Source organism: Tauraco erythrolophus, chromosome 12 (assembly GCF_009769465.1).
Source record: "Tauraco erythrolophus isolate bTauEry1 chromosome 12, bTauEry1.pri, whole genome shotgun sequence".
Lineage (NCBI taxonomy): Eukaryota > Metazoa > Chordata > Aves > Musophagiformes > Musophagidae > Tauraco > Tauraco erythrolophus.
In genome coordinates, this window is record NC_141476.1 from 11,467,618 (window position 1) to 11,539,706 (window position 72,089).

The following is a 72,089-nucleotide window of genomic DNA, read 5'->3' on the forward strand; positions in this document are numbered from 1 at the left end:
TTAGAAAACCCAAGAACATCTTTCTGCTTTCACTGATAAGAGTCACTTTTTACAGCGTGTGCTTCCCTATCAGAGGGAAACATCTCAAATATCTGGCTTTCACTGACTACCAATTTTTCTAGCCTTAAGATTGATGAAAAACATTTTTGACAGTCTGAAAAATGAAGTCTTTCATTTTATGCACAAAACAGGCAGAGAATTGGAGGCTGCATGATCTTGGGATCAGTCTGAGTCCATGACAGACCATTAAAGGGTTTAATTCCAACAGGCTGGCAAGTGAGAAGCCCTTTAAGCCATGAGCAGCCATTATAACCGTATGAACAGCAAACTCCTCTTCAGCAAGCGTGCAGGGACAGAAATCCAACTAAGACTTGTGGCCCACGCACAAATTCACCCTGAATTTCTGCTGGCATCGAGTAGGTCTCATTACAAGGATAACATTCAGACTAAATGTATTTAACAGAGCCAAGAGCCAACAGGTAAAGTGGGCTGTGTCTCTGCACTGAATGCATTGACACCATTTGCTAACTCTTCAAAGTAGAAAGGTATGAGAGATGTCACAGCATAGTAGAAATGACTGTCAAAATTAAAATACGATCATCGAATGTGTAGACTGAGTTTTTCTTGTAAAGGAACTCTAAAGTCTGGATGTCTGAGGGCTTCTGAAATAGCACTTCCCAGAGATTTACAAAAAACTGCAACAAAGTAGTCAGTGAAGATACATCACTGCCCCATACTGGGCAGAATCAGAATCATTCGCTACATGCCATCAACCACTACAAGAAAAAAATCTCATGGTGACTCATCCTGACTGAGGTGGTTGGGATCTGCAGATTCAGGCCACGAGGAATCCATCTTCTGCACAGTTCTGTGTGAAGTCACACATGGCTGTGATATACAGCGCAGACCCATTGTGATGCTCCCACGTGACCCTGGATGTGTATCAGCACTGAGAAAGTCTCAATTCAAGTGTGAATTTAAGAGCTAGATGGAAGAACATGCTTCTTTTCAGGCCAAGGAAGATCAGTCAACAAAATCAGATCAAATGAAACATTTAAGGGGAACAGTTCCAAGCTCAAGAGAAGTCATGTCAAGATCAAAAAGAGCATCTCATCTCAAACACCTCCCTACCCTTCCACAGTTAGATACAATCACAGAGCAGAACATAATAGATTCAAAGCATTCATTTAAAAAAATGAAAAAAAAAGAGAACAGCATCCTAGATCTAAATTATCCAAGGATTATTCCCTCCTGCCTTCAAAACATGTCATAATCTGCATTCCTGATCAGTTGGGATATCCTTTTTCAAAGATGCAGAGCACTCTCACTCTCTGGATCCAGAAAACCAAGATAAATCTCCCAGTAACTAAGGACTGTCACAAGCCTCCCGCTTGCTAATCCAAAACATAACTCTTCCAGCAGCTTTCACAGCCATAAGCACAGAGGACTATAGAAATACACATCTAGAAGCTTACAATGACAGGACACTTCATGGCACAGACAACCCACCCCTGCAAGGAGCACAAAGGGAGAGTGGGTGTTATGTGACAGACAGACATTACTCGTGTCACATCAGTGCAAGGCACGGTGCTACCTTGGTGCCTGAGGCAGAGGGAATGGCCCAGCAGGATCAGATGGGAGGTTTCCAACTCCTAGTCCGGAGCGATATGTACTTCTATGAACCCATCATCAACCCAGACCAGGAGTCTTCCTTCACAAATCCCTTCCTGCCTTATTTCATCTGACGCTGCTCTCATCCACCTCTGCTCTGCATGCAGGTTCATCTGCCATGGACCCTTCCACACACATCTAGTCCAGCTCTGTAGTAGCCCCTGTAAGCTTCTCCTTTCCTCCACCTCAGCTTATATAAGCTACTACCTACCTACTATTTTAGATTATGCATAGCAACATGATCGGGAAAACAGAAACGACAAGTTTGGGGATGATTTTCCTCCCTTCCTTCTTTGTTTGGTTTTCTGGAACTACTTCATCCCAAACATTTGTAAATAGTGCCTGGAGTTACATTCCAAGTTCCAGTGGTAAACACTAAACTAGCTAATATATATAGAAGGATCCCTGTTCTTCCAGTGTAACCAGGCAACCTTGCAATACAAAGTCAGAGCACAGTTATTTGTTCAAAAAGTGTTTTCACAGCCATTTCCTACCCACCCCCCCGCAACTTTTTCCACTAGGCACTAGTTGTATTTATCATCTGGAGATTCTGTTCCCTTTTTCCTTTTCAAAACCTTTATAACAGCTTGTTTTAAGAGCAACAAAGCACAGACATTTAGCTTATAATAAAATTTGATTTAGTTTATGAGGAAAGAAGGAAAAAGAACAAAAGTTTCACAACAGCACCTGAAGATAACTCCTTCGTAACATGTCATAGTAACTCTGGAAACAAGATCATTTCCAAATGCTTAGGAAACCAGAATCCTGTAGGAAGACAAACATTTACAAAAACACTAGTGGTTTGCTATATCCTACCTAATACTAGCTGAAGTTTTCAGTATAAAACAAGTTCTCGCAGAGAACATCGATCAGGCAGAACTAAAATTTTTCCAAAGGAAAATATCAATTTTTATTAAATTTTCCAATTGAGAGCACTTCGGAGTAAAGCCAACATCTCAATAGAAAGTGTTTTTCATTTCAAAATGTCAAATCAAAATGAAAACTGTTACTTTGACATATTGGGCATCTTTATTTTGCTAGGCACCGTTGACATTTTACATTGATGTTTCTTATTTGAAAACCTCTACAGAATATTTTTTCTACTACATGGCCCAAAATTTCAACTTCTGTCTCCTATTTTGATTAGAAACCATTTTTCCTACTATTAAGGCATTCTACTGGGCTAAAGAAGTCTCTCTGCTGAACATTCCCTGCTCTCAGTGCCATTCTTTTCTCATGAAGTGTCTACAGTGCATATTTGAAATTTTTTTATCTGAATAATAATCAATTAAATACTGCTCATTTTCAAAAAATATGGAAACATTTATTTTTCTCAGCTTTTGGGGTGAAAGCAGAGGGAGAAATAAGGAAAAAGCTCTCAAGACACCACGACAGATTTTGGCAACAGCATTCTCGTGGCATTTTTTGCAAAGCAGCCTTAGTGTTTTCCAGCCATCTTCACATGTCCACCAAAACAGTGGGTGACACCAAAGTTATGAAATCAACTCTTACTTCCTCTACAGAAACAAAACCCACTTTCTAAATTATAATTTTGCCTCTATAGAATCTGCAGGTCTGGGGTCATGTAGATGAAGCTAGGAAAACCAGCCTGATGTAAGGAAAAGCTGGAAATTAATTTGCCACGTTTATTAAGTACAGAGCAGTTTACACATCTCAAGTGTCCACAATGAACTCCTGTTGCCTTTTCCAGGCAACTCAGCTTACAGCAAAGCGACTTTTTCAGAGTGCTTTGTTCCTCAATTTACCAAAAAGGAAGCAATGGGTGCAAGGGCAGCTGATTTAGTAAACACACAGACTCTTACTGGGCAAGTTGCTTTTCCTGAAGTTGTTTATGTGAAGAGCTGACTTGAGAAGCTGAGGTCAGCAAGGGAATATAGTTTATGATTTGGCCTCAGAGTTGCTGTGTAATTTGTCTTCCAAGTCCTGGTGTTCAGAGGAAGCGATCTTCACAGTCACAGCATTTTTTCCTCACCTCAGTACTAAATTTTGACTTGTTCTTGAACAGGTGAAGATCTTAGATGATTGATTACTGCTTGAGCCCTAAGAACAAAGGCAGCAGGTAAAGCCCACTACAAATTTCTTCTCGTTTTTGAGGGATTCCTTAATTCTAACAGCTTCACTAAAGCATATGGTGGATTCCACTATGATTGATGGGACTTGTGAAGCAATATTGTTAATCAAATATTTTCATTTGTCAGTAGTACCTCATAAAAATAACCCCTAGGTCCTTGATGCTACATTATAACTATCTAGTTCCAGTGGTAACACAAAGAGAACACTACTAATTTCTTAAGTTTAGTTGTGAAATACTAGGCAAATAGAACAGTGGTACAGCTAATATCAATACAAGAAAGATCTTGTTATAATACATCAATTTTCAGGGCTCTGATTACCGTAATAGCAAAATGCTAAAAAAGCAGCTAGAACAACCATAATCATGCGTGGATCCCATTTTCCCATTATTTCCCAACAAAAATAGAATATAACCCAAATAAAGCAAAACATTTCTAACAAACAAGTTTCCAAAGGTCTTTGAAAGATGTCAATGGCTGTTCAGCCACGGCAATGTATTTCCCATTTCATTGCTCCCATACATCAAGGGAAACAGTGGTTAAAAGGAACAATGTTCTCATGGTTATAAAACACAGGACTGAGTCAGAAAGTCAACAGCCCTGTTCATGCTTCTAGTGCAACTTCTACATAGTACTTTCTCTTTGTTTTGATTTCTCTTTGTTTGTCATACTGAACAAACTAGCTAGAATGGAAGGGAAACAGTTCAAAAGGTGGTTCTAAATCTCTTTTCCATCTCGGCTGGCCAGCATGACAGAATTTCATAGTATTACTTGCAGCAACAAGGCTGGGTGAGTATTGACTGCCTTGTGTGCTTCCAGGCACATGAGGATGGCAAAGAATATTAGTTTTTGCTGGTGATGAGCTTTTGTCTTGATAGGATCAGGGCTGAAATGTTTACCACCTTCCTTCTAAAGTCAGGTAGTTGCTCAAGCTTTGGGCACACACAAACATCACCTCCCTTAAGCTTTGGGTAAACAAATGTCTTGGCAAGAGCTCACATTTCTGGATTTTCTCTGCACATAAACATGACTTCATTTCCTTAAAAGCAAAAAGCAGCTAGAAGGGAGTTGGAGCTTGTTTGGTGTTTAACTCTGATTTTTCCCGCCCTCTCACCCCTGAAAAGTTGGGTATAAACAGAAAAATAATTCAGACACAGACAAAAGAATAGCATGGAGGGGCAAACTTCTCCAAAAAGAAACAGGGATTAATCACCAAAGAAAGGTGTGGCTCTGTTGTGGGAGAGGGCAGCGTGTCACGATGCTCTTCCAGTTCTCTGAACTCAGCAAGTGTTAACAGTCCTACGCCCCAGGAGTTACACTGCATCACCCAGATGGGCAAGGGAGGGCAGATCCACCCTACAGGCTACAGGTATCATTTCTCCTTTCCCCACAGGCAGCACTTCAGTACCCAAAAACCTTTCCAGCAGTGATGCCAGGTGCTACTCTGAAGCCAAGTGCCTCCTCATTCTCCAACACTCCTTTTCCAGAGATAGCCTGGCCTGGTTTCTGAAAATAGGATCTGGTCCACAAGCAAGGGCTTGTTCCAAAGCCCATGAAATAATGGATGACCTTCAGTTATCTGGGGCCATATCTACCACAGAAGGCCAACTAGAAATCAAATCCTGAAGACATCGAAAAGCCCTGCATCTAGCAAGCGAGAAATAGTAGGAAAGGTGATCTAGAGCTTTTGGCAGAGATTGACTCCTTCCCTGCCCTGATTTTCACATCTTGCTGTTAGATGCTCCTAGGAGGGTGTCAACTTGGTAGGTTCACAATGCAACAAATTTTCCCAGTCATGGAAAAACAGCTGCTGCCATTATAGGATGATGGTGAAATCAAAGCCCTCCAACTCCTGAAAGTCAATAGTAAAATCCACAGACCACTTTTGAATCAAGGAGACAAACCCAAGGGGCAACAACTTAAAACAGATGGACCAGATCCACAGTGTGACTTGGATATCATCATGTCAATTTATACCATATGAGGGATCCATCCTGCATATTTTAAAGTGGCAAACTTTGACTAGATTAGACTGGCCTTAATCATGAAAATGTTCTCTTTAGGGAGTGACTGTCACCCAAAAGAGAATTAGCAGAGCACAGCCATTGTTAGCAGGAGAAAGGAGGCCAAAGGCTTTTCTGGCCAGCCCCTGAGGAATGGTTGTGAGGTCAGAAGTGAAAAAGAAGTCTCCTTGCTAGTTCTACCACACTCCAGCAGGACTCCAACAGGTTGCAGAGCTACTTTTCTTCCAGACAGGACTGCAAATGCTCCTTCAAAATACATAGTTGGCAGGTAGAAGAAAACTTGGAGAGGAAGCAAGAGAGATTTAGGGAATTGAAACTCGGACTAGGCATTGTCTTCACACACTCCGCCAGCAATCTGGAACTAACTTATCTGCTAGGAAAATGTAATCACTGTCATCAGCAATCCTTATTATACACTTCAGCTGCCCCAAACTACCACATAATTGCACATTCCTTCCTTCCTTTCATGTACCAAGCAGCTAGCAGGTGCACACTCAGCTTTCCACATATGAAATAACAGCATGACTCCCCCAACAACAATCATTCCCTTTCCATCAAATCTTGTCCCCAGGATTCTCAGGTGTATATAATATACACCCTCAACAGTGACATAAGCCTTTTCCACCATTGTCCGTTAGAAACCATGTAGGATCCAGCAACGCGGTTTGAGAGAGACAAGGCACACATGCAAGACAAAAAGAGACATCTTGCCAACTGCAGAACAGTCTGGATCAAAACGTAAGATTCATCCAAGGCACAACTTTGCTGCCTTCATTTGGATTATGCAAAGAATAGATTTGGCCTGGAGACCAAATCGATCCATCTGGATATAAGCTGATAGCAGTAATTACAGCTGGTATGAACTCCTGCAGCTGCTGGCATCTCTCTCTCAGCTCCTCGCTGCCCAGCAGTCTAGTTCAATTCATCACTGTATTAAATAAGGAAGCTTCGTTTCTTCGCAACAGTTTATCCTGCCCAAAATATCCCATTCCAACTCTGTGGCAAACCTGGAAAGAGTCTAAAAATAGGGAATGACAATGTGAGACAGATTCCTACACACAAAGACATGAAGGAAAGGCCTACACAGTTCAAGTTGAAGACAAATCACAGTGGACATGAGAGAGCTGTACAGACTAGACAATAGCATAGGGAAAGCTGGCAATGTCATGTACCTATGGGGGAAGCAAGAGCAACAAAGCCTCTACTTGTACCACAAGCATTTAGCTGCAGTCAAAAATAAAATTATTTTCCTCTTCAACAACAAGAGCTAGACACACGAATAACAACTCAGAAACAAGCAATAGATGTTGGGAAAAGTTAGAAAGGGTCTAACTTTAGTTCAGGTACTTTAAACCTTATGAATAAAATTTCATTTTGGAAGAAAATTCCACCTTCAGCCTGGTTGTTCTATTACCATCCACAGTATTTCTTGGGTCTGTCTCAAAAAACTTGTGCTTTGGAGAAGGGATGCTGGTCTTCTGGTCACTAGCCTGTCTTATTTAGTGCTACACCCCCATGCTTCGTTGGCTGGACGTAGGGCAAAGCGAGGTCCAGAAGTTCAATAAAATAAAATCTGCAGTTAGAGCATCTGAAAATACAGGCAAATTCTGACCTGGGGATTGATCGAAGCACACTTTAACCCAAGCCCTCAGTGAAGCAAAGATGCCTACTGACTTTTATGGAATTCGAGTCAAGCCCTTTATGTGACTGTCTCAACTAGATTTCCCTCTTATTCAACAGCACTCTACTCCCCATCACACTGTGCAGTTACATTTCAGCTCTGAGAACTGCTGTTAATCACACCCCTTAAGCAACTTTCAAAACGTTTCAGGTTTCAGCAATTAGAGGTCCTTCCTGTGAGGAGGCCTGGAATTCTGCACCTTCTTGTTAAAACCCTAAATCAGTTCTTCTGGTATCTTAAAAAGATGTAAGACTTCCTTGCTTCTTCTCATCAGATGCACGGTGTTATTTCAGCCACAACAGGAGAAAATTCAAGAAAATTGCTTCAAGAACCACGGTACCTCTAAAAACGCTGCTTATTCACTTAAAACGAGAACGAAGACTAAAGTTATAAGTGAAACTGAATCTGCCTCTGCAAGTGCTGGCCTGTCTGAAAACCAAATCTAGTTCAAGGATCCCCAAACGGTACCATTTCCAGGAAGGGGAGTGGGGGAAACCAAACAAAACACCCAGACAAAACTGGGAGAATTTTAAAACACAAACATTTATGAAAGAGAGGGAATGGGTGAGGCAAAGCTACCGACTGGAGGACAAAAAAACAGGTCATGCATTATCTTGGTCGTCCCATTTGACATGCACTGTAACACAAGGGGAATGGTTAAGTACAAGTTGGAACAAATTTTCTCTGTAACACCTCCTGTCAAGAGGGAGATGAGCTGCCACCTGCTCAGCCCCTGCAATGATGCTGCCTCTCAGAGAGCAGGTGGGATGCTGAGTCCGGGCACACTCCCCGCATGCGTGGAGGTAGCATTGCACGTCGGGAGTGAAGTGTTGAGTATGCTCTTGCCAGCAGCAGCCTGCTGAGAAAGGACATCCAGGAAGACATCACCACAAGGCCCTTGGTGCTTTTGCCTTCCTCAGCCCAGAGCTAGCAGTCACTGGCAGACCAAGGGGCTGCTCCAGATGCTCCCAGGTGGAGACCATCCACTGCAGGTAGGCCAAGCAGGAGCCCCAGGCCCTTTGGTTTGTGTAAACCCTGCAGCAATTCCCAGGAGCTACAAAAGAGGTGGTCTGGCCATGCTTTTGTAGTGTCCTGAAGGGTTCAGCTGGGTAGGCAGCACTTCTGGCCACAAGCACTTTCAAGGAAAGGCTCCAGGTTATCAACTGGCTGAAATTGTGTTTATTGAGGAACAGGGTCTTTTGCCCTCTCCTCATTGTCATTTTTCAGGCAGGCTTCATGCCTTCCTGAAGCCTCCTTAGTTCTTGGAGAACTGCTCCTTTGGGTCAGTTATCTTAGTAGTCTGCATCAACAGCCTAGGACATTGGCATCAAGCTGTCCACTAGTATTCTGTCCACAGGATATTTGGATAGCACTGACATGAAGTGACTTATGGTAGGTTTCAGATGAAGAGGATGTTTCTGAACGCTTCAACTTCTGTTTCCAAAACATTTTTGGCTCAAGTGGTAAAGCTCTCTGGAAAATACTGTTTATGCTGGTGTTGTATAAATACATCATGATGCTACTCTCTAGCAGCAAAGGCCAAAGATCCTACTGTCATTAGGAAGGTGCATCTACTCTGTTTTATTAATATTGATCAAGTACATATCAAGGTCTTCAAAACAGCTTGAGTAATTTAAGACCAGAGTTCATGAGGAACCCATCACCTCCTTATGACTAAGTAAGGAAAATACTTTGAAGAGATACTTAGAAGAGATCATTTCTAGCAAGACTGAACAGTTCTGTGCTCATCTCCCTGGGATTCCTTTCTCTGCTGAACATAAACAAGAGCATGCAGAGGACATCTGTCCAACTCATGTTGCGTGCACACTGCAGAAGTAAAACATAGGTGTTTGGAAAGCTTAGCTTCTACTCTAGTAGAGCTACATCACCTGATGAGGTCAATTGGGTTTGCAATTTCTTTTTGGGAGACTGCCAAGGGGTCCCAAGGCCTTATGCTCTATCAGTACCGTACCTGGATGAAATTCAGCTTGCCTGGTACCTTTCAATGCATGTAAGCCACCAAACCCTTCTCTTTTTTCCACTTCTTGCTGACCACTATATACCCTGGAAGGCCACGCATGGATCTCTGCATACACAGGCGTGTGTGAGTGCACATGTGAGTGTATATGTGTGTGCACGCAATCTGTGTGTCCAATGCCTTTGAGAGGGAATCAACATCTCAGCAAGACAGTTGCTCTGAAGCCAAGGATGCCAGAACTAGGTACTGCTGGCCACAGCTGCTGAGACCACTTGCATCATTGATGTTCTCAGCAAAAGGCCTACTTACAAAGGAATTAAAAAAAAAAAATGTTAAAAGTGAGTTGGGGTTTAAAAAAAAAGTCTAGGAAGTACCATTCTCTGGCAATTACTAAGGGCCCCCTTGGATGATATTTGACAGAGATGACTGTACAGTGTACGAGTTTCCTCCCCAGACACCAATCTGAATACCGATGCCAGGGAGGGAGAAAAGATGAATCAGAAGCTATTCCTCACTTGACGAGGCCTTTGCAACACAGAGCTGGTTTTAGAACACCAACTGCCTTAAGGTACTTTCCTGCCAGCAGAGCATCTTTAAAGAAGCTGGTCTACCACTCAGGATGTGGCTGCACTTGGGGGAAATATGCATCAGCTGGCCAGAGAGATGGGGAAAGACTGAGTGAAACTTAAGTGAACTCATTTCCTCTACCAAAGAACCTTTTCAGCCAGGTCAGAGCAGGAACACTTGCAGAAAAAGAGATAAATGTTTCTGGTGTTGCTATCCTCTGCCAATCCAATGCATGCACACAACACACCTCTCTCCAGGTATTTCTGAACACTAGTTAAAGAGACCGTGCCTTTATCTGATTTGGCCTTTCTGAATGCGTCCACATAGGGAACTTTCTTTCCAAATGCGACCTTGATCTAACCTTTCTATATCTGACTTTGATCTATAGACCCTGACATGAACACAGCTTTCATCAGGGAGCTGTCATTTTGGAGGAAGGATCAAATGGAGTGAGTGCGTTTATATCAAACACTTTCTAAAGCTGTTACATACAGCACAGTCTAGTCTCTTCCATTGCACATGTATAAATAGTCTCCTCCTCATCTAGGGGTCAGTGGAGCGTGTATCTCAGTGCCTGCTCCAAACTCAGAAGCTCCTTCAGTGTGTCTGCTTGTGCCTATCAACTGCTCTAGGTACATGAGTTTCTGCTGTCACATATGCTTTAGATCCTGACACCACAGATCTACGAAGGAGCCTCCAAGACTCCTTTAAAACCTAAAAAGCAGGTGCTTGCCTGACGAATCCAACCTGTAAAACCTCATATGTCAGATACTGTGAAAACACCCTGAGCTGGGCCTGCTGCAAAAATCCCAGCTAGGGACAACAGTCAGAGCACTGGCTGGCTTCTGTTCCTATTTCAGCAAGTAATTTTGTGGCCGAGGGCATATTACAGGATATGGGAAAGCAGAATTCATCCCTGGCCTTCCCAGTTTAGGGCCAGGGCTCGATTCCAGCTTTCCAGTGTCTGTGCATATACTTGGCATAGCACAGCCTCAGTCCTGCTGCAAACCCAGTCCTGGTACCAACCGACAGAAAACACTGAAGTATCTTCCTTGACTTTCTGGTCTATCCTACTTATGGCTGCCAACACAGGATCCTTTTTATTTAGTACACACTTTATTAACTCCTAAAGACCAGTTGAGGTAGAATTTATAGTCCTACAAATTGAGAGGGATTCAAGGGTCTAATCACTTAAAAGACCTTTATTTTATCAGGTAAGGCAAAAGGCCTCCTGGCTGGTGAACATCCCACTCATCCAGCCTTTTGCTGAGATTAAGAAAAGCAGCAAGTAGTTGGTCCAAGGGTGATGCTAGCTTAGAAATGGAGGAACCTCTATTGGCTCCTGCAGTGTTTATCCTTTCTCTGTATCCTGTGCAGTATTTATCTGTCTCCAATGCTTTGTGCAGTCTGGCTTTAAATGCCTTGAGCGTTGAAGCTCCTTGAGTTTATACAGACCAACAAGCTAGCAATTAGGAAACACTTTGCCAAAAGCCAGCTTACATGTTGCTTTTGCCTCATTTTTATCATCTTGCAGTTCTCTTCAAACTGCTTATTACCTCAAGGATTTCTTTTATTTTTATATACTTTCTTTTTTCTCCTCGGACTGGGACTTGGTTTCCCAATGACTACTGGACCTTAGCTTAGCATGTGGGAAACTTAACACAAAAGTCACCCAATAATGTTTTACAGTTATCAATAAAACTTCTAATGCTTAATTTTAGTCATTCATCAAAAAAAGTGCAAGAAATGATCTTTCCAAACTTCTGGCCAAGTCTGCTGGCCAGATTTATATATACATGATCCCAAAATCCTGCAATCATAATAGTTCCAAGAAAAGAGGAAAAAAGAAAAAGAAATGCACTTTATGGGATCTTCAGTTGGTTAAGTCCACATCTATTTCTGCTCGATGTCCAAAGCCAATCTGAGCTCCCTGACCACCATTGTTGTCCATTTTTTTAGACTTGTTTATGTAATTTCTAAAAATAGAGAGAAACTATATTTTTGTCATATTAGAATATGAGTTTTTCCTTAAACACCGGGATGTTAAGGAAAGAAGCCACTAGAGGAAAAGGCAGGAAAAAGTTAAGAACATTTCCTTCAGCCAGCTTCTAAAACACATTGTGCATTTCCTATCTGCATGAGTTGGAGAACAGTTTTGGAAGACAGTGGTTTCTCAGACATTTTCATCTCATGGCTGGTTTCAGAGACAAGTATTCACAGCTGCATGAAACAACTGAGAATCTGCTATTTGCAATTATTGTTATTTTCTTGATCTATAAGAACCTGGAGCGCTTACATACGGCTCTTTTTGTCCTTTCAGTCCCATTGCTGTCACCAGCCTGCTTTGTGTGGGCTGCTCATGTCTCACCCAGAGGACCTCCCCCCCAGATATAAAGCTGGCAAGCAACAACATCTCTACCATTCACTCTTGCAGAAGGGTCCTGAAGACTTGGTAGTTAGAGCCAAGTCATCCTGCTCTCTTCAGCCATCTCAGTCAGCTACACAGACACTATTAGCAGCTCAGAGACTACAGCACTAAGACCCATTGGTACCAAAATTGTTTCTCTTTTCCACTCCTCTATTTGCTGGACACAATAGACTACGTCTAATTATATTTGCTTTAAATCTAAGCAGAACCAAACATCTCTTCTACCAAGGTACTCTGTATTTAGGAAGATACATGGCAGTTTCCCTCCTGAGGATTTTTAAGAACTTAGAAAATGTAATTAAGCTTCACCATTCCTGAAGCTGGTAGATGTTAGAATGTCTATTTTCAAGATGTGCAAGCTGAGCTTCATCAACTGGTTCAAGATCGTACATTTCCATGGCACAGGTGAGAAAACTCCTGAGACTGAGCATAGAGCCCCATTTCTGCTGCTTGCGAGCCATAAGGCACTTATGGACAGCCCCACTTTTCTCCCTGTCTCTCTCAGCAGGGCTCAGTGAAAAATATGATCTTATCTTTCCCAGCCTTGTCTCTCTCAGATCTGTAGACATCACAAATTATACCTATCAACCTTTGGAAATACAAGTTAATCCTATTTCAGAAACATGTTCTTTTCCTGATGACTGTTCACTTGGGGCTGTCAGCGATGTCCCCTGCTGTCTGCTATGCGCAGGTGGGAGGTTTGACAGTGTCAGACACCAGCTGCCACATCCTGACCTCCTGCTCATGCAGAACAGGCCCTTGCCATTGCACCAAGAGAAGGCAAGGCACTAAACAATGTTCACAAGAGCATCCAAATTTGGCCCTGATTGTCAAACGCTTGAGACCTGCGTATGAATGGACTGACCTCAAGGAAAACTCACGTGTTAAACTCAGCTATGCTTCCCATAATAAACATGAATGCATGGGTCCTCCAGCAGGTCAGATCAGGTATCCATACCAGGTAACAGGCAGCACTAAGATGAATTACCTTGCTCCTTAAACACACATCTCCCAGTAAGAAGCTACACCACCTTACACAACACTAGGAACAGAATTAACATCCCAGTAGGGTGTTCTGAGTGTGGTACTTACAGGCAGGAGGGGTAAAAATCCACCATTAACACCAGGCAAAAATTCCCATGCCTTGTTTGCACCACAGATCACTTTTCTGTGTAACACCAGCCTTCCTGCTCTTCATACTATTCCCACCCACCCAGGAGTCCTGAAGGCTGTGCGATGGAAGCACAGAACTGGATGAAACAGCCTGACTTACTCCAGCACACAATAGCTGCTTCTTCTCATCTTTGTAATTTATCCTTTCTTCCACCTAAAGCACCTCCAAGACCCTATGAGTGCCCACGTGCAAGAGAATAAAGGCATCTGTCATGCAATCTGCAGGCACAGCATTCACCAGGTGGGATGTGAACAGTTGCCAGACAACACTAGACACCTTTATTTGTCTTCTAGAGAAGTACCTTCTGAGTGCCAGCAGAAGGGCACGTAGTTGATCTAAGTTTGCCAGGTCAGTTTTTAGTACAAGCTGCTCCCACTTGCCTCCTCCTCTCCCGTTCAGCGCGTCTTCCCTTCCTGGCACGCAGCTGCCTTGAGAGGAAAGTTACTGTGCCCAGGAAGGGCTTGGCACTGCACTAACATGCACTGACAGTGTGTTTTCTTCCCTGGCGCCCGGCCACGCACAAATCCCCTTTCTGAGTCACTCCCAGTGAGAAAACCAACACCGGCATTCTGCTCTGTTGAAATGGTAAGGCTGAGAGAGCAAACATAAAAGGGGCTGCCTATCAGAAGGGGCCAGGGATGAGCCGGTGTCTGGAAGCTTTGGAAGCGATGGGAGGGAATTCCTATAAATGCAGTGTAACACCAATAAGAGGGAAGGAAAAAAAAGCAGCAGTAAAGGATGCTGAAAAAATACCACTCAGCAGAGCAGGTGACACACACTTCCTTCAGGGACCTATAGCAAGAAAGTCAAGCCTCACAGGCCAGATTCTCACTCACTTTCTACTTCTCCTCTTACTGTTTTTATCGCCATAATATTTCTCAGACATCGGGGCCAGTTTTGCCCTGCTCTGTACAAATGCAGCAGATGCCATTTTGGCAAGTACCAGGGTTGAAACAGGGACCAGCAGAGCAATAAAGCAGGACTCTGCAGCTTGAGGTGGAAAGCCAGGCCAGCCAGCTGGGAGCTGTAACAGACCAATATCCTCTGCAGATCGGGCACAGATGTGGACATGTAACCACAGGCCAGCGTGTTACACAAACACATCACGTGGACAAACTGTGCCTCGAATGCTCACAGTCTAAGGAGGCAGAGGAAGGAAACAAGCCACAGATTGCTAGCTAAGGTGAGAAACAAGTCTCTAGTTTTCTCAAGAGTGAGATAAGAGCATGAAAGTTAATCTAGATCTCTCAATTACTAGAGAAGAGTCAATCACAAAACCACACTTCTTCTAACAGAGTCTTTGCATTCATATATGCAGGATTCGGAAACGGAGAGGAACCTGAGGTGACATTTTCTGAGTAGTCGAGTTCCACTCGGGCTGCTTGGCAGAGTTATTGAAGTTACTAGCTACTTTCCACTGAAATGAAACAGGTGGAGGGGAACAAGTCAGAGGCTTGCTTGGCTAAAGGTAACGTGTCTTCTGCCTTGGAAAAAAAGCACAACACATGTCAGCAGGGCTCCATTCAAGCACTCCAATTACTAAGTCCTTTGAGAAACCTTTAGATTCAGCCTCTAATACAGGTCTGAAGGAAGAAACATGGCAGCACATATGAGTCACAGATCACTGTGCGAAGCCACCTCACTTCGAGCCAGACACTAATAACAGGAGCATCTCAGGTGTGTTTGGGACCATCTACAGCATCACCAGCTGGCAGTTCTCCTTCCTGGCCTTTCCTCACAGCAAAGGCATAAAAAGCAAATACATAATCATGTAACTGACTACACTTACCACATACTTGAAAGCAATCCCATGCTCCAGGCTGCTAAAAGCTAGGTTGAAGAGCAGATTTCTGTTTTCAAAGCCCTCTCTGACCAGGTGGTATTCAGACGCTACAAAGAGAGGGACCTTGGCTATGTCTGTAAGCCATTTCTCTCAGCACCTCCTCCAACTTCTACAGCCCCGAAGTTGCTTCTAGCAGCCCCACAGTTGCTCTTCTTTCTCTAGAGATGCCTTGTTTCCCCCTCATCCTACTCCAACAACAAACAAGCCTCCTCTTCCGCATATCACCAATATTTGACCAGTGTTGGATGTGTCAGCATTAGCACACTAACATTCTTCTAAGAGGATGGACAGACATTGATACCATAGAAGCATCAGGACATGCTATAGCAGGAAGTAGGAGGAACAGCTGCCTGAGGAATCATCACAGCCTCCTACAGCACTCGTACCATCGAGTAGTTGCTTGATAAACAGGTAATCATTAAGGTGCTTGAAACAATGGCTGTGCTAAAGCATGACAGAGTCTGGATACATTCCTCTCTCTCCCCTTTTGGATACTCTAAATCAAGAGGTGCCTTACTTTTAAAACACACTCTGAACCTTTGGCTTTGAACAGACAGTCATCCAAAGTTATTGCATTAAAGAAGGAGGAAAAACTGCTGGCATACTATAGCCTTGCAAGGAGAAAAGGCAGGTGAACTAACCTATTTCCATAACTGCACAGTGTCAGGTGCTATACGCCAAACAATATACAATCCATACACCAAATTATATATGATCTCGTGCACAACAGACCACAAAATTAAGTATAACTTGGTGGTTTTAGGCAGATACTCCAGTCCACAAAATTTTGAGAAGCAGCAATGAGTAGGATAAGTAAAAATATAAGCAGACATTGAATTACTTTAAACACCCTGGAATTGCACAGGAGACTAAACCTTTATCATGTGGCAGCCACCATGGAATGGGATGTATAAATAAAACGGAGATTGCACACAAGGCATAAACTCAACAGAGCAAAGCATCTCCTAAGATCAGCTGTTATACTGCACATTGGTGATATGACCACAATAACACCAGTAGCTGTCCCCCAAGCAGTCAGCTGCATTCTGTCTCCTGACAGGAGCATCTCCCCACAACTGCACGCTCACGTTTAAACGCATCTGTTCAGCACAAGTGTGCAGCACCAGATCACACAGGCCCTCACAACCGGTTTATTAACGGTTGCGCCCACAGAATTTCTTTTGGAAGGGGAACAGAGCAGAAAGAGTCAGCACTCACCAAGTCAGGATTAACCAAAACTATCTAGTCTATACAAAAAGCGCAAGAGGAAAACATACTTTAATGCATAGTACAAGGCTTCACAGCACTTCAAATTATAGCAAGAGCCTTCTATACCCAAGCTACATAAAGAAGTCATCAGTTGCTCCTAGAAGCCAAGTTGGGGTGCAGAAAGATGAAGTTGGAATTACCTCCAAATCTTATGGCTGAGGACCTTCACTGGAGCTCTGCACTGTGTGGATATTTTCTTGGTTCCCCTGCTTTCTCCAGCATACGCAGACCAGCTTGGACTACCCTCTATGACTACTCTGGGACAAAGCCTTCGGTTTTTCCAAAACACGGCTTCAGACTCAAGAGATGTGTATATGCACGTGTATATCTGAACATAAATGCCTATACATGTGTGCACACATACACATAGACAGACACGATGCTCAGGACCGGTCCTATTGAGCCACTGCAGAAGCACCACTAGAGTAAGGTCAGAGCTTCTGCAAAGTCCAAACCACGGACAGGGGCACACCAGTAGCTGAGATGAATCAGCACAGATACAATTTTTTCCACCACCTGAGGATCTAAGTGCCTCTAACACTAAGTGTTTCTTGGTGCTCATTTAAAATAAACTGAAAAGACAAGTTACAGCTCCTAGGAAAAAAGCACATGCTTGTTTAAAGACATAGCAATCACCACCTCATGCTAACAGCAGTACCAGGTGTTGGAGTGATATCACTACCCTTGAACTTATCCTTGCATGAGTCATCTCTGAGATTGTCGAAGCTGACAGGTTGTTTAAAATCACTGCCCATGGATTACATTCAAAGGGAGCTTTAAAATACTTTCTAATTACTTCTGCTTCCACTCCACCGAACATTGTTAATCAAGAGCTATTTCCAAAACAAGCTTTATTGTAGCAGTGCTATACTCTACAGGAGATGCGCCAATTGGGTTGGACACCTTCCAGCTCAACTTGTCAGATGACCAAGCTGTTCTCATTCCTATAATAAGGTGTTCTTTATAGGCAGGGAATTTATATTCCTTCTTTATTTACGCAAAATCCAAAGAGGAATACATGGCTGTGGGGAAATTAAGCTGCCTAGCTTGATTTTGCATTTTCATGTCCATTCACAACCAGTGATAGAGATAAGACTTTCCTTTGTTTATTCTTTAATTTGCCAGTGTTATTTCTTCATGCTGCACATAAAGACCTGGCCTGTACTCTGCCCATGTGGGCGTCACAACGTGCAACACTCATCCCCTTCCAGGGAGTGCAGTAGAAGCAAATTGGAAGCAATTTTGCATCTTGAAAGTCTTGGAATTCAGCAACGAGTCTTGCATTGACTGTTGGGCTTGGCTAGCGCTGTGTGATATATGGCAGTTTCTGTTTGCAGAGATTTCACACTTCTGCTTTTCCTCTATTTTGCATTCCTAGTTTTTTTACATCCAAAGATCAGTATGGAAGAAAACATGAATACAACACAGAACAAACCTCAGTGCTTCAAACGTAGAGTTACCTCAAAGTATCCTGGCAAGTGAAAAAATCAGAACGGGTTCTAAAGAAAAAAATAATTTGAATTTGTCTGAAAAGTGACCCTTTTCTCTTTGGAAGGTTTCTGAGCTTCAGAATCCTTTTTATGACCTCCCTAATTTAGAATTGGTAAAATACATGAAGTTATCCATGTTTCATTGTTTTCGAGTTTCATCCTAAAAAAATGTTGGGAAATTTTTTGAAAAAACCTTCATCATACATTTCTAGCTTACGTTAGAATTGTTATCAACATGTAGAGACTTCATATAAATACATCGAATGTTCTCGTTAAAATAATTTCAAAAAAAAAGTTAAATTTACTCTAAGATGTTTTAAAAATTAATCAGTTTTAAGAGTTTCTTTTCTAAGCTTCCAAACTGCTTTTACCAAAATAACATCTTGAAAATTAGTCTTTCCTCAGAAGCTTTGAAAATTTATATTAAGAATTTCAAAAGCCCCAAGTCTCCTTTTCTTTAAAAAAAAAAGTAGTAATTCTTCTGTTAGCTATCTCACTCATCAAGGAGCAGCTCTGAATCTGATGAAAATAGGTCCAAGGCATTAAGTGTATTCTTGAATCTGGATTCTTCTAGAGCTCAGTTTTCCCTCCATAGCCATGCATATTTTCCTGATCACCAAAGTAGGTGCAGAAATCTGCAGTTCACCAAAAAAAATTCACATCTTGATCCTGAAGATCATGAACCGTTCCAATCCGGAGTGTTTGTTCAGTTTTGCAACTGTTTTTATTGATTTAAAGAGTGTTTTCACACTGCCTCTCCTCCCAGGCATGTATAAACAAGCAACAGTATGCAGTGCCAGAACTCAACAGAAACATGTTCTATAGACAAGTAAACAAAATACCCGATGGCTTTAGCTACCCACACCACGAAGGGATTTTGAGCAAGTCACTTCAAATTATGTTTTGGTTTCTGGACACAGAGCACAGTTGGCTTAGAGTTCTTCGGCTGTGTTTTGGGTTGTGTTTTTTTATTGTTTTGTTTTTTAAGCCATTGGCTGGCCCACACTCCCCAAAGATGTGGTCTACTCATTCTGTTTCAGCTTAAAGACTCAAATGGGACTTGATTTCAGCAAGAACTGTGTAGTATGTAATGTGGTTATAATTTAGCCTGAAAAAACAGAGGGAGTCATCTCTACCATGTGTGGCTTGTGTGCCCTGTGATTGTAGGCTAGACCAGCCAACCATGTGAAAAACCAGTCTAAATAGACTGGTTTTGATAGGCCTTAATTAACCACACCACTGGTTGGAGAGCTGTGTCGCAGCAGAGGAAGTGAGAATTGCAGCCGTAGGGATGGCAATCGATCCAGTCGCACCATAGACAGGTTAAAAAAGAAAACTCAGAACAAAAAAGAGCAGCTTTGCCTAAAAGCCAAGGTTAGTCTTCGTCATAAATCTGTTGGCAGTGGCACAGAGCGACATACCACCACCACCTCCTCCTGCACAGAGCTGGGGCCAGCCCGCAGGAAGCATCCGCCTCTGCAGCAGGAGCGGGCAGCTGGCTCCCGCTGCCATGTTTATCCATCCCTGGGACACTCCAGCAGTAAATTTCCTGTTGTGCGACAGCGCAGGCAGGAGGGAGGAGGGCGACCCACACATGGCTCCAGCAGAGATCACAGCTTTGTCAGCAAGATCCGAATATACCAGCTAGCTGACTGTGCTTCAGAGCCACGGCACTGCCACCCTGCTTTGCCCTGTCCTCCACAAGTACCTTTCCCGAGTCATGTATTAGCAGAAGGGGATCCACCATACTCATCAGTAAACTCTTCCTGCAAGACTAGCACATCTTGGCCTGGGATCAGCTGTGTCCCCCATCACTGGCATTTCTCCTTGCTTTTCTTTGGTTTTAGAATGATCCGTTCAAAATTCACTTCCTTAAAAATGGATTCCAAGTCTTCAAATGACTGTCAGAGTGCACCGTCTTCTGCATCACCAGCACCCCGGAGTGCACAAAGTGCACACAGGCCATAGTGTGTTACCTACAAGGGACATGACTGCAGCTTCCTCTCGCAGTTCAGTTCTTATAACTCAGTGCAAGAGCCGACAGGAAGCTTCGTTTCACACCCCACCAGCCCAGCTGATCACCTAACTCTACTCTATGGTAACCATGATTCTAGACTCCCCAAGGCTGAAGGTCTTGGCTGCTGCTGAATCCGCTCTAGAACAGCAAGCACAATCTCAGCTCCACAGTGGAACATGCTGGCAAGGAAGGAGGTGAAACTAACCACAACCTGTATCTAGTTCTCCAGCACAACTATTGGCAACACCACAATAGGCTGCTGTGGGCACATCCCTACTGCTTCTGTCAAGATTTTTGCTAGTAGATGCTGCCTGTATTTCATATTGAAGAAAACAAGCCTGCTCCAAACCTGGAGGACCTTTTCCTCCACCCCTTTCATTCTTTTCTCTGTGCTCCCTTCTCCAGGAATATTTACTGGTTTGACATCAAGTTGCATCAAGACCCAGGAGGCATCCGACAGCATTTTGTAAGTGACAGCATGTCCTTCTCATCTGGTCCCTATTTTGTGAAACACAACTCTCTTCACTTGAAACAGATGACCAGTTCAGCATTTAGAGCCTAAGTACCACATTAGATTGGAACATTAGGATGTTCTGCTGTGTAAGATTTTGGCATCTCCTCACTTTTATGGTTAAGAACTGTTGACATCATAAAATAAAACATAGAGCTGAGGTTCAAGATGTTTATTATGCTGAAGAAGAGAATTGCATGGTGTGGGAAGTTTCCAATACAAATAATTATGACCATCATTTTGAGCCATGGCCACACTGTGTTCCATATTTCCAGTTTGGGCTGGGGTAGATTTTGTTACATGAGAGCATGTCCATCAAAACCCACTGCAGTGTGCACAGCAGTGATATTGAGAGGGCTCATATTAAGAGTACTGAATTCAGAGTTCCTGAGTGCAACTGGAGCTGACGTGATAGAGGAAAAGGTGATACAGCACCATGACAGAACATTTGAGGAGCCGGGGAATCATTAAAGGAGGACAAGGATGACTGGAAAATAGAGTCACTGAAGGACAGCATTTCAGTGGGCTTTCCCTGCACCACTTCAAGCTTTTTTGGCATTTTTCAAGCAGCACCAAAACATGTTAAAGCTCTTCTTTTAAAAGGTATTACTACTTCTAACAGTTCCTTTATGGCCAAAACCAATAACATATTTGCCTCCTTCCTAAGGTGTTTGCACTTCATCACTGCCCTGACACTTTTCAGATGAACTGGCTCTTTATTGTGGAGCTATTCTAGGGCACACGGTATTTTGTTGACTAACAGTTGCTGCCCAGAGAGGTTTATTACTGTAGGGTTGCTCATAAGTACCTGGTTTAAAAAAAAACAGGTGGGTTATATTTTTTAAGGGAGGTAAAAATATTATTAAAGCTTGGAAGTTCAAAATAAGTCACATTAAGAATGGTTTGAATATGAGCATCAGGTATCTACTTTTAGGGCCCACGATTATTTAAGCATGGCCCTTTTATTCCAGCCAACAGATAGGAAAATAAGGTATTTGGAGCCTAACTAACCTTCAGAGTGTCTCTCTAAATGAAAGCAATATACTAACACAAAGTGCCAGATTTGAGTTTTTTTTTTAAATAGTCTCAATTAAGCCCTCCTCCCTAGTCTGCAAACTCTTGCCCCCATCTGCCTAAAAGTACAAAACTTACTCAGGTTTAATGGTGCCACTCACACTAGTACGGTTACATGGTGTTCAAGTTTCAAACCTTGCAAAGACTTTTACTGATGTGTTTCACTCTCACCTGAAAATTACCACAGCTGGGCAAATAGATTAAGTTTTCAGTCCTGTACAAAACAAAAAATCCAGGAAATGCAGTTTGCATTAACTCAAAAGATTTTATTAAAAAAGAATTAAAACTGTTTAACAACTTTTTGAAGCCAGAAATACCTCCAACTTCTCCAAAAGTTCTCTCTTCAGATTATTTAAGTATATTGAAAGCTTGTTGGATTTTTTTTTTTTGGGGGGGGGGGGAGGGCGCAGAGTCGGGGAGAGAGAGAAATTGCAGGAAGGAGAGGCTGTTCTAAATTCAGACCAGCTAATCACTGAATTTCAAAAACGTCAAGATGTTTTGGTATTTCTGTAATACTTTGTTCTGAAAACACTGAAGCAGAACATTTAGATTTTTTAAGTAATGACTCTTCTCAGCAGAAACAATTTCTAAATAACAATCCAAAAACTTCAGACAGGGAATGGAAGAGCTGAACAGAGATTTTCCTATTCCCTGAAAGACTGCTCCCCTACCCCAAACAAAAGCTCAGCATTTAAGCATTGACTATGCGTATGTTATACCTTTACAAATTTGAAGCTAAGGACTTGTAGAATCAAGCTATATGCAAATCCAATCTGTAGATTAATTATTATTATTGACCTCCAAGCATCTCATAATGCAGGCATTCCCAGATAATTATTTCATCCATGATGTCATTTGAGATGTCTGTGAAAAAATAAATCCTAGCCTGATGAAAGGCAAAGCAGTATGGCTTCTCCTCATAAGTTTTATGCAAATAAAAGTAGAAAACTAATATTTTTCACACATCAACCATCTGAAAGCATCTATTCGCACTGTGAAAACGGTGTCATTCTGTAGGCAGCAAACGCCCCCAGGTTTTTGCTATCCATCATGTTTTTCTCTTATAATATCACAGTTAATGACCAAATCAGTAACTTTCTAACCTCATGACTCCACCATTCTCTATGGTAGAAACCCCTGATTCAAAGGTCCAAACAGACCATAAGCACCATCTGCATACACCCAGTTAACAGAACATTTTAAATTTAATTAGTGGTGCATACTGCATGGTCCCATGTGCTCACAAGTCCCAGTAACCCCACGTGTAAATCAAGCATGCAGTGGCACTAAACCCACACTGCACTGCTCTCTGCGGAGAAAGGAGAGTTTCACAAAGCTAAGGTCACAGCGGAAACAGATGGGTTGTGGAGCTGCTAGGTGTCCTCCTCTCACCTTTACCACCACTTATCTCTAATAAACTGACTTGAGCTTACCTCTGTTTTACATCTACAACCAAAGCTCACCATTCCCCTGCTCCCCAAAATCAGAGAAAGTGACCCCACCTGTGTCTGGGGACCTAAGTGTTTCATTTATTTTACTCCAAATATTTCACTTATTTCACTCCCCAGGAAGTAGATGCAGAAGACATCATCCAAGCTACTGCCTACATCTCATAGCCCAGCAAACACGACCCTCCCCAGAGGCACAAGAGCAGCAACACAGGAGCCTGACCACTTCTTTCTACAGAAATAACTGCAGCAAAGGAAGCAGCTCCATCCTTCTGCCACACCATCCTTCCAGCACACCTGAACTTCGGCTTTTAAAGTTTCCCTCATCCCTGGCCATTCTGCTGAGCCTGCCAATAAGGGCGACAATTAGTGTCAGTTATGACGGGAGGATCTGTGGTGCTGACATACGACCCCACGGAAACTGGACTGTGCCCAACATTTCTATTTCCACAGGCCATTAAACAGCTGTCAGAGTGTTGACCTATAATTCCTCCCATCCCATTCCATGCAAATTCCGAGTTGGTGACAAAACATGACAGGCTCTAGGTACCTGCAGTCACCCAGACGTCTAGGACAAGGAACTGTCTAATCCACAGCGCTGCTGCCTGTTCAATGGCCAAAAGGATTTTACAGCCAAAGATAAACACACCTTTCCAGTTTCGAGCCAGCTACAGCCTCAAGGCCAGGCAGTCTTCCCTCTTGTTTTATACTATGAGGAAGGAACTGGTTGTTCTTCCGGAAAGATGTCAGAGATCCAGCTGCCACCACCTGCCGAAACGGATTGGTCACCTTTGATTCTAGCAGAAATCTCCCCTATCAACAGCATGTTTACATGGCTTTCCGCCCCTTGAATATCAGCCTGCCTCAGCAAATTATTTCAGGCTGGGTGGTACTGTCATTTTAACGTTGATATTCATAATTGAAAAGAAAAAAAATCTGCAATCATTTGGCAGTCATAAAATGTCTTTTAGATCACAGGTTTCAGCAGCTATTTTTTCCCCCAGCAAAATTCAAGCAGACACTGTAGGATCGAAGGTACAACATCTTAAGTAACAAGCTCTCTTAATCTCCCACAGATTTTTTTTTTAATCTATTTATTTACACCCAGTCCTCTTTTCTCTTCCCATTTCCACGTCTTTTCTTCCTCCCCCTTCTTCCATTCCTACCCTTTACTACACAAACATATGATATGTGTATATTAAAGAGGATCACGATATCATCTGACACTAAGATAAAGTAAGACTTGCTCTCAGAGCATGCATTAAGACTGAAATTTGAACACAAAATTCACCTCATAACCTCTCCCTTTAAAGCACTACTAATTCTGCCCTATTCCCTTTACTTCTCCTCTCCCACCTCTGCTACACATAATAGGTGTTCCCCAACACAAGCACATACAGCAGTGGCTGTGATGGAGCTCCTCACTGAGCTGGGGGATGAAAGCCTGTTAGACACTTTTTATTTATGTCCTGCAAAACACAACGTGCGGAATTACATACGAGAGACCTTGTAAACAAGCTGAGGGCCAGTTGCTTTATACAGCATGGAAAGTTTCTGTTTCTTGGAACAGACAGGTCAGCTTGGAAGAAAGTCAACCCTCAAGGTCTTTCTCCCTCTTTGGGGTTCATCTGAAACACCAGCTACCCCAGAGAGTGCTGCCCAGGAGCTCGGAGAGCCAAACAAACAAACAGATCAGGGTAAGGCACAGCCTCAGTGGCCGTGATGTTTCCATTTCTCCACTGGCCAGGCACTCCGAGTGAGGTCGTGCTGTCAGACCGGTACTGTTTGCTCAACTGAGAGGGTCAGCAGTCTGGAGGTTTCTGCTAATGAGATGCACAGCTGGGACTGGCAAGCAGCAGTTGTCCCAGGGTTAATATATGCCTGTGTGCCTCTCCTGACAGACTTGGGAAACCAAGGAAAGAAAACCCGAGAACTGTTCCAGAATTACATGGGGTGGCCCCAAGCCAGCTTCCCAGCACAGGGTGCCCAGAGCACAGGGGGAGAGGGTCACACTGATGGCAGGTCCAGAGGAAAGTTCATTTGCACCTCTGCTCCCCTCTCACACCACCTGAGCCTACTCTTTCTGTTTCATTTCCCCTCCTACACCCAGCAGTGCCCTGACTTTCCTCCCCCCCAGCTCCCCATATCCAGCTCAGCTCCAGGCTGTCACTCAGAAGAACGACACTTCTGAAAAACCTCCAGATGCTATTTCTATTCTGCCTGGCATAAGGTGAATATCTGAGTCAGCTGGCTGTGCTCTGCCAGCTCTTCTACAGCCAACATCCTGCCCCTCAAAAACACCCACCTAATTTTGGAAACACCAGTCCTAACTTCGGTGCTCCTGACAAGAACCAGAAAAACACACCCAGCTTAATCCCAGCGGCAGAAAAGGATCCAGAGAAAGGAAGATGTCTGAGTAGGAAAAAAATAGTAGCTCCTGCTCGCTTACAACCATTTTATGTAGTTGTTATGAGAGGAAGACAGAAGCCTCTTGCCAAACACATTGTCTTGGCATAATTATTCCTCTCTCTTTCTCCCCCCGCCAAGCTAACCTCCCTCGGAATCAGGCCATAAGGAAGGAACGGAGCCAGACAGGACTTCTACACATCTTGGCTCGACATACTGCAAGGGTAAGCTGTCAGGCAGCACTGTAGCAGCAGCAATGTGTTACTGAATAGTATGGGAATATTAATAAGCAAGAGATGAACACTAACATCTGTCACAAAGAATCCTTGAGAGCCACAAAAAGAGTAAGAAAGGAAGGAGAGAAAAAAACACACTAATCTGCCATTCAGGGCAGTACTCCCTCTATCCAGACGGAACAGAGTTACTCCAGGCCAAAAGCTTCAGCATCACAGTGGTCATTTGAAGCAACTAGGAAGGCTGAGGCTTGCAAAATTTGTTTAACTCTGCTCCCACTGACATCAAGAGTGAGATACAGATACATTTCAGTGGAAACAGATATAAATCAACAAAAAGCACTTTCGAAATGCTCAGCTGTATTCCAAGCCCAAAAGCAACCAAAAAAACCCGAAACAAAACCCCCAAAATTAAGCTCACCTCACTTCCATGCCACAAGATCAGCTCTACCTTTGCCATGCCTTATCAGCACTTCTCCAATTGCCCTTAGAGCTTCACAATGCTGGAGGCTCTGTGCACTCCCAAACAGTCTGTCCCAGGACTCCACTGCCTTGAAATCCCATCAAAACCTCTTCTCCAGCAACATAAACCCATTCCTTCTTGTCCAGTTTGCCACAAAACACAAACAGCGTGTTTCCTCTCTTTTGCAAGGATTTCAATTGGAAGTTTGGGGTTTTTAGTATCTGAAGACTGTAAAGGCTGTGATCAGTCATCACTAAACCAATTACGTGCAGCAATACTATGGTCTCACGTTAATATCCCCTAGAGAGAAACAAGATACAAACAGCAACAAATTCAAACCTGAACATCAGACCGCACCACTTCTGATGCTCACAGACGAGAGAGCTGCTGTGGGATGCAACAGTAAGAAACAACTTTCAGAAGCCTCACCATGACCACCACTAACACCCCAGTTTCTAGGCAATCAGTCTCTCTCTTACCAGCAACATACAGTCAACTACCAGGCTCTGCTCAGGCTCTGAGACATCTTTCCCTTGTAAGACATAGCTTGCAGTTGCCTCTTGTCTAATAAAACTTCATAATGATTTTAAAAAGCACAGTGAATTCTCAGTATCACTCACCCTTCACAACACAGCCACCTCTCCTTGTTCAGCGATGCATCTGCCTTCAGGCCAAGTCTAGAAGCCTTGATCCAAGAAACAGCAGTTTCCCTGGGCAGGGCCTTTTAGGGCTGCACCTTATCAGGTTAACGAGGCTGCCAAGGTGTCTGTCTCCTGGGCTGATGAGGTGTGCTCTGACCTTCCCCCAGGAGCACTGTGGGGACTGCAGAGGTGGATTTCAGTATACTTCTTCATCCCCAACTAACTATTCTGAAAGGCTTTGTGGTTTACAATTACAGTTGAAACCAGAGGAGCCTGTATGCTATTTCCAGTTTGGTTGTGGATCTTCTGGTGGAAAAGCGTGGTGTATTTCTAATCTTTGAAAGCCTGGCTTTAACTCTGAATCAGCTGTGAACCCTAATTCAGATCTGCATCGTGGTTCGTCTTTTTCTAATTAGTATTATCACCTGTCTGTTACCGGCACGTCAAACGGATGTCATCTGCCATTAAAAGTGGCTCCTGCTTTGTAGTTTCATCAAAGTAGTGTGGAGAGCCTGCCCTGTATTAGCTGGGGAAAAATCAGGAAGAAACTCAGACCTTATGGTCTAAACACAGTGCTGGGGATAAAGTACTGCTATGCTCTTCATCGTGTTCTGCTAAGGCACTGTTTTGATGTCACAGAGAAAATCAGTTAATGTCTCTGTACCTTTTCCTCTTGAAGATCATCTCCTCCTTACTGAAAATAAAGCCATTGCCTTCAGTTATCCATTCCTGCAGAGGGTGGAGGAGGAACCATGTTTGCACAGTGTTTTGTAAATCTATATTTTCAAGAATTATCTGCTGGCACCAAAGTTAGAAGCCGTAAGTAATTCAACACTCTCCAACTAGGAAATTGGATTCTACTGACACCCCTGGGAATGTTCTCTCTGGCTTCAAGCTGTTCTTATTTAGGTATCATCGTAAGTGTGTCTTGTAGCCAGTATTGTTTTGTGGCCAATACTATTGCTGTAGCTCTATAAATCTGCAGACACTCTGCAGTAGGAGTGTAGTGCCAAAAAAATGCAGAGTTCTCTGCTCTGTTTCCAGTTTGGGAACACACACTGGAGCAATCCAGCTAGACAGATGTGGCATACTGAACACCTGATAAAGCCACTCAGTACCTGGAGAGAGACTTCTGCATGTCTCTCAACTGAAATGATTTTTCCTGCTCAAATGTTACAGCAAATGAGTGAAAAATAAACAGGAGATATTGCATATTAGTATTCCTAGGACCTATACCCAGAAGAAGTATAGTTGGCAGTCACTGGGGGTATCGTGTTCTCAGTCTTTGTTTCCACCCCTGCCAAAACCAGCTACCAGCCTTACTTTCCTTTGTAGTACAAAGAGGGTAGCAGCACGCTGGAAGACTGCTTACTGCAGAAAAGCAGCCCCTTTACAGAGAAGAATGAGAGAACAAGGAACATCAATCCAAGCTGATGGGGCCAAAGGAGACTTCGCAGTGCTGCAAGAGCCACCTTCCCATCTGTGCAACAACGGCGGCAGTGGAGAGCTGGGAACCCCAGGGATGCTCTTTCTTGGCACGCCCCCAGGTTCTCCGCTGGCTGCTCTGCTCCCACTTGGTGTGAATGAGAGAAACTCTGGCTTCAGATGCTATCCTGACTCTTTCCAAAACCCCGCAGTCTGGCAGGAAGGGAGCTGCTTTAGCAAGGGGAACTCAAATTTATTCAGTGCAATTCAGCCTGCTGAGGAGGCCAGCTCTTGTAGAGCAGGTGGCAGCATTGCAGTGATAGGAATACCTCTAATAGCTCTGCAGCCATAATCAGTATTATGCCCAAAACCATAATGTGGCACCTCTGAGGCCTGGCTGCTCCACTAGCAAGTGCTGCCACCCACAGCAGCCACTGCACCTGTTCTACCACCCGCTGTGGTCCAGCTCCAGTATTGCTACCAGGCAGGTGAGCAAGTTTGGGCCTGTCATAACCTGGGACCCTCTGCCAGGCAGGACAGTGTTCCTCCCCCAGGTCAAGCCTTAACTGTCCACTGGATAGCAGCAGTCCTGTCCTTGGAGCCACTACTTGTTTGAGAAGATGGAAAAGGAAGAGAATGGAGAGTTGCCAGAGCTGTACTGACACCAACGCTCCATGTCACGTGCCGTAGCCATGGGATTTTGCCCTTCGGCTGGCTCTTAAATGACTGCTCAGCTGGAGTGGGCTACTGTCTGGCCTTGCAGCTCACAGCCCAGGAGGGAATCTGAAGAAAGCGGCTGTTCCGCTGCTGAGATGGGGATAGTGGGTTGTTATTATTTATATTGTGGTGCTGCCTAATATGTTCTGGGTGCTTTCCAAAGGCAGAGAGAAACATGGGCTCTGCCCTGGAGAGCCGTGTATAACTGAAAGAGCAGTCAGCGCGTTATCCAAGCTGCAGCCTCTACTAACAAGCCATCCCTCCCATTCAGAGAATTGTCTGAGGCTGAAGGGAGAGCCAGCGATCATGCAGACCACCCCAACTACTGCCAAGGACCGGGATTTACTTTATCTTCCCAGAGCGACGGCTGGAAGCTTAGAAGAGATTCCACAGTGTCCCCTGATAGTTTGTTCCGATTGTTGTAACTCTTCTTGGAATTACAAATTTTTTTCCTAATATTTATACTAAATGTTCCCTGCTGCAGCCTCAAGCCATAACAGCATTTTCTGTCATTTTACTAATGAGAGTATTTGATGTGTGCTCTCCCTCAGAACATCCCTTAATGTATCAGCACAGCCAGCCTGTCTCCTCTGCGGTACGAACTAGCCCAGGGCTCCCAGCATTTCCTCCCAGGCCACAACACTTTCGTGGGTCAGTGCGCAGCTCCAGTCAGCTTGCCTGTCTTCATTTCAGCCTGTACAAATGAACATTCAACACAGGAATCTCTTTCTCTGCCTTTCTTAATCCATACCACATGGCCGATGCTCTCAACGCCTCCAGCATTCAGGTCCTCTGAGCTCTTTGCAAACCATCGTTTAGAGGCTTCACAACCATTGACACAACGTAGGACTCTTCAGTTGTAATTGAACTCTTTTGATACAGAAGCAGAGAGATTAAGTGGAGTTTCATAAGGTGTTTCAGCAAAACAGTGGCAGAACTAAGACTGCGATCCAGAAGTGCTGTGCGTGGACCTCCATTCCGTTGTACACATTTCTATACATACAGCTGAAGAAACATACTGATGTGACGTCCCACTCACATAGTCCTGGCAAATCAAACTCTTAGACAAAGCCAAATAATCTCTGAAGCAGATTCATGAGGTTATTCATGAACCGGGGAAAGATACTTTCAATTTCTCCTTTTCGTTTGTAGATAACTGGTAAAAGCATATATGTTGTGATCTCAGCTGTGAAAACCAGGACTTCATTGATGTTCTACCCTTGCTGCAGTGTTTAGTACACATAGAAAAAAGAATTTGCTTTTGTCAATTTTACCTGTCTTCTCTTGGGGTTCTGAATCACATCTTAGGCAAGCTTATAGGCACTCAAGCAGGAATAGTCAGTGACTTTAATTGGCCATTTGGCTTAAGTATTCAGGAAAAGCAGTCAATTAATAATCAAGATCTAGAGGATATTCCCTCAATTTATTTCCAGGGCCCATCTTGAAATTTCCCATGCATTTAGGGCTTGCAGAGTAGCCTAATGGTTAGAGAAGCATAATTGGTATCATAAAGCCTGATATTTCTCAGCTTAGTACCAGCCTGTCCATGTAAACATTTTATATTACACTTGGCTGAACATACGAGATGAATCCCATTCTGATCTTGCTCTTCTCCAGATACAGAAGTAGGTTAACATACCATAAGGCTGCTCGGAGACTTTTCCAGCCTCTGCGCACATCACCATTTGCAAATCTAAGTGTTTACACTGTGCGACACTTCATAAACAAAACTAGACCCCAGCACATAATCCCAAATAACTGGGTTGACCTGAAAGACATTGGAAGCCTTTAAAGTGGGGCAGCAAGCGACTTTGTGACCAGCCACAATGATGCCCATGACCATCATGATGATATTGATCAAAGGACAAAAGGAAGAGGCAACTACGGGCACTCACTGAATATCCACTCTGAGGACGGGCAGACAAGGAACTGCACTGCCTGTGGAGTCTTGCGGGGACCATACGTGCTGCAGCACGGCAGGACTTTCAAAATGCCAAGGCACATCAGAGAGGCCGTGCAGCCTGTGCCACCAGTGGAGCCAATGCAAGCCTTCCACTTTGGACGAGGAAAGGATGCTGGGGTTTGGGTAGCCCCAGGACCAAGAGGTTGCAGCTGCCTCACTGTCATTTGCTCCGGGTTAAAGCTGACAGCTGCAAAAGCATTCCACGAACTGGCTGTTTTTTGCGGGGTTTGTCACTCAAAGCCAGCGTTTGGCTGGACTCGGAGGAAATCACAGACTCTCAGTTTCCAGCATGGAGAGCAAAATGAAAAGCCACAGCTACAACAGCTGCTTCCTTCAGCCTCCCTGACCCCTCAGGTAGAGACCAAAGCAAGTTGCTTCCCCTGTTACACTCCCTGGCTCGGAGGGCAGCCCTCATGCACGCTATTAATTCTTAGCAGGGAGGAGTATCTCCTGGGGGACCTCAGGTAAAGTTGGTGGAAATTCAAAAAATTGAAAAAGTGAGGTTTCAGCAGCTGTTTTTGTTCTGCACAAGAATGAAATGAGACATATGTAAATCTTCCCTGGAAAATGAGTTTATCCTCTGCTGAGAAGAGACCCTATCCCAGGTGAGTGCCTACGTGGCTGGGCAGAGACCCAAGATGCTGGAGCTTTTCCAAATCAGGCTGCAGTGTTACTCTTTCTGTTTCTCACGAGGAAGATGTCCCGATGGTTCAAAGCAGGGGGTGCCCATCCCACTGTGGTGTCCAATGCTTGGGGCTCTTCTCTTCTCTCCTCCTCTCCAGCTTGTACATGAGAAACTTTCCCAACAGCATGTTAGCTGAAACTCCCCTGGGGGAATTGGTGGAGGAAGGTTGACAAATACTTTATGTGTGACTGGGCAGAGATGGAAACTGAGCACCGAGGCATTCTGAAGGGAGCATATTTAGAAAGAGCATTGGGTATCTCGGGTACTTTCAGATCAAATGAGAAAGTGACATCTAACTGCTTCCTTATGTTAGGAGCCCACTTACGGAGGGCAGTGGGCTCAGAAGTGAGTCTTCAGTTCATGAAAATTCTTATCCAGCGGCTTAGCTCCTTAGTGGGGCTATCTGAGAGCACACAAACAAGTTGGAACAGAATGGGAATGAAACCCAGATTCCCTATGTCCCAGGGCTGTATTTACCAGATTGTCATTCCTCTCAGACACATTGCATGTGACTCATATCCACAATGTCAGAAGTGAACCAACACATCCCAGAAAATGGAGGAATGTTTTCAGACCTGCTGTGACCTAAAATTCCTCAGAATTTCAGTGTCCCTAGGAAAGGAGACAAGGACAGAAAATATGGACAACTGAACAGGAACAGTCCTCATTCATCAGAGAAAATCCTTTCATAAAACGATCAAATGTCATCTCAGAAATAGTGGATTTACTCCTACTGAACAGTCACTCCAGAACTGCACTCTTCTGAAAGCTTGAAAACTTCTCTAATTCCTGGGTTAAACATATATTTGCAGTGGAATATAACAATATTCTTGGCCAGTTTGTGTCCTTCTATTTCTGTACCAAAGTGGATCTTCAACTTAAATAGTTTTAACACCCTGGTTCTGTGTGCCAGAACAACTGTATCTCCTCTTGGCCTCATCTCCTTGGGCGTAATAAGAAAAGGTTATTTTAACATTTTAAATGATAGCTTCTCTACGAGGACCAGCCTAACAGACCACTTCATTCCCATTTGATTTCCTGTTCTCCTCTGCATTTACGTTTTTTCCCAGCTTTATGTTATCACTGGATTTCACTGGGATACTTTAAAATATGTTATTCATGAAACTATTAAGATAGGCATCAAGCTTTTCTTTGAAGAATCGTACTGATAACTTCCCTCCATCTTTTTTTATCATTACCCTCTGTCACCTCCCCTCTAGCCTGCTCCTTTTCCATTTTTTCACTCTTGTGGTAATCCCAAATTTCTCCAGTTCTGTTAAAAACTTCCCTTCATGACCTTATATATTTATTGTTTCATTAGTTTAGACAGATGTGATCTATCACATCTCCTTTGTCTAGATCAGTTATCAAAGAAAATAATGAGGTTAGTCAGATGTGATTTATCCTTGATAAACACTGTATTTTGTCCCATTTTCCATTACTTCCTGTTGTTAATTGTTGTTTCCTTCAAAAATCATTCTGATAACTCTATATGCTATTGCAGTCTGACTGATAGGTTTATAATTTTCCAGATTGTTTCCTTCCTTTCATCTTAAGTATAGGTACTATATTTTCTATTCTCTAATCTTACAGTACTGCCTTTAACTCAATGGATTAATTAAAACATTTTCTAACAAACTTGCAATTTCATGTACTAGGTCTCTTAAAATTTGAGAGTGAAGATTATTTGGTTCTCCAGCATAGGTCACTTAAGCGCCCTGTGTTTTCCTTCCCATTGGCCATCCTGGGTTTTTTCCACATTCAGCATCTTTAAAAGGTAATTAGTACAAGTTTGGGTCTTTAAGTCCTAGTGACCCTCATCACACCTCATGCATACATAGATTGTGTCAGGTATTCACTTTAAAAAAAAAAGCTGGGGTATACCCACCATTTTCTGCATCGAATCATTGTTACTGTGACTGCAAATCTTTGACTCCTCTCCCCAGCTGCCACTCTTGTATTTTCCTCCTCCTCTCTGCCTTTAAAATAAGAAAGGAGAAAACACTCTTTATGTCTCCAACAAACCTCCTTTGCTGTCTGTTGGCTCATATGTGCTTAGCTCACCCGGAACACCTTCTATCAAGAGAGAATAGAATAACTCCTAGAGCAAGCAGGAGAAGCTGATTCTGATTATCCACTCTGAAAGGAAAAAAATATTCTGGCTGCGGGCAATGACTTCCTAGAACACTCCTGGACTGTCTATAGGCAGTTCATTTTTAGCTCTATAAGTTGAAAACAGTGTTATATTAGATGACGATTTGATTTCAGCTTTCAGAATGGGTCCTTAAGTGGGACGTGCAAATCATACAGATAAGCTCAATCTCCCTGTTTTAATTCCAGCTACAGGATCTTTAAGAACACCCTGTCCCTTTCCCTACTTAGAAACCTTATTACTAAGTGGCCTCTGCTCAGTTCAGATGGGTTTGTTGCCAGATGTCTCTACAGGCAAGACTGCTTGTTAACCTCATTCTAATAATAAATATGAACACTGCTTCCACAATACCTTTCCGCATGGGAATTCAAAATGTTTTAAATATGTTGAGCATTTTAACAGCAATGAAGAACAAATTTTGTAGATTTTGTTTTAACCTTGCTACGGCAGATGAAAACTAATGCTGGGAAGAGTATCAATACAATGGGATGGCTTTGCCTTTCCAACAGATGACAACCTGCATAGTATCTTAGGACAAACCTCATCTTTAAAAGCCTGTTTCGAGCTTTTAGTGATGCTACTGAGATCCCCTGCAGCCAACAATCTGGCTCTCATAGAGCAGTTTGTATAAATGTACTCTATGCAACCACTGAATAGCATGTCTTCACCAAAACAAGGGACTCTATTGCAGTATTTTCATTGCTTTCCTGCTAGGTTTTACTTAACATACAGTGAATCCATTAAATTGGTGTTTGCTCCTCAGGTATGTCCAAGAACTGCAGGGAAGACCAAGAACTGGAGATCATCCTGCATAAGTCTTTTTGCTCACTGCCAGCCTCTTCTCCAGCAAACCATCCTATCAGCAAGGCTGCTCTGCTCCTGTAGTGATCTGGCTCTGAGTTCAGCTGCCCTCAACATTCTTAAGTAAAGCAGTGAAGGCTTGGCTTCTTCGGATTTTCCTTATCCTAAAGAAAATGCAATAGGAGTGCATTGGGACCTTCAGAGCCCTTCTAAGAACTTGTGTTGCCTGTGATGAGAGGTTATCTAGGTGCTGCCAATAGCAATGCTACTCTTTCTCCAAAGGAGATGTTCCGCATCTGGAGCTGAGCCATCCATGGGATTTAGTCCATCTTCACAAAGTGCCTGTGCCTAGTACATCCCGATGAGGGAAAGACATTTTTTCCAAGCAAGGAGTGACGGCTCAAATCAACCAGCCAACTTCTCTCTGCTGGAGGACAATGTGTGAACAAAGGATAATCCAACACCTATGACACTAGAAGCTTTTCACGCTGATCCAACACTTTGGAAACACCGCACGTTACTTTTTGGGCGCCACAGCATTCCATATCTGTGAACCGCCTTTCCTGCAGAAGGGAAGAAGGTTGGAGCCCTAACCCATGCTCTGAGCCGCAGGACTCCCAAATCTGCTTCATCTCCTGGATGTGTAGCTGGGAGTGTGGAAGCTCTGGGAGCTCCGGTTCATCATGGCGGAGCTACTCGCGAGCTGCAGACCCTCAGTGCCTGCCCTGCTTTCTGCCAGACATACTAACAACCAGGCACAGATCCAGGGGAATTTAGCCTGTATTTCAGTGGGAATTTATTAATTTAGATGAAACAGAGTTTGTTTGTTTTCAGTTAATCATTGCTCTCTGATGAAGAAACACTTTGTCAGAGAATTCTCAGCAAACGCTACCCCTGCTTCACTTTCTAGATTTCAGCAGTGAAACTCAAAATCAGCTCCAATGCTGTCTCCCTCCTCTGCACACAAAGGTGTTCAACAGCCTTTGCCTCTGCGAAGGCCCCCTCAGAGCACACTGACCTTGTTGCAGGTCAGTGGCACTGGAGAACCCAGCACCCATGGAGAGGGGGCATGCTTTGAAACGTGGTTATGGTTTAGCTTCTCTAGCTCATTCCCTCATTTTTTCTTCTTCAGCACTTAGTACAAAGTCCCAAAGCATCATTTTCTCTTCTGTCTCCCTCCAGAAGTACACTGGCATGGCTAGTCTACTCTTTTCTACGACAGCAAATTGGCTGGAGACCTCAAAAGTTGAAAAATGTTGGCAGCTGCCACCATTTTGTCACAAGATTTTAAAATCTACTGGTTTTCATAGAGCTCCAGCAACCAGATCAACGTGATAAATACAAATTTTCACTTTCTTTTACTTTTGTTCCCACATGGCAGTAGGAAAAAAAAAAAAGATGTAATAATTGAATGGCAAAAATGAGAGAAAAGAAAAAAGAAAGAACTCCAGCTATTCTAAAAAAGTAGGATTTGCAAAGGTCTCAAAGACAGGACCTTCTCACAGTTTGTGCAAATAAGCAGAGAGTGAGGGATAGCACCCGTGTTAGTTCTCTCTGAGGGGAGGCTGTGGTAGGATTCAAACCATGTTAGACATGACAGAATCCACACTGACGCTCAACCACAGGTGCAAACCCACCAGGATCCCTTAGTTCTTGTGCTTATGGAAACACTAGGTTTCTGTTTCATTATTTTGAACTCAGTCTTCCCACGTTAAGGCAGGCAGCTTCTCAGTGGTTTAAACAGAGTCAGCAGTAGAGACGGTGAGAGCTCACTTTCTTTTCACGACGGCAGATCGCTGAATTTTTCAATAAGCACATATTTTTCTCAAGTTATTTATAAGGTATTTAACAAAAGGAGATATTAATAAAACCAAAAAATAGAAACTGAATATTACTCACTTCCTCTCTCAGGGCTTGTGGTTTTCTCTACCTACAGGTCCTATAGCTCTCCTCAGTCTTTCATGAAATATAAGGTAGGCAGAGCATGAGCCTCTAGTATATGCTTTAAAAATCTTTTAAAAAATCAAAAACCAGTATACTTTTGCCTTCTTTTTACTCCATAAAGAAAAGAAAAGGAAAAAGGGTGTGGAGCCTGTTTTTTTCTTTAACACCATCCTACAGAAATACACACCACCCTATAGCACTCATCAGCACAGACCCCTTGCTTTATACCAGGCAAAGATTTGGTGCTGTGTGTTTTGCCCTTCGAGTGTGGGAAAACACCACGGGGGACAAAAAAAAGTGCTAGTGCTCTCCACTTCTTGCATTAATCCTCTCAGGCTGCAGAGTTATCATTATCATTCAAATAAAATGATAACAAACCCAGCCATCTGCTTAAAAAGCACAGGCTGGTCATAAATCCACTGGATCCCTTAGATTTAAAAGAGGGGAAAATGCTTTGAAGCAAAGAGGCTCTTACGCAATTCCAGCCCCCTCCCTGGGAGTGCTGAAACCTTTAATCACCTAAGGAGGGGGAGATGCACCGAGGCCGGGGAGCCCCGTGTCAATATTATTCCTCTTACATAACGTCCTGCTTTATTTGCTGATTGAATGGGCTTTTTTTTTTTTTTTTTTTTCCAACTGAATGTCCCTCAGATGCCAGAAGAGCTTAGTGGTAAATTGCAACCCTCCCCAGAAGAAAAGCAAACCTCACCCACAAGCAAAACCAAAATGCCATGGGGGATTGAGATTTGCTATCTAAAAATAAACAATAATTAACAACAAATTATCGAGCAAAGAAGGTACAGCAAGCAAAGGGCACCTTGCTGACACAGAAAATGAGGGCTAGCCTGGCAGGACAGAAGGACAGAGCTCCCTCTCTCTCCCACAAACCTGAATCACCAGCTATGTATTTTCTTTACCCTCCTGTAGGGAAAATGTTTTATTGATAAGGCCTCTCCTGGGCTTGTGATTAACCCCCCAGGGCTGAGTGAGATTTGAAGCTGGTCAGCTTGACATCATGTCTAGACAGACTTTCACTGGCAAGCACTCAGCGCACCTGAGAACAGACCAGTGAGTCCACTAACATGCAGAACAGGGCAGGAGGAACCTTTAGGGGCATGTTGGACACAAGGAGACGGCACAGAGATGTGCGTGCCACAAGAAGTCCTCTTACACAGGTGCACGCACAGCTCTGCCTGCTGCTGTCCAGGTACCAGCTTTGCACAGTTGGACATCATTAAAGCACTATCCATGTTTCCTGTGAGCAGACGGGCAAGCACTGCCACGCACACAGCAGCAAAGCTGCCCTTGATGCATACGCACACCCAAAGTGCCTGCGGGGCACCTACACCCCCATCTCCCTGCACCTCCCCAGTGGTGACTTGGCAGGGGTGACTTACATGGCAGCTCCAGCTCTCTGCCATGCATGTGCCTGTTGCATTGGCAGCTGAACTACTAGGGAAATCCTTCTGCAGTTTATAACCTGATGCTTTAAGGCAAACGAACTCAGAACCAGTTTTCCTTAAAACACAGCAGCGGCGGACTAGCGTCCCAAAGCTGGAAGGGGAAGGCACCAGTGAAGGCTTCAGTCCCTTTATAGCACACCCCTGGGGTCCACGATACACATGTGTAGGTGCCCTCTCACTGCACATGCTTGCATGCTACCAACCATGTATTTGCACAGGAAAACAGACCTACGTCCCTTGCCCGGCCCTCTGCCAGGGTAAGCGCACCCACAAGCACCAGTGCTTGGTCCATCAGCCCAGCAAAAGATCTCTCTTCAATCTCTATTCACTGGCATTCATGTGCAGAAGGAAAGGGTGGAGATCTTGAGATTTCCCCAGGACAGCCAGGCACTGCCATTGCCCTTGTCATCTTGTAGGCTCACATGATAAAGCTGTCTGCAGACCAGGCCCATGCCAACTGAATTGTTGTCTAGGCCAACCAACACCCACAGGGCCCAATCTCTTTTGTGCTCTCCCTCTTCGAACTGGGTAGAAATCATCTCAGTGAAAACCTCAGTGGTATTTTCAGGCCAGGGCATAGCTGCCTGAATGGCTCATGGCCGGTTCCCTGCTTGCTCCTTGGGAACGGGGCATGCAGAAGGCAGAGAGCAAAAGGCACAGTCACAGCACGCTGTTTTGCAGCCATCCTTGGCTGCCTGGGTACCACAGAGAGCCTGTGGGCAGGTTATTCCAGAAATAATATCGGCCTGAAGAAACTCTCCATGTGGGAGTTCAAAGGTTGCTCAGAGCCACCTTTGCTAAGAAGTGGGACCGAAGACTGGAGAACAGCTTCCCTCTGGTCCTGGTTAGCAGCTGGCTGACTCAGCTGAACATCCATCATGCAGCGAAACGCGATAATTGTCTTGATCTGTGCTCCCCAAATCTGCCAGCTGTGGCCGATGCCCACTGTTAGCAAATCCGACCCTCATTATCTGCTCTCCACCCGCGTCTCTCCAAGGCGCCGAGCACTGTGGTGCGCAATTAAGCACCCGCCATCAAGTTGCTTCTAGGCCGATTTGTCATCGCCAGCATTTGTTTGGGAATGTTTGTTGGGAAGCACATGGTGGCAGGGTCAGTGGATGTTGTTGAGGTTTTTCCTCTTGTGCCTGGGGGCCGGAGAGCTTTGTGCATTTCTCAGTATGTTAAACTCAATTAGAAAAAAAAAAACACACAACAACATCAGGATAACTTAAAGCAGATGTGAACACAACAAGCCTGAGACCCTTCTGAGCACAAACACGGTCATTTCATTGCAATTCCAAAAGGGTTTTCTGGCAAGCCTCCCCTCCATGTCCTACATTCTTTCATTCCAAGGAAGACAAACAATTCAGACTGAAGCAGCAAGGCACGTTTTTCAAATAAGCAGGTTCCCTCAAACAATTTTTGCCTTCGTGTCACCCCAATACAGGCATTTCACTCTAAAGGATCTTCTGGGATGATCTAAATGAGAATTGGTGTCACACCTTTCATTTGAGAAGTTCAAAGCACCTCATTCAGCCTGTGTGAGCCTCTCACATGGAATTGCTTTCACCTCCACATCCCAACACAGTATCTTCATGATCTGAAGTTACAGAGAGAATTTGTGGCCTTTGTGGATGCTAAAACCAGAAATCCTGTGGAGCCTTTCACTGTTGGAAGAGGAACATGGCTGGAATGTGAAGGGGTCTAATTGCTGGTGACCGGAGATCGATCCTCTGAAAAGCAAGTTGCTTGATCATTGTTGCTCATTACCACCAGGTCTGCAGTTTTAAGAACAGGTAAACCCTATTTTACCTTACAGGTCTTTCAATGGCTCAAACACAGAGCCATTTCTGGACAGAAGTACGGTCTCTAAAGCATTACTTGATTCACTTGGTACCTTGATTTCATCTCTGTCATTTTTCCCTGTGCCCCTCAAGGCAAAGCAGCTGCCTTGACCGAAGTCACTCACTCCTTCTTTCTGGATTCTAAGTTTCAGGCTTACTTTGCCAGCTACTTTTGACTCTGGCTTTGACTTCTCTGACTAATTCCTGGACTCTGCTCCAGCCCTGCTCATGAGCTTTCTATAGCTTCACATTTCTCCACCTGTCTCTTGATGGACAAAAACAATGCCAAGACTGGAAGGATTTTATTATTGCAAAGTTTTGTTTCATGCTACGTTTTCCATATTCTCCTCTATGAGAAAGAACAGTGGTTGTCTCTGCAGAACATCAGGAGACAGGTGGAGACAATTCCAAAATCTACACCTGGGATTTAAGACTGTTGCTCCTGGACCTTCCACTTACGAGGAAACAAAACTGAGGCAGGCTCAGCTTATAGCTCTAGCCTTCTACCCAGGGAAAGCAGACATTCAGTACTGGCAATTTCCTTTTCAAATCAAGATTGCTCGGAAATGCACTGAGCTGCACTGTGTGGGCAACTTGAAGGATTTCTTATGCCTTCCAGTTGAATGGCACATAAATAATAAATAGTAGATGTACTAAATATAATAGGAGATAGTAAATAATAAATAGTAGATAATAAAACACATTGTTTCGCACAAAATAAACAAAGATGGATTAAACCAAAGAAAGAATGCCTTCTGCAATGCGAGCACAGAGGAATGGCTTGAGGACAAACAGGAGCTCAGTGCACAGGTGAACACCTTCAATTCATACCACTTTCTTCCCCACTATAACAGGTTCATCACAGGTTTCAGGGCTGGACTAAGCAGAGGCCGCAGGTACGGAAGTGATAGTTGATGTAAGTGGAGCCTAGTGACGCCAGTGCGAGGAGTGAAGCAAGAGAAATGAGATGGCTTTCACAGCCCATCTCTTACAGGAGGTGGGTTGTTGCATCCTCTAAGAACAGAAATATCTGCTTCACCCTCCTAATAGGATTTTCATATTCCTCATCAGCTTAACATGGGAAAATATGTACAAAAAATAAATTGATCATTCCAAATTATGATGACGAAAAATCTTTAAAACTCCCAAATCCTTCTAAATCCCTTTACGGGATTCTGTATTTCTCACAGTAAGTTCCTTCAGTTGATTCTGCCACTGAGTTAACGTACCCAGAGGAGAAATAAAAAAGTTGTGCTTGAAAAACATTTTTTTTTGGCTGCTGGACTTCACAGGACCTGAAAAACCAAGGGACAAGCACCCCATATCAAGGACAGCTGCATAAACTTCCTGAGCACAAGAAATTAATCATAATAAAAGGCTTTTAAATTTTTTTAAATACAGTTAGGTACCAAAGATAAAACAGTTATTTCCCAGAATTGTTCCTGTTTGGCACAGCTCCTGATTGCTTAGATGAAAAACTTTTATTATTGAGCTTTTCTCAATTTTCTTTTTCCTCTACCCTCAAAATCTGGGGAATGTCTTACATGGAAAATACAGAATGCACTAAAATTGCAAGCATTCCTGGCTTTTGCATTCCCTCACACCAATATTCCTTCCTTCTCTTCAGCAACTCACCCTGGGGTCGTTCAGGCAGCAGTGACTGAAGGCTGCTTCCAAGCTGACTTTTGGCTAGGAGGAACGATTCTGAAAGTTGGATGAGACTGAACCAAGCAGAGTAACTCACTATATAAGCCGAGCTGTATTTGCCTCTACTTGCATAAGATGGCAAATTGTGTGCTTAAGGGTTTCAGGCTTTTCCCATATTGACTGAGGTTTCACATACCCCTGTGTACACTGCTCGAAAGCTGTTGGCTGCCGATATCGGTCATGTGTTGCTCTCTAGATGGTTCTACAACACAAACCCACAGCTCCACTCTGCTGCGTGAACAGATAGGAAATGAGACCTCAGTGCTTATTGTCTGGAGCCAGCTCCACAAAGTGACTCGGGAACAGCAGCCTAAACCTCAGCAGACCAATGTCTACTCACAAACCAGGCTCCAAGTGAAGATGGTGCACAGGAGGTAGGAGGAGGCAGAGGAGAATTGCCCTCCTGCTGCCTAAATATAGCATAAACACAAACATGGCATCACTTTACACCTTTGTTCACCCTGAATCTTCAAGGGAAATGAAACAACAGGGAAATGAAACTAAACTGAGAACCAGGCAGAAGCGAATCCTGCCCTGCTCAGGCTGGAGCGAGGGGGCAGGGGACGGACAGCACAGCTGGGACCTCACCAGATGACATCAGAGCGAACACCACAGCAGCTGGTCCTGAGGCAGGAGGGATGGGGGAAGCTGCCTCCACCCATCTGCCAGAGCCGTGTCCAGTCCCATGCTGTAATTGCATTAGTGTTATTTCATGATATACAAACACTGCTAGTTCATCCCACAGGCTATACAGGCAGAAAACAAATTTTAGGGACACACTTGATCTGTAATGGCCTTTAACATCAAAAACAAACATAAAGCTATTAAGCACGGGAGGGGAAACTGATATTTGGGGATGGGGGAAGAATTGTGGCTCAATTCTACAGAGCATTCACTCAGAGGAATGGTCCCTTTGAAGTTATTGTGCAAATCTGGAGGCTTTTCAGCAATTTCAGCTAAATCCTTCAGGCTTGTGCACACAGAGAGGTTAATTTGGTTTCAAGCAGTATGGATTATAAGCAGAACAGTTATTCCTGATTAATTCCCTCTGTGGTCGCTCCTATTTAGGAACAAAAATGCCTAACTCTGAACCAATGCAACTCAACCCCAACCTGGTTTAAGTTTGAGCCACTCGGTCTTTTCCAACTAACAGTGTTTATAGAGACAATTAGTTGGGAACAGTCAGGAATTGCTTCACAGGCAGTCAAACCTTTACTAGGTCAGAGAAAACACCTGAAACGTGGTACATGTACTAGATCCAACTCAGATCTCAATTATATCATTAACAAGTTTGGGATAATTCTGTTTTCTTCCACGAGCCAATTTTTGATCTAACCCAGTGTAACCACGATAAGAATCTGACCACCGACTTTAGAGGAAGTTTTTCCAAGAACTGAAGGAAAAAAAACATTATCAGGCCTTTGGCGATGATTCAAGAGGAGTCATTCACACAGGAAAGCGTGACAGGACTGACCCTTTATTTACATGTAACTAGTTTAATAATTTGGGATTTGGAAAGTTTCAGAGGAGGGAAAGCATTGAAGATCTTGAGTTGCTTGTAATTTATTTTTTTTAGCCAGAATTTGTGTTTAATCTGTTATAACAAGCAAGGAAATGTTTTATGAACTCTTTTTGATGCTGATGCGAATAGTGAGAAATCCAAACACTTCACCAGTCAGGAGACTAAAAGTGCAGAGATCCCTTGAACGTTGGAGAGCCGGCCGAAGGGAGCATTAGAGCATAACCAAGGTCAGCCAAATCTGGAGGTAAGACATCAATAAACTGCCTGTGAGTTCAGGGGACGCCCTGGGCCCACATACAGAAATATCTAGAAACTGGGCACTGGGTTGCAGATCTCCCAGAGAAAGCACTGCCTCCGCACCTGCCTCCTGCGCTGGAGTAAAGCCCGCACAGGCTACTTATAAACCATCGATTTCCTCCTGCAGAATACAGCCACCTCCAAACAGGTGGCAACACACCAAGCTAGGATAGAAAGTAAAGGAAAATCAGCTAGGATCATAGAATCATAGAATCATAGAATGGTTTGGGTTGGAAGGGACCTCAAAGACCATCTAGTTCCAACCCCCCTGCCATGGGCAGGGAAACCCTCCACTACACCAGGTTGCCCAAAGCCTCATCCAACCTGGCCTTGAACACTTCCAGGGATGAGGCATCTACAACTTCTCTGGGCAACCTGTGCCAGTGCCTCACCACCCTCTGAATGAAAAATTTCTTCCTTATATCTAATCTAAATCTCCCCTCTTTCAGTTTAAAGCCATTATCCCTTTTGTCCTATCACTACATGCCCTTGTAAAAAGCCCCTCTCCAGCTCTCCTGTAGGCCCCCTTTTAGGCACTGGAAGGCTGCAATAAGATCACCCTGGAGTCTTCTCTTCTCCAGGCTGAACAGCCTCAACTCTTTCAGCCTGTCTTCATAGCAGAGGTGCTCCAGCCCTCGGATCATCTTCGTGGCCCTCCTCTGGACTCGCTCCAGCAGCTCCATGTCCTTCTTGTGTTGGGGACTCCAGAGTTGAACACAGTATTCCAGGTGGGGTTTCACGAGAGCTGAGTAGAGGGGCAGAATCACTTCCCTCAACCTGCTGGCCACGCTCCTCTTGATGCAGCCCCGGATACGGTTGGCTTTCTGGGCTGCCAGCACACATTGCCGGCTCATGTTGAGCTTCTCATCCACCAGCACTCCCAAGTCCTTTTCCTCAGGGCTGCTCTCAATCCATTCTCCACCCAGCCTGTACTTGTGCTTGGAATTGCCCCGACCCACGTGCAGGACCTCGCACTTGGCCTTGTTGAACTTCATGAGGTTCTCACAGATCCACATCTCCAGCCTGTCAAGGTCCCTCTGGATGGCATCCCTTCCCTCCAGCGTGTCCACAACACCACACAACTTGCTGTCATCTGCAAACTTGCTGAGGGTGCACTTGATCCCACTGTCCATGTCACCAACAAAGATGTCAAATAGGATGGAATCACTGGTCCTGTAGTCACTCACTCAGGCAGACTACAGCAAAACATCTCCCCCCTCCTGCCTCGCAGGCAGAACTTTCACCAACCAAATTCACATCCCCGTCACCACAAAGTCTTTCTGTCGCCAGGCCGAAACCACGCCTTGCTCAGAGCTCAGAGAGCTAATCCTAAAAACTACCTTTACAAATCTCTGTGTAGTGGAAGAAGAAAGGAGGAATTAATTACCTGGCTAAAAAAGGTGAGCAGTAATAAGGGAATCTTAAAAAGCTGGAAGTTTTAGCCCAAAGCAGCATTCAAGTTTGTGCTGTCGCTCTCAGACTGGCTTGCTGCCGTGTCCTACACAACTTTGGGATTGTTAATAGTATACATCAAATTACAGATCTCTCGGATCAGTCAGATTAGACTAATGGGTAGATTGAGTAAGTCGAAAAAAATTGGGACCGTTGGGCAGTAGACACCATATAAGCATCAGCCACATCAGTCACTGCTATTTACTCCTTGTGAAGCACAGCAGGGTACACGGAACAGGGCAAGAGAGGCCCCGTCACCGGGCTGCAAATGGACAGAGATGCCAAGCTATAAATATGCTGATATATTTTTACATTTGTTGTGGCAAAGTCAGGATGGTTGTTGTGATGCTGGGACGTTGCTGGGGCTGTTTTCTAATTATAATTAGATTCTGTTACTTTTCCAGTGTCATTATCAGAGACACAGTCATGTGTGCTTGCTTTTAAATGCTACTGGCCCTACTAATTATTCTGGGCACAAGGGAACTCCACTGGCAGAGGGGAAATAATTCCAGTCCCAGGAGTGCCTCCTCCCACTGTCAGATGGTGGGCACTGTTCTCTGTCTGAAACCATCACGGTCCACAGCAAGGACATGCTGGAAGATGCTGCGACTGGTTTTCCAACGCTAATCGCAGCGTGCCCCCCTCCAGCAGCACATCTCAGGGATGCTGGCGGTCTGTCCGCAGGTGCTCTTGCCTTGGCCTTGCTGCTTGCCCTTACATGCTGGTGCCCTCACGTCTGTAGGCGTTTTTGCACCAGTGGATTCAGAGGCAGGATTTGAAAGCATATGTACTGGAACATTTTCAGAATCCAAAAATAAACGACACCTGTCATTATAAAATGACTTGCTGAAGCAGCCACGCTTGAACGCCCATGCCTCATCAGAGCACCTGATGCTGAAAGGCTTTTCGTTGTTGTTGCTTGTGGTACCCTCGCTCTGCATTCCACGAGTGCCACTACGGGAACCTTCCCAAACAAACTGCAAGGAGCTGTGCCCAGGAAGAACAGGACCCTGGGCTTTGCGGGTGAAGCTGATGTGCAGAAAGATTCCAGCGGAAAGCGCTAAAGGACTTAACGGAGCAGTTCCTCGTCTACAAATCCACAGGAAAGCAGAATTAAATGATTGGACTTGACAGCTAGGGAGAACTACGCTGTCTCTGTTTAATCTTCCTTGTAGGATAACACAACCGAGGCAAGGGCAGGAAACAGCCTATCACACTAATACAACACTTCAGGACTTTTGTTTTTTTTTTAATTGTGTGCCACCAAGGGCATTTCAGACATTCAGCAAATAGCAGGATGAAAACAGAGATGGTTCTGTACATATATACAAACACTCCCAGAAGCCTTGGCCATACAGTCCCAAGCACTGCTTTGCCTGGTCAGGTTTGATCGATGCTCTGGTACCTCAGTGTGCACTTCATCTCCTTGAAACCAGGCCAGGAGATTCCAGATGCTGCATCTGAGCCATTCCCAGGGTGCCTCCAGTGCTGTGCGATGGACTCTGCAACTAAAACGTAAAGACTCGTGGTCCATCAGACCCTGCAAACTTCACTATATTCATCGAGATGTATCTTTAGGGCTGATGCATTCTTTTATGTTTGTGTTTGAAGGAATTGTTGGAGCTTCAGAGGGAAAGATCCTTCAAGAACATCCATGATATTGCTTTTATCAGCTGCAGGCTCTTCTTTACACAGTTTCTCTGTGTGTCAGAGGAAGAACGAACTGACCTGACTCTTGCATTCAAACTTCCATAATAAGTATTTCTGGTTTTCCGTAGTTGCACTGGCTTTCAGAAAACAAGGTATTAGTGCCCAGCATATGTCTTCCTTTGCTCAGCATCAAGCCCTGAGTTCTATTTCCCTTTTTATCAATAGCTCTTTCCCTTCCTGATGCTGATTCCTTCCAAACATTTGTAGAGTGTTTTAAAGTCACCTTTTAATCATCTTGTAGAGCTAGGTCATGTATACTTAGCTCCATTAACCTTACTTTATTTAGCTGCTAGACTGGGAGGCAAGATGCTCTCATCAGATAACCCTTCACCTTCCCCGCTCTGTCTGAACATCAATTACCCTCAATCCAAGGGACCAGTGACCTCTGCAGCCCGGGGTGATCCACAGGCGGGTGCAGGCCAGGGTGATGGAGGAGAGCATTTCACCCCACTTTACAGCTTGGAAATATAGGGAGACAAGCCAATAGAATCCTTTTTGCTTTTAAGAACACTATATTCATCCTCTAAAACAGGAAAGCTAATTAGCCTGGCTGCTCTGACAGTATTTTCTCTTGGGACAAAAAGTTGCACTCCTTCAACATTCAGAACTTTTTAATCCTGGTGCCAAATGCATTTCTCTGAACTAATATTGGTGGAATGAAAAGGCTTTCTTCTCTGCTTCAGCCTTCTCTCCCAGGATAAATCTTTTTGGAATTTGCTTTATATATTGTGCTTTTGAATGTTCTTTTAAATGTTAAAAAATGACTGTGTGAGAATGTTGCCTTCTCATTAGCAAAATTTACTACATATTTTCCTTCATTGTTACCAATACAGTTCCAGCAGTGTTAACAATGGGAACCCTAGAGCAAATGGTCTGGCACCAGCACTTGTGATCTAACTATGGCTGGTCAAAAATGTGTCTGAAAAGTGGATTCATGTTTTTTAAATGGGCTTGTTTTGAGTACACATTTTCAAATGAATTTTTAAAATTAAAGAATCCAATCTATAGTTATATTTTAATCAGGAAGATATTAGGGGTTTTGTGCTTTTTTTGGGAAAACATATGGTGTTGAGTAAAAGAACGTAGGTACCCCATTACCTGCTTTTCTCTTCACTGAGGAGAGGAAGTTAACAAAAAAAAGACCAGGAGGATATGATTTTCTTCATCAGAATGAAATTAAGCAGTTCTTTTTAAATTCAAAATTTCTAACAAAATGAAAAAAACCATAAACCTTCTGATGTCTTCGAAACATTTATTCTAGTGTATATCCCTTCTCTTTGTAACACAGACTATGGTCACTATAATATAGCCCACTGCTACAACAGTGTGCAAGCAAGTTTTCGAGTTTCCATGAAGCTTTCCACGCTATAGGTGAAAAGACCTCAGCTAGATTCAGCAATGGTAGGAAATGTTTAAATAGTGTTTCTAGCACTGGTGGAAGAAGGGCAGCAACAAAGCTCTTTGGTGAAAGCTCTGCCGGAAGTCAGAGTGGTCTCCTCCGATACTAACATTTAGTAATCTACCAAAGCTGCTTCCATTCATTGGAAACTACTGCTACTTTTTCCCCTTTTGCAATTACTTAGATCTCCTTTGTTACCACAAATCTTTGCTGTAACTAAAACACAGCAAAAGCACACGCTCTGAAATCCTTCAGCTGTGCCTTCCTATAGCCATGGAAACAGAGTTTTGCATGTCCAGGGCAAGGCAAGGTGGATTTGTTGTTTGTTGGTTTGTGTTTTTTTTTGTTTTCTTGCGATCTGTCACAAAGTCTATTTGCTTCTCGTGAATATACAAATCAAGATCCTGGACTGAGGCATTTTTTATTTCAACTCAGACCAAAGGTCACACCTGGGCATGACCTGAACTTGACCAGCCTCCCTCCATGAACTGTTTTTTATACTGTTCTCATAATGAATTTAAGTCATCAGCAGCTAATACTTCTGCAAACCTACTGCTTCCTTCCTGGTGTTAGACAAGGATTCAGAGGACCCAGTTAATACTCACAGCTCTATCCAATTTAAGAAGAGGATTTGGAGCTCAATTAGGTCGCTTATTGGCTGCTTCTGAACCTGAGCTGGGACTAAACTCTGTTAGAACCTTCCATTGGGTCAGACCAAAATAACCCAAGATACATCGGCACACCTGAACAAAAGCCCCGCTCCGCTTCCCATTTAATGCTCTACATTCCCAGTAGTCCTGTGGAGATGCCTGCATCGGTATAAAAACTTACTCACTGACAATGCAGCCCCTTTTTTTTATGCTGGCATAAAAGTGATATTATTAATAGTTCGTGATCTACTGCGTCTTTCATCTGAGGATCTCTCTCAAAGCATTTTAGGAGGCTGAATCAATTTTCAAAACACTCCTGTGTAATACTATCCCCATTTTACTGGAAGGAAAACTAAGGCAGTGGAAGGCAATTTTCCCAAGGGTTCATTGGCAGAGTCAGAAATAGAGCCCTGGACTCGCACTCCAAATATAGCCTACATTCTCATCCCATGGCTGAAAACTGGATGCAGGAGTTCCCCCCTTTCAATGCTAAACACATCTTCTGCCTGGTGGTTTATGCTTCCGAAACGGCTGCCTGTTGCCATGGGAACTGCAGTTCAGATCACTGGACCAGATTTTCTTCAGTTACATCAACACAAATCATGAGCAAATTCATTGAAATTAATGGAGCTACTCCAGATTTCCATGGGGGAGGGAGGATGCAGAGTGGAATCAATCCCTCTGGATTTGATATAAGAGGGTGGTGATCTCTTGAGAGCAGAGAAAAATATTCTTTGTTCATTACAGGGAGGGAAAGGATGAAGGGTACCTTACAACAAAGGTATAGAAAATAAATCCAAGAACTTCACTTTACCTAGGGTGACCTGACATTCTCAGACCTACTTCTGACCATTACCAGTAGAAGCTCTTAGAGTTCCCACACAAGTGGGAAACTGAGCAAAGACTAAATTCGTGCTTTTACTGCGAGAATAAGGGATGGTGAAGAATGGAGTGAAAGAGTCTACAAACAGAAAGTGGAAAGGACCAGTTTGTGCTGCTGTTTGCAGGACAGGTCTCACGGGGATGAGGGAGCACATTGCGAGACCCCAGATTGTCTCTCTGTGGCCTCTTCCTGGAGGGGACGGGAATGCCTGATGGAACAAGAACCTGAATAGATGAACCTTCAGTGTCTGATGCAACACCACGAGAACCCAGACTGCTGCTGATCAGGGAAATGGAAGAAGTGTGGGAGGCAAGACACGAAACAGAGAGATCTTTTCTAGCAATAGTAACCATCGCCCCATAGCTTCTTCATTATCTTGAAGCAACTCAGCTCTTTAGGCCAGAGAGCAAAAATGGGGCTGGCACAGCCAGTGTCCTCTCCCAGCCATACACCACTTTGTGTGCAACGAGCAACGGAGGCTGGCACTGGGGTAGGAAGAGTACGGTACACTACAGGGAAGGCGCATCTTGGAGGCTGGTCACTCTGCAGTTGTGCTAACACATGAAGTCTAATTTGAGCTGAACTTCTCCTGTGATAGTGGAAAGAAAACCATCCTGTGCCCAAGGCTGAGTAAGCAGCTACTGTTTCATACAGTTCACATAGATACTGGAAATATCCTCCTATAAAGCTCAGTCTTTCACACCGGCAGGGGATGTACCGTTAATCTTGCTGGACCTCAAACACTTTAATAGAGTTATTTAACTTTATGAATTAATATTTAAACTTCCCAAGGTGTCAGCCATGCAGATTAGATTGTTGCTGACCACCCAAGGGAAACCCTTTGGATCAGGGAGATTCAGTATTCAAGGAAGGTGTTATCATTGTGGCAAAACTGCTGCAGATTTTCTGAGTGGAGACTCCTGAACATCCAAGCAAGAGATGGGAAACCTATGAGCAGCAAGGTTTGGCACCATCTGCTGTTCCTTATGGCAAAAAATCCTGCAGAGCTTTCAGATCTGTTTAGACGTTTATGCTGCAAAAACTGTTCTTCTGATTTGGCATGAAGTGGCACTCGGCAGTGACACTGGACAGTGGTAGGACTCAGCAGTCCATCTGGAGGACCACAGCCATTGTTCCAGGGGAGCATTGCAAGATAGACCCTTGTGCATGTTGATGATGAAGCAGAGATTGACTTTGAAAGGCAGAGCCGATCAGATGAACATTGTGGCCTGATAGCATGGTGACCCTGCTAAACATCCCAAAGCTGGATCTGGGTCCTGCAGAGTCAGCCAGGCCAAGTTTTGTATACATGTTTCAAAATCCTCAGTGTATGTATCAGTGATTCAGTATCTCATCACATGCTAAAATTTAGACTTGTCCCACAATTTTATCATAAGCCTGACCTGAGGTTCAAGCTTTTAAAGAGATCCCCCCCTACACATGAACATGAGGTTCAGGCTGAGTGTCCAAGGTGAGCACTTTCCACACTTGCTGCTAGAACTGCTACCGGAACTGCTACCAGGCAAAACATGACCAGAGATAATATAGAAATAAAGTTTCTATGTTGCCAACATTTCCAGTTTCTTAGCTCCAGTTCTTGCAGTTCTTGGGAAGATAGGAATCTTAATGCTCTTTTTTTTAAAAAAAAAAAAAAAAGAAGAAGCAATTTTTCAGTTCACAAGATTTGGAAAAATGCTAGAAAAAGCAACTTAAAATTGAGTTGTCATAAGACTAACAACAAATTTTGCTCTTAAAAAAAAATAGTTATTTTTATGCCCAATTTATTACATTCGTGAAGGCCCAACATACAAGATTCAAATATTTGAGGTCAGTAATACTAGAGATGCCATTACTATGAGACAGCAATATCTATTCATATAGGACAAGGGCAACAAGCCAACTTCTCCCCTTGAGTTAGATCACATTAGTCTCCCACACAATCTCCTTGAAGATTTATATTCGGAGAATGGAGACTCTCTATTGACTCAGGAAATCTAGCTGCTCCATGATTACCACAATTTGAAGGGGTAAAATGTTAACAAGGAAAGGCAAAAACTCTCAGAATTTGAGTTTGCTGGTTCTTAGTAAAAGTTCAGAAATTAGGCAGTCATATTAATATCGGAACCATACTTTGTAAATCACTGCTTGAAAAAGGACATTTCTCTAGTAAAAATGGAATTATTTGTAGGTCTGAAGGAAACATCAAAGAATTAGTATTTCCACTCCCAGATGATCCAAATATGCCCGTTTCTCTCAGAGATCTTGGAAGAGGAAGATTTGAGGATGACAGACACAAAAGTTCCAGAATGGCCTCCTGCCCCACACACTGTTTTTTACAGACCTAACCCTGCTGTACGCTACAGGCAGCGGCTCTAGAGTAGTGCAAGTCTCTGTGTCTGAGAATAGCAATGAAAGGCCTTTGGATCTCTGTTTTATCAGTACTTTTTGGAAATAGAAGTAAATCATAGTACAAATCATAACGTCCAAACCACAGCATCTTCTAATTTTGGCCTCCCAGCATCTCTGACCAGGAGCCCACACCAGAATACCTTACTGGGCATCCACCTCTCATGGCTGTCTGTGGAAGCTGGGAAACAGTGCAGTCATACCAATCCATTGGACTGAAGTTATAAAAGAACCTTTGCAAAGTCGGAAAATATCGGGAGACAGAGCTATGATCTCTCTGTGAAAAAGTCTTATAGCAGTGACTTCACCAAGATGTCTTGCCTTTGCACTTTGTTGTGGTTTTTTTCAGGTACCACTCACTGCCATTTTTCAGGCTGTGTAACTCTGTTCCCAGGGGCAGAGATCAGCTGCAGTAACACTGAGCTCAAAAGGATGTAAGCTGAAAACTCCATGTCAGCTGAAGATACCTACAGTTAGGTTTGCATAAATGAACTTTACCTGTTAAAAGTCAAAAGTGCATAGCTTTGAGTTGTGAGATGTAAGTCCCTGGTTACCTCTCCTCAGTAATGAGACAGATCGACAAAGCAAAAACACCCACAGACAAACCAGGTCCTAATCACATGATTGTGCCAAAACTGGAGAGCCATAAAAACGGAGTAGCAGTAAATTATCTCAGCTGCTGCATGAAAATAAATAAAAAAAAAGTGTTTGGCTATCTTGTTTTCTAGCATGGCTTTCACTTGCTAGAGTTGATAATTTGCCTGTTCTGCATAGCTTTTTGGCTTTGAGAACTCAAAGTTCTTTTTTCCTCACAGTCAAAACCCATCCTGTCCCGTTCTCATGGTCCCAACATGCAAACTGCATCCACCCGCAGAATGGCCGTGCCCTGCATCTACACCATGGAAGGAAAACCATGCAGAGATCCCTCAGCCAGCTGAGACCTGACAGGCCGAGTCCACGCTATGGTTTAGCATGGGTAGAGCTAAGTCAGGTGCTATCCAGACACGCCATTAGTATCCTTAAAAGAGAGTCCCTTGTAGTGAAAACTCAGGTTCAGATGAATTAAAGTCAGTGCAACCTGGATGCTCACAGGGAGGAGAAGGATGATGTGGAACAGGGATGCTTTGCTGAGTTTCAGTTGAGGCCAAGGTTTGGACAAACCTGTTAAATCTCCACAAACCTTTGTTTTCCCACATAAGAGACCAGGGTATAAATGCTCCCTTTATTCAGAGAGAGGCCACACGGGTAAACCCTCTTACACTCTCAAGAGGGACCAACTGCCAAGAGTGGTAAAATACATAAGAAATTCAGTCTCATTCCATAAGTGTTTGGCCTTTATACTATATTAAATCTAGGAATAAAATATAGAAATTAAAGGCCAAAAAATAGGGAGTTAAAACCTCAGTGATCGAAACGACATCAAAACATAAACCTGCTAAGGATGGACCAGCGCTGCCTGTCACACAACAGCTACTCCCTGCACTCTTCCTCTGGTGCAGAGTCTGACCTACTTGATCCGTGTTCCTGCATTAAGGCTGCAGCACTAAGTGTCTTAGACCCCTCAAATCGCATTCCAGACTTATAATTGCAAAGCAGCTGTCAGCCCTGAGCCCTGCCATCGGACCTCCCCATCTGTTCAGCCCATCTAGCATTACAGCAGAGGACAGCACGAAGGCTGAAACCATATCGTACGTGAAGACAGAACCTGCTGCACTGCCCACAGGGCCAGAGGAGATCACTTGCACTTTCATGGTCTTGAAATCTTTCAGGCTTCAGAAGAGTAGTGGGCAGAGGTCAACCAGAAGTCGGGAGAAGGGACACAGGCAGACAGATCAAATTCTGCAACATGACTCTGGCAGCGGAGTCAAAAAGACAGACATCCTCAGCTTCGCTGGGGAGATGCTTGACTTCTGGCAGGGCTGAGAATCACTTGAGAGCCCCTTAGAGCAAAACCTGATACTGTGACTTTCCCCAAACCCTCCCACTCCACGTCTCGCACTATTAACTCTTTCTGCAGCAGTTGATTTTACGTAGCCTTAAATCATCTGATCTGAAATGTACACCTTGAACAAGAGCCCTTCCTAAATTTGTGTGCTATTGCTTAGACAGCGCATTGATGGGGAAGTACCTGTCTCTGAGTCAAACTAGGTAAGGGGCTCTGGCCTATAGTCTTTACCAGCAATATCAGCAAAGCTCCAGATCAAATTTGATCACTTTTCAATCTCAAGAACAACCATGGAAGTGTAGAGGAAGGACTTTAAGATTTGGCTCCAGCTGATTTGCACTAATTCAGTTTCAGGGGAACATACCATATTTTGTCCAGGAGCTGGAAGTGCTTTGACTTGTTATCTTGCCAACACTTAGACCATGAACAAGCAGTGTACACAATCCACATCTCCTGCCTCCCTGGCCTTTTAGATCCTACCTAAACCCCAGCCCTAAGCCACCGCAAGCAGTCAGCAGGTACTAAGAAGATGGGAGGAACAAAGCACGGTCCCATTCTCCTCCCAAACTGAAGAAACATGCTGTTGCTCTCTCAGTACGACTCACGCCAAGTAACAGTGCAGGTAGCTCTGTGCTGAGTTTCAGTGGTCCTTGTGCTGACAGATGTTCATGCTCAAGGCTACTCGTGTCATCTCCCCTACCCTGCCTTCCTAGCTAGGCTCTCCTCTAACCCTGCTGCTTATGCCTCCAGGCAAGCTAGCATCCCCAGCTGTTCTCAGGGTAAGCAAAATGGTCCCAGCTGATCTTCCTGAGGTGTTTCTGCAGGCTGGGGCCCACCCATGAGAGATCCAAACCCAAAACACAAGCAGCATCTCGCTGCCTGGAGCTCCCCTTCCCACGCTCAGCACAGCCAGGATGCCCATGACCTGCTGTGGGAGCAGTGCCTGGAGCCCCAATCTGCTCGTCTCAGTCCATGTGAGATCGCACGTTGCCAGAGTAACTGTGCCTCCGCGCACTTCTGAGTGCGTGTCTGCTCGTGTGTGCACGCACACGTGCACGTGTGCTGGTGCCTGCGAGCGCCAGGCTCCCACATGGCAGCAGACTGGAGGCAGAACCAGCGTCTCACAAATACAGAGCTGGCAGAGCATGGCTGGGGGAAGGGACAAACGCTCTTTGTCAGCCCACACGTTACACTGAGTCCCAGCCTGGATAAGCCAAACCTCTTAAAGGCACAAAACGTGTGTGCCGCCAGCAGCAGCTCTGCCTTAGCTCCCCTGGACCAGCTGGCACGAGGGCAGCTGTGAGTTCAGCAGCTGGGGCAGATGGGATGGTGACGCACGGCGCTGTATCTGGAGATCTGTTTTATCATTTTCTGTTTTAACCTCTGAACCTTTGGGTTCTGAAGGCCAGATTCTGAGCTCTGGGCATGCCCTCCCTGCGCAGCCCTACAGACACTGGTACAGCTGCTGGTGACGGTTCTCATCAAGAGCGGACTTGAGATGTTGTTGACCAGCAAACAAGGATATGTGTCATCACTGCCACCAGATGCAAGAAACCACATGTTGCCCGAGTGCACTATTCCTCAAAGTCCTCCTTTGGATTCAGAGTCTGGAGCCACGTAATCAGAGATGTCAGTCGGGACTTTCTGTCTGGGACAAAGCAAACTGTCTCTGCAATTTACCTTCAGGATTATGCCAAGGCTGCAGTTTGGTATTTTCACCACTCTGGTGTTTCCTCCCTACCTACACATTGCCACATTCAGAAGCTTTTGCAACCTATCCAGAAAAAATATCCACCACAATAAGAGGATACTGCTTTCCTGAAACTCCTAAGTTAAGAAGGGCCAACATTTCCCAGGTTACTGGTGGAATCTCACTTCTGACTCAGGACATCTCTAATCTCAGACTGCTGGAAGGCTGGAGAACATACTGGGCAAAGAATCACTCTGCACCTCTCCTGATCTTCTGTCTCCACCACTGGCTAGGGCTAAAGACAGGATACAGAGAAACGCAGATTTTTAGGCTGGCCCATAAATTTTGGGTAAGAATTTGTCCTTATAACAAATAAAAGGATATATTTTACTGCCTGGACAGCTGTTGGCTGCACACGTCTCCCTGTTTCAAAGTGGCAACTAGGAGCAGTGCTGAAAGGGCAACATGTCCTTTACTCTACATCTCCAGCCAAGACCACAGGCACAGGTTCTACTCACAGACAAGCAGGAATGCTCACGTCGACACTCAGGATATCAAAGCATTTGGGTAGCAACACATGTAGCAACACGTGACAAATCTGCAGTGTAAGATGCGGTTTGCTACCATGTGTAGACTGACATCTCCAAAACACGCTAGGGAAAACCCAGCACCACCCAGAAAACACATTGGATCATTCAGACTAATAGTTTTGGGTACAGATCTTCAAGGACGTAACATGGGGCACTTGCAGCATGTCTTCACCACAAAGGCACTTCACTCAACTGGACATGTAGCCTGGAAAATAGGATGGTGGAGGAACACCATGAACTGAACTGCCTCAATTCAGGTTTGGTAGCAGTCCAGTCTCATTCCCATGGTGTGGCACTTGCCCTAGTAAGCCCTGTTTCCAACCCTAAGCTGGTAAATCCACACATATTGTAGTGTGCCAACTCAGGAGTTGTGCCCTGGCTGTCTCTGGGTAGGGTGTACAAGCCCATGTGGACAATCCTGGGAGAAGGGAGCCAGCATAACCCAAACTAAGTGGCCAAGTGGGAACAGGAGGACTAAGAGCCTGAGTGTCTCTCATCTCAGACACATTAGCGTGGAACAAAGAGCAAGTCAGTCTCTAAAGGACACACAGTTTTTGTTCCTTAACAAGTAGAATGGCAGCATGGACCATACTGATGGAAACAGAGCCACAAAAAACTTCCATGGGCTTGGCTGGACGCTGGGAGACAGCAATGATCTCACGGTGCCAAGCTTGGTTTGAGAACTAGCACCAAACATCCAACGCATGGGTTCTGAAAATATTCCCTGACACCAGGTACTCAAGCAGGAGAGAGGAAAGCACCTTCTGCCATCACAAATCAGGGCACAGGGCTCAACTGGACTGTGCCCAAAGAAGCATGATGGTCACATTTGTTGACATTCAGAGGACTACGTCAGTCCACCATAAACACATAAGTCAGGACCACTTAATCAGCTCCTTCCCCAATGATTCCTGAGGGGCCAACTTTTGTTCTGAACATCTGCATTGTGCGTCTACAGCAGCCTAACATAGATACTGTGTGCATTGGCTATTGTGATTCACTCTCCTCTCTAAAGGCGTATGTAGTCCTCTCACTTGGAAAAATATTACTGAGGAGAAGGCAGTTTGAAATTCTCACCTATCAACAAGTCATGACATAGCCCAGTCTCCAACCGCCTGTACTCGGCATGCTAACACATAAATAGGAAATATCTTTCTGCCTTCTTCAATAGGATTTTAGCTCTTATTATCCATCTGTTGGGGGTTTTTTTGTTTGTTTGTTTTTTTCTCATAATGACAAGTCCTTTTTGGAACATTCCAAGGGTATCTATCTAACCAGTCCTTGTAAAGCCCTACCACCTTGACATAGGAGATGGCATCTTTCCTAAAGACTACTTGTAGTAATTTTCACCAGTATAAAATACACAGGTTTTAATTGCTCACTTTACAGCAAAGTTTAAACTGGCAGTTATGAACTCTGGAAGCTGAAATTAGCTTGCTTGTTCAATAAATACCAAGAGCAACTGACCTATGCCAGAGTGAGATTTCACAATTTTGTATTTTGAATATCAAAAATATATTTTCTTTCCAACTCTCAGAAAAGAAAGAATAGAAAAAGAAGCCTGGAACTGACCTACTTCCATTGCCAAATCAGTCTGTTATTGAGCCAAAAGTATTCTATCAAACTTCTTATTGTTCTTAGCAGAGCAATACCATTTCTATGAATTCAGAATGATTTGGGAGAAGCGATCTCTCATTTTGTCACCTGCAAAGTGACAAAAGAACAAGTCACCTTGTTCTACGCAAGTCTTTCAAATGCTTCCAGAGCACCCAAACTTAGGAAATTGCCCTGTGAGACAATTTCTCTAATCTCCTTGGTCTTTCCCACTTCTTAAAGTTATGGTGGTTACAGCTGCAGAATACAAGCTTGCCAAATGTCAGGGGGTTTTCTATGGCCCCCTTAATATTTGGTACATTTTCTAATCCCCAGCTTTTAAATTCATGGGATAAAGTGAGAATTTCTGCTGTGGTAAAAAAAGGAAGAAAATATTTTAGCTCTCTTAATTGCAAAGTGCAGCTTCAAGTTATGAACGCTGGAGGCTACAACACCAGACAATAAATAAAAATAAGTACCAATTCTTTATTCTTTTTAAAATATAAAAGCAAATCTCACAATTTTCTGGAGCCTTATGCATGATGCTCTGAGTGCTGGGAGTTGAGCTCAATGAAATAAGCTCATTCCCTAACAACTTATCGAGAAACAAGTTGTTTTTACCTTTCTTGAATTATCTCATTTCTCAATTCAAGAGTAACTGTTCACAGGCAGGAACTGCTTTTCTGGCAAGACAACAGGGTCTGGGCAAGTTGGGCAAAAGCAATCTTTGGGCAAAAGTGTCCTTCTTACCTCTGTCTGGGAGAGCACACTCTCCATCACTGTGCCAAGAGCCCTCCCTATCACCACTGCAGCTACCCCCCGCCTTTCATATCAAGTTTGACCACCAGCCTGTGATTAACCCTTGGCCTTTCATATCAGGTTTGATCCTCAGCCTGTGATTATATCTTTCCACCTGCTGGTGCCAACTGCTAAGTGGGTCGCTGGAAGATCTGAATAGCAGTCACACAAGTGATCTTCTTGATAGTAAGGAGGGAGGACTCAGGACAGTGCCCGTTATAGTTAGGAGAAGGAGGAAGCTACCATCAAAACATCACGATGCTCAGATAAAGATGAGGAGGACGGAATGGGATTGGAGGTAGGATCACTTGGGAATGTATCCATCTCCCTGGAGAAAAGAACCTCAGAAGAACTTGGCCTTAACTCTGACCCCAGAGACGTACATCCGCATGCTACACTTAGCCAGAGGTCTCACAAAGATCACCAGCTCTAAAAATTTGTAATGTTTTTTAAAAAGCGCACATCACAATAATTTTTACAAAATCTTTCCAACCTGAAGTATTTCTTGGCTGTCTTGCATATTACTCATTTTTGGGGGAAACTTTTCATTCTCCCTTCCCATGTCTAAGAAGTCAGTAAACATCTGATGCTTCACTGCACTGATCCCCTTTCAGGATCCTGTTCCAGTCTCAGTTAACCCATAAATGCTTTGTTGGTACAAAGAATGTTCCTAGCATCCTTAGCCTTGACTTCAGAAGTTTGTTTTGCATCCAATCTCCTTGCACATATGCACAGATAACATGGAAAAATCCTAAATGTAGCTGGATTTTGCTGCAAGAGAAGCAGAGGGGAAGCAGAGGGTTGTCAAATGACATGTACAAAATATAGGATGCAGCTTCAGGACACACTGTCTTTAGAAGAACTACCTTTTTTTTTTTTCTTTTTGGCTTTTAAACTAGCTTACACAGATCATAGCCCCTTTTAAAATCCCAGCAGGAACATTCAAAAAATTAAAACTGAGCTTATTGAGACCAGGTCCCAGCTTCACAGACTCCTGAAGCAAAAATGTGCTCTGCGTAGGCTGTCAGATGCAGTACACAATAAATTCAGATGTTTAGCATTTACCAGGAACTTAGGACAAATCTGTAGAAATCAAAACTGTCCCAATTAATTTGAATGCCTGCCAACTGTAACATCACATGTTCAGACCAAGCATGCAGCATAGAATACATTTCTGATGGCCAGATCTCTTAGCAAGTGGTTTAGCATCAAGAAAAAAACTCTCCTGTCCTCTCACGATTTCCAGTCTATAGACAGGATATAGAAATCTCTCCAGATCTGCTTGGACAGACAAAAGCAAACTCGCACATCACATTGTGGGCATTTGTGCAAGCCAGTGATCTGGGATCCTGGAGGAACACAGGGAATGCTGTTAAACAGGCTGAAAATACACAGCTAAGACTGAGAGGAATCCTTGTGTAGAGTTACCCTAGTACTGGTGGGCGCAAATCTAACACCCCTACTTTTGTCCTGAGACATCTGTGAGTTAACTATGGGTCCCAACAGAAGCTGCAGCTGTGCGCCTGAGGACAAAACTGGACCTTTTTTTTCAGCTCGGTATTCCTATTTCTGTGCCAGAGCATTTCCAAAGCACTGTTTTCTATTAAATTTTCCAGGTTACAATATTTCCATAAATGAATGCGTAGTTCAGAGGAAGCCCTGAAGGATCATAAAGAACATCTTCCTTCTATATCCTTTACATAGCACAAAACGCTTGCTAATGCCAAGGAGGACATGTGCTGCGTACACCCACGGATCCGCACCATGGACCTGAAGAAAGATAGTCAAGTTGATGCTGCACACATCTACACTGACAGCCAGATTTTCAGGCATGTGTGCACAAACACTCCTTTTGCACTTTCAAGAGCACAGGATTCCCAGGTCTCCCAGGTCAGTCACTGCAGCCCTATCACGACTCCATCCCTGCAGCAATTCGTTTTCCCATGGAGGCACTTGTGTGTGAAAACAAGTTACAAGCCCAGGCTCCCCCCAGGAACTTGCGGTGGGTGCCTTAGGGCAAAGAAAGATGTCCTAGTTCTCCACCTAATTGCACACTTGTGATCCCCAAAAAGAGCAGCCAGGTGACAGCTCCACCATGCTGACTGCTTTGCACTTTGGATTTTTCCTCCCCTTTTCTCCAAACACATAATTTACTCTGCTTGAGGGAGCCTATTGAGTGTGTATCTGTTTGTAATCAGCTCCTTCTGGGAGCAGCGGGACTGGTACATGCTGAATGGAAAAGCAGCCCACCTCCTTTCTGAGAGGAGCAGGCAAAGGAAGAGTACTTGCCGGGGACAGGGAGTTCAGCGGGGCTCTGGTCTGTGGTGGTGGCACCCGTCCGTCCCTCCTCCTCCTCCCTGCACTGCTTGAACATTCTGTGCTGCTGCTGGCTGCCCGGCATGTCACCATGAATAAGTGTAACTGTCAGATTAAATCACTGCCTGGGTGGGATCTGCTGAGCCTACAACAGACATTCTGGGCACCTAAGTCAGGCCAGGGAATCTGTCCAAGAAAGAAATCTAACTGGAGCCACTCCACGTAGCAAATCAGCTTTGGGGCTATAGGATGAAAGTATGTCCTGCCCTGCGTCAAGAGGGCTAGAGGAGGTGGGAGGAGGAGACGTATAGGCTCCCTTCAGTGCCAACGCACTTGCAGAATAACTCTAGTTAAGTCCTCAGAGGCTCGGAGCGGGAGGATAAAGTGACAGCTATCTCTGACAAAGCAGAACTTTGTGTGGTGGGAGCACAGTGAGCCTGTGGGCTCTAAGCAGTGATGGTTGGAGAGGTGGCAAAGGTTTACTGCTGCCACCCAACACCCAGAAAGGGCCAGGCTTTATCCAGAAGCCTCTCCTGGTGACAGTTCCCACTGCAAGTTCTAACTGCTGGGAAGAAAGGCACGAATTACTTCACCAAAGTACTTGCAGCTGCTGGCACCGTATCGGTGCCATCCATGCATTCTCTAACATAGCCTGGGTTCAGGGCACGTTCTCCAAAATTGTCCTTCCATGGATTACTGGTGCACAAAGTGCTCATCAGGCCAATCCTCTCAGCAAAGTGGACGTATCGATCCACTTTCCTAACACCTTCTGAAAGGTCTGCCCCCTACTTGTTTGCACAGCTCTGTCTCTACCATGACTCCATTTCACCAACGGTTCACCAGAACTGCTCACCACCTGATGTTCTCCAGACACTTCAAAAGATCTCAGGGGAAAAAAAAGAAAAAACAGAGTGGTAAAAAGCATACCTGTTGAGAAGATAAGGAAAGAGAAATCATGTATGGACATTCTCTCTCTCACCTGCACATCGCTTTCACATGAAAACACGAGCAAACTTATTCTGTGCCTGCAGTTTCAGCTATAACTATGCCACCACCAATTCGAAGTGTGCCAATATTTATAACATTTTCTGTTGATCTCGTTTCCTCCCACTTGAAATATTTTTCCTGTCACCAGGGGTTTTGAAAACCACACCGTTCTGGTAGCTGGGTTTCTTACATACATTTGCCACCTACCTGGGAGTGGAATGCTAATTTTTGATGTGCCCCACTCGCCCTTGCTCTGACCTTTGGTGACCAAGGCACCACGCCAAAGATCCATCTCTGAGTGGCTTCATTCATGGCTGACTGTTTAATCAGGCAAAGCGACACGAGTTTGAACGAACCTCCCTTGAATGTGCTCACTGAATGCATAGTAATGACCATAACACTTTATGCTAATATTGTGTCTTTCACCCGATGCCATGACAATGCTTCACGAGGGAGAACAAATATATTTATCTTTATTTTTCTGAAGACAGGTGTGAAAAAAGTGAAGTATAATAAGGTCAAACACTCTGCAGAAGATATGGGCGGAGGCAATGGCGCAGAACACAACAGGACTTTGTTAGTTAGAGCCAGACTCTGGCTCTAACCAGTACATATTACTCTCCAAGCTGATGAAAAAATGGATGCTCCCAGACCTCACCTCCTCCTCTTAGTGAATCTCAACGCTGCTGCTGTTCTCTTACTGTCACTGAAATCAAGAGTACGAGCAGTACTGTGGCTGTGGCTGTTAGCCTCATCATAGACCATGAGGTCCTTAATTAGGACAACTGAAAGGCTGACTGGGCTTTAGTCCTCCCTAGCACCCCACAGGAAAGACCTTACCACTAAGGAGCTGCTTTGTGCTCCCCAAAAGCCACCTAAGAACCCACCTTCTCCCAGGACTACGCTCCTGCTCTGACTGTTGGTGGCTCTCGGAGGTGAGAAGTGACACGTATCCCCCCGTATTAGCCACGCTTTTCTGCTTTCTCTGGATTTGGTTCAGCAGCACATGGGGACTCACCTTTGACATGTTGAGCAGCCATGTGGTGGGTTTCTGTGAGCCGAGCCAAGCCAAGCAGCACGGTGCTTTTCAATAAAGGAGGAGTGGGAAGAAGCTGATGAGGGAATATGCAGCGAAGAGGGCAACAACAAATTAAAGAGGGAGTTCTGAACACAGAGGGAAGGTAAAACTGGGATTAAAAGGAGGGACAACTACAGACACAAAATGAACACAGATGGCCACATCTGCGCTAGGCACAGCATAGATCTCAGGCTGGGCTTTGCCAAGCCGTCAGAGTGAAGATCCGATTAAAATGAAAGGCAGAAGACTGCTGCCTTCAGCGGAACACTGCTCCCTCCCTATGAGATCACTCAACACGCGCCTGATGCTGTCACTGACCCCGTGTTGTCCTGACAAAGTCATTCTCCATGACACTCTGCAGAGGAACAGTCATTTGTAGCAGGCTGGGGGGTGGAGGGGAAATGGCGGGGCAGGGGAAATATCGGGCCTCGCAGTGGGAGGCATAAGTAACAACCAGACAACCCAAAGCATCCGACCTCAAAGAGCTGTGCACTGGGGACACTGGGACTGCAATTCTTGCTAGGTTTACAAAAGGAATGTGAGCTTAATTTGTGGCAGTGGGACGCCACTAGGGACTTAGGGAAATTAGCAAAAGGAGCTGTTGCTGCGCTACTTTATAGGAACTTGACATGATGTTCAAATGCTGTCTGTTGGGAGCCTGGATTACTTTATTATTATTTTTAATAACTCCAGAGGGCTTTCTTTTGCAAAGGAACTCAAGCTGAGATGGTGGGTTTGTATGTTCATTATTCATTTGGAGGGAGAATTGTTTGATGGATGCTGAAGTTTATGTTTCTTTTGCAATGAGAATTGCTGGAATGTTTTGTGGCCCAGATCTGTGTTCTCATTTTCACCACGCAGTTATGTAAGACTCCGAAATAATAAAATAATGCTGGCTTTTTAAAGGAAAGAACTGGTTGCATGTGCTCTCAGTGTGATAGTCTGCGTGTGGTATTCAGTGAACAGCAGAAGCCTCATCTGTAAGGTCCATTCTGATGGGTCTCTGACATCCATCAAGACTCTTTGTTCTACCGCTGGGAAATGAGAAGGAATCTGTGCTTCAGAAGCACAAAGGATTACTGGATTTGTGTGTGTGCTCTAGACTGTATAGATGTGAATTAACATCAAAGTGTAGATCTCTTATTGCTCTGATGTGTGTGTTTTGGGGGAAAGAGAAATGGGACCTTTCCAGCACAGAGGGGACCTGGTAATTTCTGCTGTTCACCTAATTTCCCTTGTGTACATTCATTTTCTTTTTTTGAACCCAAGGATATTTTATTTTACAGGGGAACAGACATAAGGCCATTTAAGCTGAAATGAAATATTAACTTGTCATCTAGTCCAAAGCACTTCATCATGCACAGCACAGCTGATTTCTTTATCTCCCAATATTCTCTGAGATGCAGGTGTCTAGTCAATCTCTGATCTCCTGTTATGCTGATTCCACAACTTCCCTAGGCGTCTTGATCCACAGCTGAAGTACTCTACATAAAGGTTTACCTAACGTTTAGTTTAATTTACCTTGCTACAGCCTAAGTTGGTTTATTTCTGTTCCCTCTTCATTGACTAACAAGTATAATTGATGCTTCATTTGCTTTTCTCAGTATTAATAGAAGTTTGCATAAACTGTTTCCCAACATACCGTGTTGTAACATGATGGGCTAATTAGGTATTAAAATAAAGAGAAATAAACAATTTAAGATAAGAGATTAATATCAATGCACTGCAAAGACTGGGAAATCAAGCAACAGAGAATCACAAATTCTAAAGGAACTAAATTCTGTTTCTGCCCTTTTTCGAACGCAAATTCAAAGTGACTCCATTAAATACCAAGAGATTTGAGATGAAGATGTGCTAGGCTGAAAATCTGAATTGCAGTCCCATCTGTCATACAAAAAGACAGAGATTTTTTTTTTTATGAAGCTTTGTTCCTTCAGCAAGTTCCTACTGACTGTAGTTGGTCAGTTACTCAGTTAAGCTAAATGACTGTAAGTACATTCATGTAACAGAGATGTACCGATCTACAGATGGGATTTGGGAAATAGTTTTGTTATGTCTGTGTAGTTTCTCTGTGTAGAATGATCCTTTGTGTAAATAAGGCGCAGTGGCTCCAAGTACATGGGAGGAAAATCTCCCAGGGTTCTCACATGCAGTATCCACCAAATACATCTCCAGGGAAAGCATATTTGCTGCTACTTTCTCATACTTAAGAAGCACGAATCAGTTCAAAGCTGATCAAAACAAGAATAAGCTGCTGCTGCTCCAAGATCTTGGGAGGATACATCTAAAACCAAGGCATCTATAATAATAAGAGGTTCTGCTTTTATGTTGCTTCCAACTATGCTGTGAACATCCCCAAGATCCTTTGCCAACATGGCTGTGATGAAACGTAACAGATAAGATTTCCTCTGCCCTTTTAAGAGAAAGTTTGAAAGCCCAGGGAGCTTGGCTGGAAGATAATGGGACACAGGCTGTTCATTTTCTCCAAAGGATCAAGACTAATGATAGGCAGATGATTAATTCAAACAACGATAAAAAATTCCACTGAATTGTTACAAGATTTTATAAATTGGCTTTTCCGCCTTTACAATCTACAAAATCTAAAAAAGATCCATTCTCAGAAGCAATTAAGATCACAATCTAGTCCCTATCTTCAGGTTTCATCAGTTCCCATTCCAAATCTATTTGCACACAAATACTGGGAAGCCCGAAAGAGAAGCTATTATATTGTAAATCAATCAGCTATCCTGTAAGACAGGAACTGAAGCCTCTGCTTTTATTAGTAGAAAGAACTGAGTCATTTGCCATGACTACATGCTTCTTGTTACGATTTACTGCTTATGATGATAATTACGGAAAAAAAATACCACAAACCAGCGCACAGTGCCTTCCTTAAATTTCACATCAGCATATACTGAGAATGAGAGATGGACACAAATTGATTTTTGCATCTGAATGTCCTTCCAAAGTTGGACCAGCCTTTATACTTTGCAGCACATCTTCCTGAGCCACAAGAGAAGTGTGAGACACAGGTTGTGACACAGACCTGAAGTGATGGATGATGTCTTGGAGATGTTGATTTCTTCCTTTCAAACAAATAGCTCTTTCTGGACTCTCTGCACAATGATTCTTTATTTTTGCTGTGAACATTTAGAAAAGGGACATTACATTTACCCAGAATACGGTGAATTTTATACAGAAATTAATGACAAATGAAAAGCAGTTCAAGTCTCTCTCCGGAAAGAACTTGTGAACAAATAGATTGCCATGAAGATTGCTTACCAAGATTCAGTCAGAGAAACCTATCGTGATTTGGTGAACACGGCAGGACCACACAGAGCTGTCATTTCAGAAAAGTTTGTACTTTGACTAGCAAGTCAGCAATGCTTTACACTATTGTCCTACTGGTAGCTATTGTCTTCATAGTTATGTAACAAGCACCACTAAATTTTCAAACAGCTTCTTACAATCATATTACGGAAGGTCTTGCTTATAAGTTCTATAAAATGTGGCTTTAATAGCATATTCTCAAAATACAAAACAGAGTAAGTCTACTCATTCACACCTCCTGTTTCCACCTTTCTGTGGTATTTCTTGGGTGCTGATGACGTTGGCAGTTAAAACCTATTTCTATATACATGATACATAGGAAACACATAAGAATGTTCAGGTTCTCTCATCATAACCTCATCTGCTAAAGATGTTACTTAATGCTGTCTTCCAAGAATTTTACTTAAGGATTCAAGGTGAATCACTTGCCTGAAGATTGTCCTTCTCATCTTAAAATGGGAATCTTGTTTGGTGCACTCTCATGCTGAGATAGTTTGGCTGGAACTTGGAAATTTAGATTTGAACGCGAACTTCAACTACCTTATAAGCTGTTGAAATCCCAAGGTTTGTAGACAGTCAAGATGACTTGAGCTTAAATTTCCCTAAACTATAATTATGTTTGGACACATGGAGGGTAACAGACTTGTGTAATACACCATGAGCTGTTGTAACAAATCTGGATCAAGCATGCCCCACTGGGCCTGCTACAACTGTACCTAGAGGAAGTGAGTAAGAGAAAACAATTTCCCTGACATGATGCTTGTTCCCGTACTCCCAGTTTGGACTGCTTTGTGCTGAGCTTTGCAGAGCAAAATGGGTTGGCAGCTGCCTCAGAGCAGTAGGTGTGAATTCTCTGAACTGATCCATGCACTCCCCATTACAGAGGCAGAGACTGGGGAGCGGGCAGGCCAGAGGAGGAAAAGAAGGCAACATCCAGTCCTCTACCTGCTCCTCAGCCATTGCAGAGGCCTGGTGAGATCATCCAGTGCTTAAAATCCGCTACCTTACTTTGAGAGCCCAAGCTGAGCCTCCACTGCTTAGGGAACAGGAAAGGCTGGGTATCTTTGCTGCCTCAAATGAAAGCTTCCTGACATTGATCTGTTCTGCAGCTATTGTTTGAGCCCTCTTTCCATCAAACAATTTTCTCATCATAATCTAATGACCTTATTTAGCCCAACAGAGTGGTACTGAAATTCATTTCAGTAGAATCTCACACCCAAACAGTATTGTTACAGGTCTCTGTGGACTTGCACTGAAATAATTTTTCCATGTAAAGTGACATTGTTGCTTTTCCCTGCAGATTTGCATTGAAATAATTTTCCTGTTATATCTCACATATTATAGTGCTGTTGGTCTCCACAGACTAACTCTCTTTGGAATAACTTTCTATGGAATTTCACATTTTAAATATGAATAATAATCAATAACCTTAGACCAGCATAAAGTCATTAGCCCCTAAAATTTCACATTCGAAGAGCATCACTTCAGTTCCCTCCAGACTTGCATTACAATCTATTTCCCATTCTAATGACATTGCAAAGGAGATGTTTTAGTTGTTGGTGTTACATTAACGTTGCAGGCAATTTACACTTCTGTGACTAGAAATTGCCATTCAGAACTTGTGCTGTTTATGAGCGCCAGTCCGAAAGGACAAAATACTGACATTTACAAAGCAACATTAATAATGATATAGGACGTAGCTAATGCAGTAGAGCTGCAACAACTTCACCGATAGCATAGGAATGCCAAGCTGTTAACTTCAAATAATCTCATTTTTATCATGCTAGAATTTGCCCTCTTTTTTATTGTTATTCTTTCAGCTTAGTGAAATCCTTTCCCTCACTATGAAGTCTTTAATCCCTCATTCTTTTCTCTCCTGTACTATATAAAACTGGTACTTTCTCCTTTTCTCCCCTTACTGTTTTCCATTTATCTATTGGGATGTAATTTTAAAGACACTTGCTGATGGACTTCTCATTTGCCTCTCACCTTTCAAAAAGAAAGCTCAAATTAACAGCCTATCCTGCAGCAATATCATTCCAGTCTTTCAAAACTAGTGATGCAGGTTAAAAATCAGGATCCCTCAGATTTTCTTGTTTGTTTTGTGTTTGTTTCTTCCCCCACTTCAATCTGCTGTTATGGGAACCATTAAGGAGATTTAATTCTTAGATTTTTCTCTGCAAACTAGGGCCTAGAAACTTTTATTTTTATGAAAGTCATAGGAAAGTCAAAAATCACTTAAGACTTAAAGGGCTGCACCTTTAAGAATAACATTAAGTATCTGGAAAAGTGCAGCCTGAGGACATCGTGGGAAGTGACTATGTAAGTACCGTAACTGGCATGGTTAGAAAGTTTCCACCTGTTGCATACCCAGCAAGCACATGAAATATTGGGCTGGCTCCAATATCATAGAATCATAGAATGTTTTGGGTTGGAAGTGACCTCAAAGATCATCTAGTTCCAACCCCCTTGCCATGAGCAGGGACACATTCCACTAGACCAGGTTGCTCAAAGCCTCATCCAACCTGGCTTTGAACAATTCCAGGGATAGGGCATCCACAACTTCTCTGGGCAACCTGTTCCAGTGTTTTACCACTCTCACAGCGAAGAATTTCTTCCTTATATCTAATCTAAATCTCCCCTCTTTCAGTTTAAATCCATTGCCCCTTGTCCTATCACTACACGCCTTTATAAAAAGTCCCTCTCCAGCTTTCCTGTAGGCCCCCTTTAAGTACTGGAAGGCTGCAATAAGATCACCCCGGAGCCTTCTCTTCTCCAGGCTGAACAAACCCAACTCTCTCAGCCTGTCTTCATAGCAGAGGTGCTCCAGCCCTCGGATCGTCTTTGTGGCCCTCCTCTGGACTCGCTCCAGCAGCTCCATGTCCCTCTTATATTGGGGTTATATTGCTACCTCTTATCTACTCTTCTGTGAAATCTTGGACTTAATAACCCTGTCCTAGCAAAAAAGCCTCAGAATCCTGGAGAGCAGGAAGCAGTAGAACAGGCTTGTTTAAGGCTTGAAATCTGAAATACACGTTAGAGGGGTGAAAAGTCTGATAAAATCCGCTCTTCTTTCCTAGAATCAACAGATTTCTGTCTAGGTGAATGAAGCACCTTGGCTGCATCATTGAGCATGTATTTCAATATGTTACCATGTCCTTAAGGCTAATGTCCCTTAGAGTGTATTTGGACAGAAAAATCTTCTGTTGATGCAGCTGTACTGCTTCTACTACAGGTTGTTTTCTATCAAGCATACCTCCCGTGAGCACTGAAAGTATGCAACTATTTGACACAGGGTTTCAGCCAGCCTGTTACTGCGTACATTTCTAAGGGTGATGTTTGGGTCCATATTCAAACCCCTTTGGATTTGAACGGGATGCCCTCAAATCCATGGCACTGACCTCTTACACTGAAACTATAGGTGCAAGTCCCTCAACTGGCAGCAGGTTGTTGTTTGCTGGCAAGCACTCAGTTCCAGAGGGCAGTGATACACGTTGCCAATGTGCTCCGTTATCAGCCAGAGGTCTTGATCAGGGTCAGGGTCTCACTGTACCTGACACTCTACAAAGAGAGAGTAAAGCAAAGTCTTTGTCTCCAAGAGCCTACTTTTTCTAAGGGTTCAAAACAAGCTGCAAAAGCCAAGGCTGAGGCTAAGAGGAGAAGGAAAACACCAATGACTGGAGAGCTCCACCCGCTCATTGCTCTGTGTGCTCATGAGGAACGGGGAAAACACACACTGAAGCCTTTGCTCTGCTTGAGTCAGGACTAGGACTTGTCTCTGGGTCATCCCAGTTAAATGTCCCAACTATTATTATTTTAATCAGTTTCTGACCCAGACTTTCTATTTGGAAATTAAATGTCCCAACTATTATTATTTTAATCAGTTTCTGACCCAGACTTTCTATTTGGAAATTTCTATGTTGTATAAATAATTTAATACAAATTGGGCCAAAACTAGTGAGAGCATGTGTGTACATGTGAGACCATTGATTTACGGCCTGGCAGCAAAATGCCAAGCTGGAGTCCCTCATGCTAATTATACAGAGTTGGATTGGAATCCTGGCTCAGTCCTGCTGAAGGTGACTTCTGTAGCACTTTTGCTAAGAGCTAAGTTGGGGTAGGGCTGAATTCCACATCTACTCCAGCTGATTCTTGACAAATCAGCATTTTTGGAGGAAAAGTGTCTTGCCAGAAAGCTCCTGATGAGTTCCCTAATGATAAGCCTGCATAGCTGGCCAGGTTAGCTACTGTCCAGCTTAACGGCTCTGAGTAATGTCACCTTAGCTCCAAATGCTACTTAACTGAGCGTCCTTAGTTAGTTGATTTCTGCCAGGCATCACAGCAGAGTACAGCTTAGGCTTGGATTTTGACAAACTAAGACAGGTCTTATTTTTAAAAGCAAGGTAATTAGCCTAATACCTCTGGTGGGGGAAACACTCTTGCAGTCATTCAAAGGCATGAGTAAAAGTTTTCCAAATCCAATAGATGTGCTTTAGGTAACCTTTTGTTTCATCCCAACTTATGTATTGTATGCATCAGTTGGACCCTTTGATTTACCCTGTCTTCCTTCAGTCATTCAATTTGTCTCTTGGCACAAAGTGCACCTTAGGCAGTTCTTAAATATCACAGCACTGCGGCAGAGCTCTTCAAGACATACACGTGAATAGCTAGTCCCCTTCATCATGATCATAGTTCAGATAATGACCTCCCCCAAAACTCATACCGATCACACACTTAATAGGGAGAAAATCTTAAAGACGAAATTATGCAGATGAACATATTAGCTAGCAGTATCTGAAATTATTCTATAAGAAGCCCTAGGGAGTTTGAAATAATGGGAGAAGCAAAGCGTGTGAAAAAAACCCTCAATGTCACTTTGTCCCACGCATTAAAAAACCACACACAAACCGCACATAAACTTGGCAAGTGCTTCAAGGGGCAAAATCACCATAAATCTGGGATAACACTCCAGACTATTCAAAATGATTTTTTAAAGTACTGTTCTGTTGATGATGTCTTTGTTTTATTTCATCCAGCTTAGACCATTCTAGACTGGCTACGTTTTCCTTTTGTTTACAGAAAGTGTCTCAAAGCCATAAGTCTCTGAAAGTCGTCGGGATTATTATTTCTGTGGAGCCACAGCTCAAATGTAGATAGGCTGAATATACAAGTGTAAGCTGCAAATGATGCACGTGTACCCCTTAGCAGCTACAGGATTCAATTCTCTCACCCGTGCTCCCTGGAAAACTCTATAGTTTTAGACTCTGTTCCTCACTTATTAAAATGGGTTATAGATTGGCTGTATCACTATCTTCACTTTTCCTCTAAAAAGATGTGCACTTTTTTTGTCCTTGAAATACTACAAAAAAACCTCCCAAATCCATCCAGAGCAGATTTTTCAAAAAATAACTTTGTTATGGAAGCTAAGTACCACACTCAAACCCTTCCCTGTAGCACATTTCTAGGTGACATTGTGGATACAATTGTGGATACATTGTGGATACAATTTAGGATAAAACCAGGCATGGACAGGACATGACACAATACCGCACAGTATCAGTGTCCAACTCCAAATTCTGCATTTGGTGGTTTTGGAAGGATATTAGAAAGCATCAGAGTGACAAGCAACATATGGGGAATGAATCACAACTTCAAGGTTGTTTATGGCCATAGAGAAAATTAAACATTAAAAGTGTCACATAGGTTGCCCTCAAGAATCAATTTAGAAAAA